The following is a 71683-nucleotide window of genomic DNA, read 5'->3' on the forward strand; positions in this document are numbered from 1 at the left end:
TACAGTTCATCAAAATGGGCCCTGCTCGCTCAGTAATACAAGGAAATGTCAAAGTAGATTTTACTAGAGAGCCAACTTCTACTAACATTAAATAGCAACTATTTGTGCAATAATCTAAGAGCAACATTCACACAAGTTTAACTTCACTTGTGATAATGGAAGAAATTGCTTTCAATTTTGTGGTAGTGTTAAATATGTTTGGTTGGGGGTTTTTTGTCACAGTAAGAGATGTATGGCAACAATAATAACACTTCGTTAATGCATCCTTCTCTTTAGCCATAATTTGGTATGACTTTCAGGGACACAGGACATAAATCTGTGTTTAGGATTCCTATAAACTCTATCTTTGGTCATTTGCTTTACTCTCGAAAAGCACATTTTCTGTATTCTCTTTGTTGAGAAGCCATTAGCTACCATCACTGTGAGCAGCTGAGAGACAGTGTGAAAAATGACATTCAGCAAATAAACTGAATGCTTTTTAATTAAATCTATTTAGTTTCTCTTGCACTAGAGCATCAAAAGCTTGAAAGCTCTTTGAGTCTCACTCCTAAGAGAATAGGGAAATAATTATTCTTCTGTAGATTGGTGGTAGTTTTCCCATTGCTGAGGTATGCAGAATAAACACATTTACAGATTTCAGAAACTATCCAAATAAGATGATAACAAATATTTCCATGAACAGGAGAGTTCTGACTCAACTTTCTCAGTAGGACAGTCTCCCAATGTGAACTGCACGCACACTGGAGTTTTGCTCCCACTCAAAATCCTGCACTGACTTCCTACCTGTTTTCATCTGATTTGCAGCAATGTAATAACCTGTAACCTTCTTTTAAATTTGGTTGATACTGATCATGAGTTCTAAAACTGCCTGGAGAAATTATGCCAGGCAGACAGAAACACAAAATTACATGTTTTCTCTTCTCAGAATAAAGGCTAAAAGGTGCACGTGGAAAGGTAATTACTTCTTAATTGTCTCTTCAAAATTGGTAATGTGCCTCTTTTAGGTGTCTTCCCTATCTTCTGTATCAGTTCTAGGTAGATACATATTTCTGTATGTTACATACTACATTTTCTACTTTCTAATGTTTTACTACAAAACTTCATAGATGTTAACATACCTGAACAAAAACTTGGCTTCATATCAGTAGGTGAGAATAAACTTAAAGCCAAACTTTCAAAGCTGGAAATCAGGCCCCACTCCTTTGATGACTTCCAGACTATCAGTGTCCATGACCACTATTTTGTTCTGAATCCTCTTCTCTCTGTACTTTCATACTTATCTGCTGTTGATGAATAGCATTTTATGGACTAACAATAAACTAAAGGTAGTAAACAAGGATTAAGAAATAGTTTTAGAGTTTTCTAAAGGATGAACTCATCAACATCTAAAAAAAGGCTGCAAATGGCAGCGACTGTAGAGTTGACAAAGTCTGCAGATGGTGCACAGGTATTCATGGCAATCAACTGGAAATCTGACTGGGAAAGGCTGCTGAAGTATTTAAAAAATAAATTATAAAATGACAAAAATATCAGCTCGGTAGATGTGAAGTAGTGTGTATAGGGAAGGTACTCCTATCGTCTACACACAGTAGTTACCTATTACCTTTTGCCAATCATAAATGGTCTCTTGACAGATACTGTAGCTCAGGAGAAGACAAAAGCCGAACAGAATGATCCGAAGGTATTGAAAAAGGAGCACAAAACAAGCCAGTTGTCATAATTCCATACAATCCCTAAACTCACTAGCTTAATCATGACATGAAATTCTGGTCATGCATTAGTATTAATGTAAGAATTAGAAAAACTAAAGAAATTCAACAAGGAGACTATTATGGAGTGGCTTTAGCATACAAAGAAAAAAGGCAAAATTTTCAGTCTAGGAAGGAGAATACTGAACTACATTAATAAGGTATAAAATTTTGCAGAAAAAGGGACTAGGGTGGTTATTTTTCCCCTCACAATGCAAGAATCAGGCATTGGCTAGAGGAAAAAAAAGGAAATACTGGTTCAGACAATACATAATTAAGAAGCAGAACATCCTGTCCCAGAAGGCACAAAGAAATAATTTTTCCAGTTCCTTTGTGGAGAGCAGGCTCATGGATGCTATCAGACATGATGGGTGACTCCCCGGTCAGGAGGCTGAGAGAGGCCCGACTGCAGCAGGTTATTTGTTCCCCGTGCCCTCCCTGACGCTGTTGAGACAGGCTACGAGGGTGCTCGGGCCTCCAGGCATACACTCACTAGTTCCCATCAGAAAGGCCGCCTGGCCTTTTACAGCATCATCTTTTACACAGCTGAGCATTCCAGTCTCCTGGAGACATCGCTTGGGAGTTCTGTCCCGGAGAACCTCATGAAGGATGAGGGTGGTGGGAAGGAAGGGCTGGCTCTGGAAGCTCCATCCCGCCTTTTCCCGCAGCAGTCCCCTCCGCCAGTCCCGCAGTGCGGTGGCGGAGGGCGCACGATACACGAGAACCCGCAGCGGCCAAAAGGCCAAGCTTTCCTGCCCTCAGCCGCCATCTTGGGTCCGGCCGGAAGAACTACCAGTCCCAGCGCGCTTGGCGCCGCGCCGCCATCTTGCCGCCGGGCAGATCGGGCGGGGGGCGGCGGTGGCCGCCGAGACATGGCGCTGTTCCCGGCCTTCGCCGGGGCCGCCCAGCCCGGGGAGCCCATCGCCGGCAGCTCCAAGGGCTCCACGAGAGGTAAAGTCCTGGGAGAACCGTCTTTCCCTTAACAGCTCTCCAGCGGCCCTCCCCACACACCGCTGGCCCCGCTCTGGCTGCCGTGCTTGTCCGTGCTTCCCCCGCCGTGGAGCGGCGGCGGCGGGGGCGGTGCTGCCGCTGGGCCCGGGCCCATCGGCCCGTAACCATCGCCCCCGGAGGCTGCGGAGCGCGGCACGGGGGCTTGTGGTTTGTTGTTGTTACTTTCTTTTTTTTTTTTTTTTCCCTTCCCCACTATCTTTGGATATCTTGAAAAATGTTTTTTAATTCCTTGCTTATTAAGCCAAATCACAGTTGTGAAGGACGTGTTTTGGATTATGATTCATTCTATCACATTTACCTGCAGTTGCGAGTAATACTTCTAATAAGTAAATAATAATATTAAAGGAAATAACACTTTCTGGTGTAGTGCCAAGCAGTGAAGTAGGTACTACGTTTATTAATTCTACTGGACAGGATTTGAACTAACCGTTCCTTTTGCTTGCCAGGTTCTACCACCCTTAAATCTTCCCATTCTCTAGACACCACAGCAAAGGGAAACAAGAGAAGCATTTACCTAGGCTGAATTTCTTGTGTATTTGGTCCGGTCGGTATGGTGCGTTAGCTTCTTGTTCTAACCAGTTCTGCCTTACCCCGATGGCATAACAGTGGTTGATACTTGCTTTGCCAGTACAGAAATGTTCTAGCTGCATTTAGGACCCTTTCTGGTAATGACTCTTGGTGTAGGGAGTAGTGGACATAATAAGATACCAAATTACAGCTTCTAGGAATAGAGGAGCTGTTCTGCCAGGGAGAGATACAGTAAAATTCTCTGGTAATAAGACCTTGGTTGTATTTTAAAACTTTGGGAATTTAGCCTTTAAGGTTGTTACGGTAGTCTGTGTCGCTTCAGGCCACCTGTCTGGAAGATCAGATTATACAGAAAAAGATGTGAGATTGACTTGTGGATCCAGATTTCAGTTGTTAGCACTGTTTATGACTTACATTTTGGTATACTGAAAGATTTTTGTGTGAGAATTATTGACAAAACTGGAACATAATTTGTTTGGTTTATGTTTTAGTAAATATTGTACTTTGGTTTTGACAGCAACGTTTTAATGTAAGTTGTAAAAATTAAATATTAACTCAGAACCACATTTATGGTGGTGTATATCAAATTTCACACATTCAGCTTGTGAGAACTTGAGAACTTGACAGGCAACTTTAGTATCTCTCTGATAGATGGTTCTCTGCTCAGAGCTGCTGTGAAGCCAAAGTGCATCGTAATACAGAGATCCCAGAGTATTTTGATTTTAGTGTTATGTAAAACTGAGGTGCTTTTTGCAGACATTTAGGACTGCTTCATGGCTTTATTGTAAAAGTTGAAGTAATAATGTATATATGTTGGTCATGTTTCATTCAGACAACCACTTTGCATCATACTTTTAAAAACCTTCCTACACCACTTTTAAAGCGAAAGTGCTGTCTGAAACAGAAACAGAAGTGGTGCTTATGCTTCCTGTGTTGCCCAGTTGCTGAGTTGCAGCAGCCTCTAGAGTGCTGCAATTTTGTATATGCTTTGTTACAATTATGTTGTCAAGCTTAATTAGTGTTTGGTGGAAGATAAATTGCAAATTTATCTGTAGCCATGAGGAGAGCAGTAGTAGTTAGTAACCCTGATGACATTAGTAAGCGCCACATGCAGCATTATTTGCAGTCTGAACTATGCTATAGGTCAGATGGTGCAGTAAATTTTGCTGAAAGCAGATTTTCAGGATCCTGAGAGGCAACAAAAGGCTTCGTTTAGCTCTTAAAAGTTGTTGGTGTAGACATGCACTGTAATTTTGTCATTTTTCTTTTTGCTTGAGAAGGTATAAAGAGAATGCCATTGGATTACTGCTGCGGTTGTGCTCATAAACATGTAACAAGTACATGCATATTATCGCAAAATAGGTCTTTTATATCTGGTCTGTGAAAATGATAAACTTCTTAGACATTCCGCAAGAAAAAAGCCTAACAACTGAAGAGATAGCTGGATACAAGCATTTCGAACATCACAATGCATTCCAAACTTTAAAACACTAACTGATTCACTTGAGATTATTTACAAGCAGTTTGAACTTGCATGTTGCAAAATGGCAAAAATGGCTCATTTTTTTCTGAGTATTAGGTCAGTTTGATTAAATTCTTCAGAAAATACTGTACTTGGAGAATTCTGAGCTTCCCTGCTGTAGCCACAGATGTATATTGACTGTGCTACAGGGCTTGGTTCTCACAAAGTGATTCTTCAATGCATTAAAGATGCAACTTGATCTTAGCTGCTCAGGTAGAACCAAGCTACAGAAACAGGCTGGGAAATGGTGCATGGTGCTGTTCTGCAGCATGTTGGTTAGGCTCGTCGTGGGGGAGTGTGATTTGGTCTTGACAGTGCCATGAATTGTGGATTCTCCCATGCACAGAGATGGAGGTTCAAGACGAGCCAGGGAGGTGATCCCTCCTTATGGGGCCTTTCATAATGGGAGTGGACTCTTGGGAAACACAAACTGGAGCTTTGCTTTATCGTATGTACTTCTTGATGTGTTTAGCTTAGGTTAACAAGCTGTTTTGCAGTCTGCTCTGCTTTAAATCCTTTTGTGGACAACAATTCAGGGACATGAGACAGAAGAAAGCTTTTCATACCAAAATTCTGTTTATGAAAAAAATACTTTAGAAGGAGGAGAGGTATCTGGCTTGACAGACAATAAGTTCATTCTGTTGAGGGGTAGAGGTCAGTGTAGTCAAGAACACAAAGACAGGAGTGTGACAGGAAGAGCACTGAGGCAGAAGTGATTGTAAAGAGCATGGAGGAGAGGCAGGGAGACCAAATTTGTTCCTTTTGTTATTATCTCTATCAGTGTGACACTGGAGGGGCTGCTGTTAAGTTCTGTATTTACACAAAATAACTTTTGTTGTTTAATAGCTAAGAAATTTCACATGCTTAAAGAATTCTAGAAATGAAATCTCTATGAAAATTGTTATAAAACTTTTAATATCAGTAAAATTGTGACAGAAAGTTTCCCTTCCACATCCTGTCAGTGTCTGATCTTATATGGTGACTGAAATGCAGAGGTCTAGGTGCAGGATGCTTAATGCTGACTAATATATACAAATTAGCATCCAGTGGCTTTCTTTCACACTATTGACAAGTCTAATGATATTTCAGTGACATGTTTTGGCCATGTATAAAACACTTGAGTGTTACTTATCAGTAATGGGTGTGCCTATCAATAAAATTGTGTGAAGAGTATTTTCCGCACAGCCAGTAATGTATACTTTTGTTAGTTTGTATAAATTGTATTGCATTCATTAACTACTCCTTTTGTTTAATTATGCCTTTCTGTAATTTTTTCAATTTCACTTTTTAAATATGTAAATATTTCTATTCTATATTGTATATAGACATTAATGTATAATTAATATATAGTGGTAAATATATTATGATACAGTAGATCTTATATATATGTAACAAATTTATACATATATAAATATATAAAGTTAGAATTTTAAATGATAAAAATGAATGTTGGATAGATTCTTTTTTTGTGTGTAGAGCTGTGTATTTTTGTGTATAGAGCTATGTATTAAACATAGCTTTCAGTATGAGCTAAATGGAAATTTCATGGACTGCTTTCGAATATGCTCAGTTATTGCACATGACTTAGTGACATTTACTGTGAATTTAGCTGTCTGCTGACTAGATTAACCCCTAACTTAAAAAAGCACAGCAAGCTAATTTGTGTTGATCTCACACTTTTTTTGACCTGCAGATTTAGACTGGCTGAGTAACCCAAGCTTCTCTGCAGAAGATGCACTATTACTGCACCAACGAACTACAGAAGATGCTGATCTCATTCCTGAAAAGTCACCATTAGTAAGGTAGAGTGTACTCCAATGTCTTTTGAAATAGCCTCTTTCTTTTGTCTTGCGTATCTTTTGTTATGTGAGACCAAATTCAGAATCTAAAAGCTTTTCGTTCTACTGTTCAGTATTTTAAAATGCTTGAACTGAGTCATGTGTAAAAGTATGAATAATGCTTCCAATGTCTTTTAACTTAAAATAATGAGAAATTGTACGTATGCAATTACATTCCCATTTTCTTTTGGGATTTGTTATTTTGGAATGGAGAGGGAACTGAGCAATCATGATTCTTCATTAGCTTTTGAATGTCTTAAGTGACCCTTGAAATAATCTAAAGGTTAAGCATTAGCTTTGTGATTTCTCTGTGGAAACGAGAGAAATCACCCATTTCACAGTTGAGTTTTTTATTTTTTAAAAAGCAGTTGACAATGTGAAATAATGAAATATTACATGTATCAGGTTGTGTCTGGCTGTAGAATATGCTGGTCAACTGAAGTGGGTGATGATATCCTTTTACAGAAATGAGCTTTAAGCAGCCGTGTTTGCTGAAAAACTGTTTTTAATATGTTCACTAGACTCATTGCTATACTTGGCCTATCTACACTGTAACTAGCACTCAATAGTGAATGCAGTCAAGTTGTAGTTGTCGAGTTCAAAACTTCAGTCACTTTTAATTTGATGCAAGCTTCCATTTTTATGATGATTGGTGGTGGTCATGATATGGAAAATCTTTATAATACCAAGCACACCTGAATACATCTTTTTCTGTACTTATTCTTGCATTTACATGCATTGTGTGTTTGAAATGCAATCAGTGTTTTGTTTATCAGTCATGTATTCTAATTCTGTTTCTTCAAATCTTTGTAGGACTTTAATGTCATAAAACTAAGGATTTTGCAAGTTGCCATCAGACAAAATCACATAACAAACCCACCATAATAATTTTATCTTTGAAAAAGACTGTGTCAAAAATTAGTGTGCAGAAAAATGTTTGGGTGTTTGTTGTTTGGGGGTTTTTTTTGCCTATTACTCAGGTACTTGGTTTAATAAAAACTAATTTGTTTTATCTCAGTTCAATAGAAACTAATTGCTCCAATGTAGTTGGTGGTTTTGAGAGGGTTTGCTTTGTTTGTTTGGTTTGCAGAAGTGTGTGTGTTTGTTTTAAAGGTCTGCTTATGGTTCGTCCTTCGTTTCTTTTTTCTTTCTGTGTCAGGGCTGTTACTTGAGATACCTTGTTTCTGAAATACAGTATTTTCTTTTATTGAAATATTCAGAATACTGAGAGTTGTAAGAATTGAAATTAAATCATTGAAATCTTTCATTGAAAGATTGCAGAAAAAAAAAAGTTTAAAAAGAAGTTGTGCTTTAATTAAGGGTTAGAGAAGACCTCCCTTATTCATTTGATTATTAAGTGTGGGAGTTTATGTGGTATGTACAGTAATATACATGTGTTTCGCCAAAACTATGTGTCCTTTGTGTGATCTCTCAATAACTCAGTTGTCTGTTGTACGTAGTGTTATTGTATTACATTATACTGTATTATATGATAACAGTTCCGTAGTCATAAAAAATTGTTTCTTGATTGGTGAGATTTGATTTTCTAATCTGGAAGTGATTTTAAAAGCGTGGTTTTGATACTTCCTGTGTAAGTCATAAAAAATCCCAGGGAAAACAAATCAGACTTTTTTTCTTTTGCAGGTCACAGTGGAAGATTTCTCAGTCGTTTAGCTTGAGCTAAGTTGTTTAGAAAAGTTAGGAAATTTTATCATCTTGGTCATCTTCTTTAGTTTGGCAATGTTAACAGATGGATATTTGTGCAGATCACACATCAAAATGCCTTGACAATTAAAACATTAAGGCTGGTTGTCAGTAATTCCAGCAGCTGAAAAATATAGTTGTTATTTAATGCAGATTTATATCACTTTTGCTGTATGTGTTACTGCTACCTTCTCAAATAAAATACAGGGAGAAAAAATGTAAAGAGTAAAATGTTCTGAACTTTCTTTTTGTGGTATTCCTTAACAGTTTTACTGCTTAGCTGTATAGGTGTATATATAGATGTATGTATTTTTTTCCGAGCAGGATTACTTCAAGATCTGAGTTGTCCGAGGAGAGTGATACAGATGAGAGTCTGAAACAGACAAGTAAGAAAAGGAAAAAGAAAAAGCATCACCACAGTAAGAAGACAAAAAAGAAAACCAAAGGAGATTCCAGTAGCAGTGAATCGGATGTGGACACTAAGCACATCAAGGACAAAGGAAGTGGCAAAAGGAGTGAAAGGGAAGCAGCAGCAAAGTATGTATATATTAATACCATGCAAGATGTAAACTCATTGTGTTCTTGTGCTTGTCTCTTCAACTGAAATTTTTACCACTGGTTGATGATCTTTTTCTAAGCTTTATATGACTAAACGTGCATTCAAAGCAAGGGAAACAGATTTAGAACCACTTGTTTAATCGTATAAAAAAACTGTGACTAAAATATTCAGTGAAGTACTGTTGTGCAGAGCAAAAGCATGGTATGGTGATTATGAAATAAATTTTTAAAGTCATGTAGAGGCTTATGTTCAGTTTTTGTAAGCATCTTGTTTCCTGTCACAGATCTCTTGTGAGGGTTTGGAGAGGGGTTGCATTAAACATTCTTAATTAGTGCAAGAATCTTAATATGTGGCTGGGTTTGCCTTGTAGTGTAACTTCCTCCTCACAGAGTTAACATTTCCTTGTTTTTCATTTTAAGAGAAAATTTGTTGTATGATTTAATGTTTCTTTTATTTCTGCAGTCTAGGTAAGAAAGCATCAAATGTTACGAGCAGTCGCTCTATTTGGCTTGATGATATCCAGGCTCCCACAGCAGACACCTTTCGGATAGACAAGAAACCAGACCCTGCAAACTGGGCCTACAAATCCTTGTATCGTGGGGACATAGCAAGGTATGGAACGTTGTTCTCTATTGGTATCCAAACTATCACAGAGTTGCTTGAGTCTGGCTGTGACGTTTTTATATAGAAGATGAGAAAAGATAACTGAGTAGCCTATTTCAAAATTTGACTTGGCTTTGGGCCAGTGTCAGTGGCAAGTGGTATCCCCTGGGGGTCTGTTCTGGGACCTGTGCTATCTCATGTGTTCTTCATCAGTGACAAAGACAGCAGGATCAAGTGTACACCCAGTAAGTTTGACAACGCCAAGCTGAGTAGTGCAGTTAACGCTTCTGAAGGATGGGATGCCATCCAGAGGGACCTGGGCAAGCTCAAGAAGAGGGCCCTCATGAGATTTAACAAGTGGAAGTGCTGCACCTGGATCAGGGCAACCCTCAGTGTCAGCACAGGCTGGGGGATGAACAGATCCAGAGGAAGGGCTCGGGGGTGCTGGTGGGTGAGAGCAATGATGAGAGCAAGTGGATGACGAGCTGGAAATACGCGCTGGCAGCCCAGAAAGCCAGTTGTATCCTGGGCTGCATCCCAAGCAATGTGGCAGTAGGGCAAGGGAGGGGATTCTGCCCCTCCACTCTGCTCTGGTGAGACCCCACCTGAAGTGCTGCATCCAGCTCCGGAGTCCCCAGCACAAGAAGGACATTGACCTTTTGGAGTGAGTCCAGAGAAGGGCCACCAGAGAGCTGGAGCACCTCTCCTATGAGTAAAGGCTGAGAGAATTGGAGTTGTTCAGCCTGAAAAAGAGAAGGCTCCATCCAGTACCTGAAGGGAGCCTACAAGAAAGATGGAGAGGGACTTTTTATGAGGGCATGTAGTGACAGGACACAGGGAAATGGTTTTAAACTGAAGAGTAGGTTTTGATTGAATATTAGGAAGAAATTCTTTACTGTAAGGGTGGTGAGACATTGGAATAGGCTGCCTAGAGGAGTTGAGGATGTCCCATCCCTGGAAGTGTTCGAGGCCAGATTGGATGGAGCTTTGAGCAGCCTGATCTAGTGTAAGTTGTCTCTGCCCGGGGGGTTGGAATGAGATGATCTGTAAGGCCCCTTCTAACCCGAACCATTCTATGATTCTTGGATAAATGTTTTAAAAGGCAAAAGATGGCATGAAATAATGGGCATAAAGTGCATGATTTTAGTTGTTTTTAAAAACATTCTGTGTAGCAAACTACAGGGCCATCTGGAGATGGCAGCATGGGACAGATTCAAAGGTAAGTTTTTGAGGTCAGAAATCCCAGGTTGCGTTATGAATCATCTTTGGGCAAGTGCTCTCTTTGGTCTCTGTTGTTCTGTTTCTATGTTTGAAAGGGAGGTGAAGGTATTGATTATTTTATACTAGATTTATCATGAGATTTATTTGAGTAGTTAGATACCCTTGTAAAAAAGCCCAAAAGCTACAGGTATATTCTTAGCAAACAGATTTCAGCCAGGCCTTGTACTAAAATGTGTCTGTCCTATGCAATGCTGCATTTCAAGTTAGTAGAGATGAAATTGCAAGTTCAACATCCGTAGTGGGTTACTGGTCCTATGATGACCCTTCAGAACATTTCCTTGCATTAATACAGAAGCCCATCCAAAGGAGCCTACACTTGGCTTGTGCATTATGTATGTACACTTACTTCTTTATTTTCTCAGGAAAATTGTTTACTGTATATACAATAATACTGTGTATAATTCTTTGTGGAGGAGGGAGGATTTATAGGTTATATTTTTGTAGCGTTATATACCTTTGCAATAAAATTGGCTGGTTACAATTCATTTCAATTTTCTATCACCTTTGGACTGTCAGCTATTTTCTGAGATGAAGAGTGTTATTTTAGCATTGCACACCACTATATCTGCCACTGAAATTACATTCTTGGTAATATTTGAAGATGGTATTTTCCTATCTTAATCCATAGGGTTATTGTGGCCTTTATAAACATGGCCTCTCTTTTTCTCTTCATGCTTCCCTCCACTTTTTGATGTATAAAATGGACAGAGGCTTAGGGATGCAGAAGAAAATTACTGGACTGAACAACTGGTATCTTATTTTCAGTTTAAAATAATCTAATCTAAGTAACCCTAAATAATGTCTGTTGTTCTTTCTCCAGGTTTGTCTACATGGCTTAAAATGATAGAAAGGAAAAAGGGTTTTCTTCTGCTTGAGTATGACATACATTGTTGAACTCAGAGGAAGCTTAGTATGATATTAAAAGTGTGATGACACTGAAAGAATTTATAAGTTGAAGTCTTAAATAAGGAGAAAGTTACCAGGTTCTTAAACTTTTGAAGCTCTACACATACATTATTTGGGTCAATTTGAATGAAAGTATTTCTTTCAAAAGGAGGTGTCTTGTCTAGTGTGTATTTTGGAAGATGTTTAATTCTGTTTTCTCTTTCAAGATATAAAAGGAAAGGAGAGTCCTGTCTTGGCATAGATGCAAAGAAACACTGTATAACTTGGGACAGTTCTGCATCAAAAAGGAAGCAAGTACAGAGTCGACCTGAGCGCTACTTCACAAAGAACAACGTGAAGATGCTGAACACAGATGGGATTCTTGTTTGTAATAAAAATTCTCCATCTGACTCACCTGCTTTTATACCAGTTTCCCAAGTGGAAACTGATGATTCTTCTGACACAACAGAAGTTAATCCTCTTGGGATTTACGATCAATCAACCACAGTGTGGCTACAAGGAAAAGGGTGCAAGAGTGCAGACAATGGGTCTGTAAATACACAGCAAACAACTCAAGAGCCTGGGATAAACATGAACTCCATTCTAATGACAAAAGTGGAGGAACATAACAAGAAAGTCAGAGAAAACCCAAGAGATATTAATGCTTGGATGGAATTTATTTCCTTTCAGGTATGTATTCTAATGGACCTTGTTGCTTATTATAAGTAATGAACATCATATTGTAGTTTCATTTGTTTAGAGCTGTATATCTTCTGTTGGTTAAGAATGAGCTGTTAACTCATCTTCACAAATGGCAGCATTCTTGTGATTCTAGTGATCGTTCTTCCTAAGGTTGTAGTGATGTTTCTTTTTGTTTTAAGGATGAATTAATGAGAGGACCTAGCCTGTATGCCAGTAGCGGAGAGCAGGAATTAAGAAGAAAATCACTCAAGTTAATCCTGGAAAAGAAACTGGCTATTTTGGAGAGGGCAATTGAAAGCAATCCAAGTAATATTGATCTAAAACTTGCCAGGCTGAAGCTTTGCACAGAATTCTGGGAACCACCAGCTTTGATCAAAGAATGGCAGAAGCTAATTTTTTTACATCCCAATAATCCAGAGATGTGGAAGAAATACCTTCTGTTCTGTCAAAGTCAGTTCACTACCTTTTCTGTTTCAAAGATCAGCAGTCTCTATGGAAAGTGTTTGACAACACTGGCAGCTGTACAGGATGGCAGCATGGTATCCCATCCTCTGCTGCCTGGCACAGAGGAAGCTATGCTGGGTAAGGTTCTTTCTGTTTCATATTATGGTCAGATTGGTCTTCACAGGAGCTAACTGCATTAAGAAAAGATTTTCCTATGTATTGCACGAAGCTTTTCTCCTCTTCAGAATGCCTGGCATCCTGATTTCTTAGCTGAGAATTAAAGCAGATACTCCAACCAAATATGGATGTAGCAGATCCTTCTCTTCCCCAGGAGAGCTTATGATACAACATCCAGTAAAGTCTAACGTGTTGAGTGGTTTATAGTACAATGTCAAGACTGGAGAATTGCAGCCAACAGCTGGAGATGTGCTTTTATAAAAAGGAGACTTGTGAAAAAAACCAATTATCTTTTGTTCAGAAGTTTTACAGCTGATTACTTTAATCCAGAAAAGAGAAGGAACATTACAAGTCTGATGTGAAATGTTCTTGAGAATCCCAGTTTGTAGATGGAGAATTCTAAGCTGTAATACCATGTGATCATGCCTTTTGTATTTATTCTATGCATACATCTACTACTTCATAATTTATTATATAATTTTCCCTGGAAGGAAAATAAGTCGGATAGTTAGGATGCTGGAGTGGATTCAGGGAAGAAATGAGTTCATGCTCAGTTCTGGCATGGTCTTTAAATTTATTTGGAGCTAAATGACTTAGCCTATCCATTTCAGTATTGCTTCTCTATCTTGGTGTGTCATTGTGATTATTAATCTGTGAATAGACTGAGGAGGGGAAAATATTAGTGTTACCATAAATATCACCATGTCTTGGTTTTTTTTCTTTTAAAATTAGTTTTCAATCTAAAAGAGACTATTATGGAGGAGTCCACTTTTTTCATGTACATCATAGTCCAAGAAACCTCTTGTTTTTATCCAGTCCTGTAATTCCTGTTGGAGCAACGATGTTATGCAATATCCAGTCTGGATTTACAGATTGAGATGCTGGGTTACCAGATTAGTTTTAGGTGTTCAGATCTCATACGATCTTTGGCTGATTGATCTTGGATCAAGCACTGGAAAAAGTGCTGCAAAGGGAAAATGCTCTACTGACCAGTGGATATTGTACAGCCTTGTAGCTTCTAATTACTTCTGCTATCTGATTTCCAATATTTCAGTCACTTTTGTACACTAACCACAATGAATGATTCTCAGGACAAGTGTTTTATTCAGAATCTATTTTTGGAAATGGGAAGCTTTTTTCTTTCGTTTTGTTTTCCTGTACATATTTGAACATGTGACTCATGAAATACAAACTCATGAAGCAGTTTGCCAACTGCTATGAGAATTTTTTTTTTTTTAATAGAGTTTCTTTAGCAAGTTAACTAATATTAGATTGAAGTTTTTCTAAGTACTTTTTTGCTGGCAATATCCACAGATAGGTTAAAATGAAAATGCACTCAACTTCATGAGTGGAACAGAAACACAAATAACTTCTTGTTGTTCTCTTTTAAGCCTATAGTGATTTGTTTATGAATGCTCTCAAGTATTCTATTTTTCCCCTTCAGAATTCAAATGATAGGATTAGAGAAATTTCCATTGGGAGACTTCTTGTTTTGAGATTTCTTTATTAGTGACTCAACTATGTAATTCTTGGGCTGAGTTTTAATTGACAGTGTACTTATGAGGAAGGTTACCAAGTTGTTTGTTAAGCTGAAATAGAATATTTCACAAATGAATTATGAGGTGAGTAGCAGTGTAGGTGTACATTAGGCTTGTATCTTCAACCTTTGACCTTTGCTAAGGACAAAGTGTTAAGAGCTCTCATTTTAAATAGTGCGGAAGTGTGCCATCTAGTGTTCAGTTCAGTATGCAGTATTATCTACTTGGAAATAGGTAGGTGCTTTTTTAAAGTATTTCTAAATCTAAAAAAGGTAAAACTGAATTTAATTAAAATGGTAGATCAGTCTTAATGTAAATTTTCAGATAAGAATTTATAATACTTTAAATTTACTAGGAACTGTTAATATAAAGCAGATGATAAAGTATTCTTAAATTTTGATGTGTAAAGGGAGTCCTGTTTTTCAAATTATACCTAGTGGTTGGGGAGAAACATCCTTATCTTTTAAGTCAGTTCAGCTGCAGAAGTGTCTTAGCATCATGGACTGAATTAAGTATGTATTCATGCTTTTTTCAGTTTTTGCCACAAAGAAAATGCTGATCTTTGCATTTCTTCAAATACCTTTTTGTTTTTTCTAATGCAGAAAATTTTACACTAATTTATTTTTGGCACCAGTCTGGCAGCAAATCCTGATGAGACATTCTCTACATTCAGAGTATTTTAATCAAAGTTCATCTCTGAAGCTGAGAGACTAGGAAAGGACAATTTTTTCAGTGTAGTTGGACACAGTGCCTAAATCGATTAAAATACTTGGGAAGATTGTATTATAAACTTAATCATTGTTTTTGTTGTTAAATACCTTCAGAAATCTCAAAGTTTTTGTTAACAGCAGTAATCATTGACTTTACAGAAAAAATTGGATTAAATGCCTACTTTATATCTTCTAGCTGAAGTCAGGTTTTTATGTGCATGCATCTTATATACGTCTAAATTCCGATAAAAGGAGTGAATAATTTCTCACATATTAAATATAAGATGATGATTAAGAGCAGTTGATGCTAACCTATGTTGTTACATGTGTATCTAGACACCTAAATATTTGGATTGTTTAAAACCCTCCAAAGCTCATGTATTTAGTGAAGGAATAGTAGTATTTGAAGAACTGTTTTACTGTTTTCCAAGCTGTGGGTAATTTATTTAAGTCTTTATGGGCTTGGGGTTTTTTGCAAGTTGATTATGATTTAAAGCAATTTGAACAGCTTCTGTTTTGTTAGGACTGGAATGTAATTTGGAGTGACTGAGTGTCACTGAAATGTCCTTGAGCTGCCTCATAATCGAGGTGTTTGGAACACCTGTTATTTCTCCAACTCTTCCGTTTAAGACTCTTGTTGCAAAATACGAAGAGAAACACTGGGACTTTGCTTCCCTTTTTAAGCTGAGACTGAGGCTCAGTGTGTACTAGGGATATGGCAGTCTAGGGATATAGACAAATAATTTGTTGAAGAGCAAGGGATAGGGCTCTTCCCTAATTATAAGCAGTAATATTTTGACCAAAAGACTGGTCTTCTCTTAACTCAGGTCTTACATAAAGGAAAAGGGAATGACAATTGGAATGAAAATGATATATTGCAAACATATTATCAATGTAAATATGTCACGCAAAACTGAGACAAAAAGGATTTTTGTTGTTATCTCCTGCTGCGTGCATTGTGATAATGCCCAGCATCTTCAAAGAGGGCTATGACCCACAGGCAGACGTTGGATACAGTGACGTTCAGGCCATTGTATTTAACTTTCCATCAGTAAGGACAGTGCGGGTATGGCATGAATAAAAAGTTACCTCTTTGGCACATTTAAAGTGGGCAGTCCTAAAGTTAATTAAACAGTGACAATTTTGACATGCAGTTATGCTAGTTACTCCCTGTGTTTTGGATTTTGATACTGTTCCAAAACAATTATGTTCTACAGCATGCTGTGTATGTATTTTTATATTTGTGGGCTGTAATAAAATGCTTTGCAACAAAATTTGAAATACTAAAATTTTATCTTGTTTACCTTACAGCTATATTTATTCAGCAATGCCACTTTCTGAGACAGGCTGGCCATTCTGAGAAAGCAGTGTCTTTGTTTCAGGCTCTGATTGACTTCACCTTCTTTAAACCTGACAGTGTAAAAGATCTGCCAACAAGAGGACAGGTAGCAATTTCCATTTAAATGGGTGTGTGTCTTTATGTATTTCAGAGAATCCTGTACCAGAAAAATGTTGATGAATTTTTAAGGACATAGGGAAATATTTTGGATAACAGTTTACTTAGAGGTTCTTCAAGGTGATGCTTGCATTGAAAAAATGCTTGTGAGTCCTCTGGAACTACAGGCCAAATGGCTTCTTCTACTGTATATTATATAAGTGTGATAACCAGTCGTTTTCTATCTTTTTTAATAATTAAAGATGGAAAAAATTGAACTAGCTGACCAATGTCTGTGTCTAGTTAGCACTTGCCCTGCTTCTTTTCCCCCAAAATGCTGTTGTTCTGTTACTGTTGATGGAGAGAGCAGATAGGCCATAAAATCTTTCCGTTCCATACAGTTTTTGCAAAAGTCTCTTAGGTTCTCTATTACCTATTTCCATTAATTTGGTGGCTACATTAGGAAGACTTTCGTGCTTTCAAGTGCCTTTTATTCGACCCATGAGATACTGTTCAGTTTATAATGGTAAATGTTGAAGTACTAAATCACTTTTTCTCTTAATTTGTTCAGGAGAATATTGCACGTGCACCCCACTAATAGTAAGGAAATATTTGGATGATATTTGGATAGTATTTGGATGCCAGTAGCATCTTCCCACTGAACTGTTAGGAACTGTTTCCTTTTTAATGAGTGGTAGAGAGGCCACCATTTAGGCAGCTGGGCTACTGTAGAGGATAAAAATTGAATTTGCTTCTGTTACCTCACTGTCTTCCCCAGAAACCCAGACTCCAGTTCTTGCTCTCTCCATTAATACTGTTACCCACAAATGGAGCAATCTTACAGGTTAAAAAATAGTGGTGTCTCCTTAAAGAGCTAAAATTTAGAGTTCAGTCATAGCTGTCATGGAGGATTTGGTGTAATTGCACAGATACACATAGTTACAATTCCAATCATTTGAAAAACTGCATTATCTGTAGTATTTAAAAAATCTTAGAGCAGGATGAAAAGGAACCTCAATTCAAAAGGACCATGTTTAGGTTGGAAAGTGCAGTTCTTGAAAATAGGAAAATGCCGGATTTACAGCTGATCACACATTCTGCTGTCTTACAGAAGTGTTATGACTCAGTCTGGAATTACTTGTTTCTGTACTTTTTTCACAGTTCACTTTCTCACTTGCAGCAAAGAATAAATCCATGAGGAGCAGAATTATATTTTGCAGTTGCTGTAAGCCCTGAATTTTCTGATGTGTTGATGCTTGATTTTTCTTGGAGTAAATTTTATTGTTAATATTTGTACTAACAGTCACATCTCAATGTCCAAGCCAGGGGTTGGTACACAGCAGAAGCATGTAATAGGAGAGGGATGGTCATTAGAGCTACGGATACACAATGCAGAGGAGGGGTTGATGAACATAGAGATGACTGATTGCATACTGGCAGTGACAAATTCACTAGGACTAGAACCCTGGACTTCTGATTCCATGGAAAAGCACCCTGACCTTGTTGACCACCTTTAAACCTGAAAGATGAAAGTCCTTACTGATCTTTTGCTCTTGTCCTTAGTCCAGTCATATTTATGTGCAACTGTAACATTTTGATTTGACCATAGGTGTGTGACTGAGTTATCATTCCATTAGCCAAACTCTTCATGGTCCCATGGAAGTTAGGGAGGAGGGGAGTTTTGGGTTCTGAAAGCTGCATCCTGGGGACTTTGGATCTTTATCTTCGAAGGATCTATAAAGGACTGAGGCACAAAAGTATTTTGCTTTCTTTAAAGCCTGTTACCTTTTAGAACAATCTTTATTTTCACGAGAAGAGCTGATGACAGTCCTTATGTGCCACAGGCATAACTGAAGTACTCAGTTGTTCCTGATGAATCTTAAGTAGCATCTAACAAAGTCTTCAGATACAGAAATTATATCCAGATAGGTGTTTTTAGGGTCTGGAAAATTTAAGTTGACACAGCTGATGTCTGTACAACAGCAAAAATTATTTTTCAATATGTTTTGTTTCGGTCAATCCTGTCGAAAACAATAGGTGGAATTCTTTGAGCCCTTTTGGGATAGCGGAGAACCACGAATTGGAGAAAAAGGAGCAAGAGGCTGGAAAGCATGGATGCACCAACAAGAAAAGGGTGGCTGGGTTGTTCTTAAGCCTGGTATGTGTGTATCAGTATGTGTAGTTGTATGTCCATATGTTCTTCTAAACATTTTGATTAGAATTATATAATCTGATTTTTGTCATGTTTTTGCATACAAATTTAAAAAAATATTTACTGAGATCAGGATGATGTATATCACACTTCACAGGGAATAGCATGTTTTGAATGTTCCGTGCACGTTATTGTTTATGGAACATTTATGTCCTTTATACAGTGAGAATTAAGGAAGAGGGTGACATATCCTCCACTTTACGTTGAAAAACTCAAGCTAAAGGTGTGAGTACTTGGTGGAGATTCGTGACCATCAAAAGTGAAAGGAAGCTACTTCCCTTAAGACCCTTTCACCATATTAATAGATGAGGTGGTATTATATTATTAGATGACAGTTGCCTCAAGGATACCTAGATTTATGATTCCATTTCTAGAATCAGATTTCAGTTTCTTAAGCAAAGGTGTAGTTAAAATAGGAGGAAAACCTTTCCTTTCTCTTTGTGATGCAGAAAATGAAGGAATTGTGTCTTCACTTGGCTGGATTGCTTCTGGATGAGCAGGGACGCAGAAAACACTCCCCACTGCTTAGCCTCACTTTGTCATGTGGTCTACAGCACTTCCTTTCAAGTCAAGGACTGTTTCTCAAACAGCTAAAGCTTTCAGGGAAGCAGGAGGCTGGAATGTGTCTGACCAAAGATGAGCAGTCTTTGCTTTTACTAATCCTACTGCTGTAGCAACTCTGATGAAGCAAGTTTGGGTCTGCTTTCAGTAAAAAAGGAAGTGAAAGTGCTCCCCTGGTCCCTGGTTTAAGATGGAATTTCCTTGGCCTGTTACTGAGGTCAGCAGTTTTATTTTTGATGGTTCTAGACATTTTGTTCACAAATTGAGAAGACTCAGTACAGAGAAGAGGACCACTGTCAGTCTTGGGCAGATCCAATATGTACCAGTGCTTTCCCCATACGTGTCAACCCCTAAAGTTCAGGTGCAATCTACAATTGAGTGTTCATCAAAAACCATCAGGTTTCTTCAAACTTTGATTAGATTGTGGAAATGCTGTCTTCTTTCATAGAGTTGCTGACTAAAGGAGATACTGTTGATCACAAAAATACATAGAGAGTAAAAATCTTGCAACAACCTGGTTGTTTTACCTCAAATTTAAGAAGAGGTGGGATTGGGAGTGTTTCACCTAGTTAATGGCAAATGTCAGGATCAAGAATTTGGAGGTGGTGTAGAAATGGCTTCATTTTTGTAACCATTAAGTTTTGAGGGCTATTTCTTTTCCTCATCAATAAAAAACATCTCTACAAGCTTTCCCTTCGCCTATAGGTGCTCCTCAGTTTCTGCATGGAATTAATATATTGCTGTCAGAGGAAAAATATGGTAATTTTGTCCAATAGTCCAGAAAGATTATAATAGTGGCATGTGGTTAAGCATGTCCATTTTTGTGTATGTGTCAGTACATGGGTTGTTTCAACTGCACATTAATTAAAATGCTGAAAATACCACATACTATAAAGTAACATGGCCAAACTTGTTTTGCAATGTTTAATGTTAAAGTACCATTTTTAATACACAGTGGTTTTCTTAAAATGTTTTATGCACACTAGTATTCATAGAGCATACTTGAAATTTTATGCCCAGGTATGAAGAATCTAAATTGCACAAAAGGATGACTGACTCTTGGCTGTTGCTTGCAAATTGGTGTTGATAAAAGTGGTCCACAGCCTGTCAGTGTTTCCTTTTCTCCTCTGTGAAAAAGTTTGAGTGCTGACACTAATTCACAGCTTTTAAAAGTTTGGAAGCTTCCTACCTTCCTATTTTTACAGACTTGGTGTCAAAACCCAGAACCGTGATGTGGAAGTTCTCAGCTATGTCTTGTATGTTGTTTTCTTAACACTGTATTTACTTCCATTGTTAAAGTAGTTAAAGTGTATGTCATGTCTGGCCTTTGGACTTGGTGGATTAATTTTTCTTTAATAATTTTGTGTGTTTATATATTGATTTGATTTTAGATGATGAGGATGATGAAGAGATAGATGAGGATCAAGAAATAAAAGATAAAACTCTTCCCAAGTGGCATATTTGGTTGGATGTTGAATATTCCCGTGAAGCAAGGCACTGGTTACCTTGGAGGCCAGACAAAACCAAAAAGGAAACTGAAGAAGATTGTGAAGATCCAGAAAGACAGGTCACTGCGCTATAATAGAACAAGGGGAGATGATAAGACTAGTTATCCTTTATTTTGAATTCATTGCCATGTTTTTGGGTATTTTAGAACAGTAATACTTTCCTTTGTTTGGAAAAAAGATCTTTTCTTTGAAATTCAAAATTTGCCTGAGGTTTTGTGCTGAGACTTCTGAAAACCATGGGAAGCTCATGGTAAACTTTGGAAAGTCTGGAGGCAAATAGCCTGTCTTTGCTGTTCAGTGATTCCTGTCATCTGTGTGGAGAAATCTCACAGAAATATGTGCTTAAGAAGAGATGTGCATTAAATGAAGTTTTCATTGCCTTCAAGTCAGATAGTTGGATAATTTTTATTCCTTGGGAAATAGGTCAAGTCAGACACTGATTTTCAAATCGGAATGTGTTAAATGGCCTATGCATTAAAGTCTTCAGACCTTCATTTTCTAAGTTTTCTGTGGAGGTCTTTGTTGCTCACAGGCAAAGAAATCTCTTGACAGCAAATTTACAGTCTGACTGGAGAAACAGATTGCTTGTTTAACTTGTCCGTTTTTAATTTAAATGACATTCTGATACCATTTAATAGTAATTCTAAATCATATTGATTTGAAAAAGTTCTTTAATTATATAAATTATGGATTTGCTGCTTTTATTTGATTGCATAAATTAATGGAATTTGTTTTAATTTCGGTTTTTTTAGGTGTTATTTGATGATCTTGGACCATCTTTAATCCGTCTTTCTAATCCAAGGCTTCAGCATCAACTATTGTACTCTTTTTTGCAATTCCTGGGAGTTCCATGTACAAGTAAACCTTTTCCTTCCAGTCTCTATGTTGCCATGGATGAAAATAACATCTTTGACAGTGTGCTTTATGATGATAAACCACTGACTTCTGTTGATTTTCCACTTTCTGGATTCAACAGTATTGGTCATATGGATACTATGTTACGAGGCAGGCATCAGATAGGCCGCTGTAAAGAAGGAGAGGAGTTCATACAGAATGTCTTCCAAGTTCTGTCCCAGATATTTACAGGAAAGGAAAAATCTAACCTGGCCATTTGTTGGCTACAGTATGAAATATCTAAGGTAATGAAGAGTCTGCATATAATCAATTTTGTGATGTGTGGCTTTCTTCTGTTTTAATGTTTATATTGAATTTAAATAAATTTTCATGCAAGTTGTCTTACAGGACTAAGTATTCAAATCGGGAAATGCCAGTTAAGATTGCACAAGGGGAAAAAAAAGCAAAAACCCCTTTTCTTCAGTGCATGTTACAGGGTGGCATGCTTGTAGCAAACTATTTTGAAGTTTTGGATAAATGTTATTATATGATACATTGTATGCTGGGCAGGAATCGCTGCAAGGGGTTTTTTACAGTGCAAAATGAGTCAGCCAAGTACTGCTAAGTGAATAATCCCTGATACCATAACAAAAACACCTAATCAAGAAACTTTCTGCCTCCTATACAAGTTACTTTTGTAGTGTTCTTGAAGGATATAACACCGTATGACTTTCCCCAACTCTGGCAGTGTCCAAGGCCAGGTTAGATAAGGCCTTGAACAGTCTGGTGTAGTGTGAGGTGTCCCTGCCTGCAGCAGGAGGGGTTAGGACTAGATAATCTTCAAGGTCCCTTCCAACCCTCAAAATTCTGAGATTCTGTGCATATGGGTTTATTCAAGTAAAACTTCTCTAATAAATGCCCACAGAAGGGCAGAGGTTCCAGGTCGCCTTTCTAGTTCTTAAGAAAGTTTGATACTGTGTTTCCTTATGGGTAAGCTCACCCTCTCTTACCTCAACACTACCTGACAAGATCTCACGTCCTGTAGTCTTCCCATCCAATCTCCACATTTGTCTGTTAGCATGTTCCTGATGTGAAAAGCTACTTGGGTTTATTTGTGGTAGTCATAAGCTACATCATTTTTTTTCCTTTTCTCAACCATCACAAGTTAGCAGCTCTGTGTTTGAGCAGCTGACCTTTTAAAAGAGTAAAGTTTGATATTATTACTTAATGTCAGCAGCAGGAGTAAGAATGATAAACCTTTGTAATTTACTGTGTTGGAGGGAGCCGACAACAGGCAGTTGTGACAACAGTATTCAGTAGCAACAGATCTGGCTGGTGGTAAAATATGAAACAATATGAAAACAAAACACAGTAATGAAATAAAAAAATTGCTGTGAAGGTTTTTTTTCCTTTCTTCTTCCATCCCTCTCAAAATATGCTCTGTTTATTTTCTCCTGCAGGTAATTCAGTGTCTCCAAGCAAAAAAGAAAAAGAAGCTAAAAGCACAAGGGAGGAAGAGTAAAAAGTTGGCCAAGAATTTCCTTAAAGCACCTGACAACCGAAACAACCTTTGTCTCTGGAAACTTTATGCATACCTAGAGTGGCTGCTTGGTAACACAGATGATGCCAGGAAGGTGTTTGACACAGCTCTTTGCACAGCAGGCACAGGAGGATTGAAGAGTGCCCAGCTCTGCAGCCTCAGCCTGCTTTATGCTCAGCTGGAAGTGGAACTGCTAGAAAGTATAGAAGGAGCTGTTATGTCACGTGCTGTTCACATATTGACCAAATTGACTGAAAACGGACCATATGTGCCCTATAGTGGACAAGTGTTATCTGTGAATGTCTTGAAAGCTCGTAAAACATATGAGCATGCACTGCAAGATTATTTAAGTAAAACACCAGTTTCTGATCAGGATCAGGTCAATGATACTGATCAGCTGGTTAACCTGGTTGGTTGTTATGCACTGTTCCAGTATTTGACTGTTGGGATTGATGCTGCAGTATTAATTTATACCCAGGCTTCAGAAAAACTTGAAGCTTTTGGTTCACAGAAATGTGAAAATACTGGAGAGAATTTTGGCATTCTAAATTTTCCCACTGCTCTTGAAGCTGTCACACTGCTGCATACAAATTTACTGAGATTCCACATGAAAATTAGTGTTTATCCTTTGAATCCCCTTCGAGAGGCACTAATGGAGGCTCTGAAACGGTATCCTAGCAACCAATCTCTTTGGAGGTCATACATCCACATCCAGAGGAAGTCTCACAGTGCGAGCAAAGCACGAAGATTTTTTGATAATGTCACAAGGTCTTCTAACTCTTTAGAGCCATGGCTGTTCGCAATCCAAGCAGAGCAGATGAGAAAAAAACTCACAGAGAAGGTCCAGAGGTAATACCTTGCAGCTCCTTACAATTACGCTTTTTTGAATCTGTCTAATCACCTAACAGAGGAGAGAAAATGCTATCACAGTTCTCATTTTTCAGATGAAGAAGCTGTAGCCTAGAGGTTTTTTGTTCAAGGCCGAACAGGGAGTCAGTGGCAGAATCTTGAACAGAATTGGAGCCCTGGGTGATAGCCTTACGTCCTTTCTACTGAGCCAGATTGTATTTGAATTTGTTTGATTACTTGCTACTGGCATCAGGATGATACACTTTTCTTTAAGGAATTATTAAATAACTAAGCCTGCTTAGATGGTCAAGATAGACACTGTGAGCTTAGAAACTGCTGTATTTTAGTACTACAGCAATAAAGAGCATAATACAGAGAGCTACGCTGCAGTTTCTGTCTGAGCTGGCTGCCCTACTTAACTCCTGAATCACAGAATACAGTTGTGCCAGATCTGTTTCCATAGTGAGTCCTTGAGAGTTCAGTTTTCATATGGGGCTGTTACTAGGTAGAAGAGGCTGAAAATTCTATGAATTCACAGTGGTCTTGGCTCAAATTTTTTGCTCCTGAGAAAGGTGAAGAGGGTAGGAGATATGGGGAACAAGGTACATGTTCATTCCTAGAGCTCAGTCTCTTAACTGTTGTCTTCTCATTGTTTGGAGCTATGTATCCACTGCTACCTACATATCTCCAGTGACATCAACAGCTTGGTTGGTTGTGTCTGCACATAGCAACAGATTTCTAGGGAAGAGTTACCTGGAAGTTTTACATAGCTGTAAGCTCACAATATTCACACTTGGTGAAATGACGTAATTATCAGTATATTTGCAATTATGGGGCATCCACTTCTTTGACTGCTGCAGACTGGCAGCAGGCATTCAGACATGCTAGTGACATTCCTGAGCTGTTACTACAATTTAGGATGACACAGACTAAGGGTTCTACAGCCACCAAATGTAAATGAAGATTGTACTTCGATTTTCTGTTAATTACAGATTAACGCTATGATAGGTTTTCATTATTGTTACTTGGAACTGAAAATTTCAGAATTATTTTCTCAGTGACGTTGAGTTCCTTTCCAGATTGTTCACTGCTAGTAAAGCCTTTCCTATACATTATATTTATAAGGAATAAGTTGGGTGTTGCAAGAGCAGAGCTGAACTACTGCAGCAGGGAGACAAGTGGCCTGTCAGTCATGCATAAAACTAATGTTTTGTGATGTTGTGACAAAATAAGAAAATGTCTGTGCTATGTCTGACTATTTCATATTCTGGTTTGTATTTCTGCTTAAGTGCATGGAATTCAGATGAAAAAATGAACATGAAGGGTAAAACAGGAACGTTCGTAAGTCAATGTTAGGTACAAGGCTTCAAATGTTTGACTACATGCAGAGTAGGTTACATAATATTCCCTTATGGCAAAGGTTAAGATGAGAGGGAAAATTACTTGAAAGGCACATGAGAAAAAGAGACAGCTTAGGAGCCAAATGTTAATGGGGAGTGGAACAAGCTGACAGGCTAAGAGAACATACACAGGCAAGTGATGTTGCCATCAGTGCTCCAGTCTTTTTCTTCAAGCTCAAGCATCAAAAGTAAGCCAGTCCGTATCAACTGTAGAAGGAAATCAGTGCTTTGGTGAAAACTACATACCTTCTTTTGTGTTCTGCCTGGAACTTAGGGGATTTGAATCTCTGGGTGAAAATTACTGTTGTAATTGTGGTTGAAATCCAGAGTTGTAATTTTGACCTTGATCGAAGACCAATGTATGGCCTTATAAAAGTGAGGGGTAAATTTGAACAAACTTGCCTGGGCACCAGAAGCAGATGTGCTGATCCAGACTTGAATTTCTTTTGAGCTGCTGTGCCAAGCTTAGAATGATCTTGGAGGTAGACTAAGACGTTTTAAGATCATATGATAGTGGATTATCATGTTCAAAGATAAATGATTTTTGAACATGCTACATGAATTTTCAAAAAATATTAATTTATATTTTTTCCCTAATTTTCCTATTTAGAAATGTGTTGATTTCATTAGCAAGTTCTAAAAATCTGGTTTATAACATTGAGTTCATAGCATGAATTACCAAAGCCTGGCTATATACGGTGCTGTGAACAGACAGTACATTGTTCTTTACCCCTTCTTACCTGGATGTGGTCCCTTGGCTTAGGTTTAAAGGACTGTTGTTTCTTCTCTCCTCTGTGTTTCAGGGCAGATGTTGGTGAAATACACTGTACTATTCCTGAAACTGGATTAACAAATCGGATTGTAGCTCTATTTGAACATGCAGTTCAGAGTGAAAATGGTACCCATTGTCCACTGCTGTGGAGAATGTATTTGAACTTTATGGTAAGAAGAGTATCAGTTTTGTTTTGTTTTGGAATTCTCACAAGCACGGCTGGAATACTGCTTAGGAAAATGAATACTAAATGCTGCCATGCTTCTGTGATTTGCAAGGTGATATATTTGAATTGTACTGCTCCTAATTGTTGGGAACATTAAGGAAAAGGTAATTCACGTGGATTAGGAGTAATAGCTTCTGACAGTGTAGTCTTAATACAGATGCAGACATTGTGTCTGTCATCTTACACAGATAAAAAGTATGTCATATCAATAGATGTCAAGCTGCTTGCCAGTGGAGTAGACCCTAGCATATATTGGTGAAGGAATTTGCACTTCCTGTTGAACTTCGAAGTTCCTGTCAGCTGATTTCTTCATTCCATTGTGATCCCTTCTGGATGGCAACGTGACCCTTGGGTGTATCAGCCACTCCTCTCAGTTTTGTGTCATCTGCAGGATTGCTGAGAGTGTACTCTGCACCATTAGCCAGATCATTAATGAAGCTGTTAAATGAGATTGGTCCCAATTAGTGTCCCCCAGGGTACTGCTAGTCACTGACCTGCAACTAGACTTGATCCATGGATCACCACCCTCTGGGCCCAGACTTTGTGACAGTTTTCTCACTGTCTGTGCATCCAGTTCTTTTGTCAACTGCTTATTTAGGAGGCTCTTACAGGAGACAGTATCAAAGGCCTTACTGAAGTCCAGACAGACAATGTCCACTGCTCTCCCCTTATCCACCAGGCCAGTCATTTAATCATGGCAGTTTATTGAGTTGGTCTGTCATGAGCTTGAGTGAATTCACAGTCTGCTGCTGAGTTTCTTTTCACTCACGTGCCTGGAAATAGTTTCCAGGGTTAGCTGCTCTGCTACCTTCCCAGGGCACAAGGTGAGGCTGACCAGCCTGTAGTTCACTGCATACTCCTTTTTCCTCTTCTTGAAAGCAGGAGTGATGTTTTACTTTCTTCAGTCTTTGGGTGCTTCTCCCAGTTGCTGTGATCAGTCAAAGATTGTCAAGAGTGACCTCTCAGTGACATCTGCCAGCTCCCTCAACACTTGAGGTTCAGTCCACATGCAAAATAAATGCATGGTAGGCAGAACATAGCTATAGCTTCTATAACTTGCCTTCAATTTTGACAGTCTTTTGAAACTTAAAAGCTGCATGTAAAAGTTCTGTTAACTGGTGTTGCAGTTCAATGCTAAAAAGCAATAATATTTGTTTCTTCCATAATTCCCCATGGAAGTACATAAATAAAATCATATAGTCGGCTTTGCTATCTTGGTTTTCTGGCTTCTCCAAAGTACAATATGGAAGATGAAAACACTACGGTAATGACTTTCATTTCCCAGTGTTACTCCTCTGTTCACATCCCCTGGTGTAATGAGTTGTCAGAGGGGGATCCAGAAGGCTGTGAAATACAGAGGAGGCAGGGGAAGGAGAGATCTTGTTTTGTGTTTGAGAAGACCTCTTGCATGAGACTGTTAATTGTAACCATTTCTACACAAATACTTGCTTGTAAATATTTTATACAACTTTCTTTGTAGGAATGTACAACTGAATTACTGCTATTCTTTACAAACTAATAATGACACCCCAGTATGCATAAATGCTAAAGATCGCCCATTATGTATTTTATCACTAGTGCTTCATTTGTGGAAGATACCTTTTCACAAGAACAACAAGGAGTATTTACTAGATGCTAATAAGATGGAGGAAAATACTGTTACAGTAATAGCTTGGAATAACATTGTTTAGAGAAGCAAAATCAATTAGAAATATTAAAATTTTCAGATATAGTCATAGAAGAACTTGTGATTGTTCAGTATTACACTAAGTTCTGTAGATCTCTCTGTTTTCTCTTTGCTGATGAAACATAGGTTGTGGACAGTGATATGGGCTGGACTCTGGCTGAACTGCCAGGCTCAAAGGCTTGTAGTCAGCAGTATGAACTCTGCTGCAGGCCAGCCACTGGTGCTGTACCCCAGGGATTGATACTGGGACCAGTGCCCTTTAACATCGTCAGTAATGATCTGGATGATGAGAGTCTGTACCATCAGCAAGTTTGCAGCTGATAAAAATCAAGAGGAGTGGCCAAAGCACCATGTTCTGCTCTTGGTCTGTCCAGGCTCCTTTTGAATAGCCGAGAACCATTAAAATGAATGAGGGGTTGGAGCATGTGTCATACAGGGAGAGGCTGGGGATTTGCAGTCATTCATCTTGGAGAAATGAAGGCTCCTGGAAGATACTGTCAAAGTATGGAAATACCTCATAAGAGGGTGTGAAGACAGCCAGAATCTTCTCAGTGCTGCCTCGTGACAAGACAAGAGGCAATAGCCACAAGATTAAATATGTAAAATTCCATTCAGACATGAGAAAAAGCTTTTTACTGGGAGGGTGATGAAACACTGGAATAGATTGTCCCAGAGGTTATGTAGTCTCCAACCATGAAGATACTCAAAACCCAACGGGATGTGGTTCTGAGCAGCCTGCTTTTGCTGATCCTGCTTTGAGCAGAGGGCTTGGAGCAGATGGTCTCCAGAGCTTCCTTCCAACCGCTGCAATTCTGTGAAAAAGGCAGAGGCAGGACACTACTGAAAGCTCTTTGCAGAGCTGCAAAAGAGTTCCTAAATTTCAAGAACTGACAAGGGAACCTTTTGATTTTTAGCAGCAGTACTGATGTAGTCAGAATAGAAGAAAACATAAACTCATTATGAAAGACTTCTCCAAATATCACAAAATATTTAGTGTATTTTCAGTATTCTGAAATTAGTGGGGTTTTTTTGTTTTGCTGTAAAAACCCATTTGTTAAGTGTTCTTTAAAGTATCTCAATTCAAAATATTTCTTCACAGGAGATTGTAATTATTTCTACCTGTAACTGGGATGACTGAAGCTAAGGGACTGTTCAGTACTCTGACCTCTGCTGCCTTTCTCTTTCTAAACTTCATGATAGCTGTGTGCTCTGTACTTGTATCACATAGTTAAATGGGTGCTTTGAGGAACAAGTTTTAACTCCTTCCAGACAGTTGCTAATTTTTCATATCCATTTTTGTATGGAAGGAAGTTCAGCTGTACCAAACTGCTGCTGAGTAAGAACACGTATGTACACGATTTGCACTGCTGAGTATTACTGTCAAATCTAGGCAAAGGCACTGACTTGAACTGAAATACTCAGCAGAGGCTCTTTCTGTGAGTCCTTGTTCTCCTACTTGTCTTTAAAGTAAAGCCCTGAAACTCCTTTAAGATGTCAGAGGAGTGTAACCTGACAAATTGCATAGCTACCACAGTGTATAGTAAAAAGGAGTTCACAACAGAAGAACACTGAGCTTTTCAGCAATCATTTCTTTCTCTCAAAAGTAATTGTTTCAATATTTCAGCTATTACTGCACTAAAGTATGAACATTTTTTTATCACACAGGCTTCACTAGGAAAAAAAGAAAAAAGTAAAGGGTTGTTTTATAAAGCCCTTCAAAACTGTCCTTGGGCAAAGGTAAGCACAGAAAACAGGTAAACTTGTCATCATACTTTAATTTTTGAAGTTCTGTATTTGAAAAAAAAGTTAATCTTTAGTAGTTGTTGTAAGGACTTAGATGCAAATGAAAGGAGAGGTTTCTGAGGAAGTAATATTAGGATTTTCTGCAAGTAAGAGATGCATCTTAAATGGAAACAGGGTCAGTAGTCAGTGCTGTTTGTGTTTCAGGACAGGCAGGTGTTGCATTGAGGCACAGCAGTAGTAAATCCTGTGTGATCTAGAAATGACTGAGCCTTTCAGACTTTTGTCATGAGCATGGTAGTATCAGAAATACACAGCCAAATAAAAAATTATTTATGTAATAATATATAAAATTATTTAGGAGAACCTGCAACTCCTCAGGTAATGTCTGTATGTGCTGCAAATGCTCCAGTGCCTCTTGACCTCCATTTTATCTTTTTGAATGAAGTTATTTAGTAAGAGTTGGAAAAGACTTGCTTAAACATCTACTTGGCTGTCACTTTAGAGTACTAATCCTGTTTGTATTACTTTAAAGAATACTTATATAAGAATATTTATGTTCTTGCTACAGAGTTGTTGCTGTTCACATATTTATACTGTGTTTCTTGCTGGAAAGGTTGCACAGAAAATGTTCTTGTTGTCTTTCCAGGTACTTTATATGGATGCTGTAGAGTATTTCCCTGATGATCTGCAAGAGACGCTCGATCTAATGACTGAAAAAGAATTGAGAGTGCGGGTACCTATGGAAGAGCTGGATCTGCTACTAGAGATTTAAAAGAAGATTGTAGCAGAGCAGAAAAAGTACAGAGGCTACTTCCAGAGCTAACAGTTAGATCCATCTTTTTTCATCCAGGAACTCTGTTGGGACTTGGGTACTATGTACTTGATATTTTTTTGTTGTTGTTAAATCTTTTATATAAATTCCTATCAAAATGGAGTTCTACCTGCAAGTATTCTGGAATCAAGAACTGCAATTTGCCTACAGTAATGGATCCATTTCTCTGAAGTATTGCTGACTCCCACAGAAGGATACCCTCTTTAAATAGCCTCCTGTTGAAAGTTGCCTGCATTTCTTATTCTGTTGTTTGAAATTACATTCCCTAGGGTTCAGAAGAGGTTCAGTACATGCCAGCTATGACTTGGTGAGCAGCACAGGAAATAAACATCTGCCAAATGGATGCTCCATTGTCCTCCAGTTGGCAGACTTCAGTAATTTCCTTCAGCTTGGTATGCCTGGTAACTACCCAGTCAAACAGCCATTACATCTGTACATTACAATCTGTATATACACTGTGAGTAAAAAGTAAATTTTTTGTTTGAGCAGGCACCTGTTTTGCTGTGCTTTGACAGATGACTATTTTAATATAAATATTTATGAAAAGTATACCTGAATATTTGAAAATTCAAAAGTAACTTGTTTTTCATTTTTTAATTTAATAGAACTCTGAGTGTATTAAAAATGAAAATGTGTCCGTAATGCATCTCTGAGCAGCTCACTTCTAAACAAATTTTTGTAATTGATTACTTGCCTTTGACCCAAATCCAGGCAATTGTCGTAAGAGAAGTGGAGGTTTGATCTGTACTTGATTCTCATCAAAGAAGGCCCAGTCTTCTATGATTGTTTAAAAAGCAGTTTATATTCCAGGAGACTTTAAGCAAGCTCCTAGAGAAGTAATACGAAATGTGGTAACAATTTAGATACAATTATGTTATACATTTATTTTGTAAAACAGAATATGCTGAAATATGGAAAGGACTGTTTAGCTAAGAAACTGGATTTTCATCTGAAACAAGCATACGTGCAGCCACTGAATACCCAAAACTGCTTCAGAGGCTTTTCATGAGAAAACTAATTGTCACTAGCAGCACTAAAGCAATTGGGATCATCCAGCAGGTGAGATCTGGTTACACATGAAACTATGTCTGGACAAAGACGTACAACTTCTGGCTTCGGTTTGCCACCATGATACAAGATACAATACGTTTTAGTTCAGGCTGCATTTCATTTATTCCTTTCTAAAATTTTTTTAAATATTGCAGGGAATGTATATAATTTTAAATGATATTACAGCACTTCTGAAGAGCCTTATAATATTGATGTAGTTACAAGTGATGCTGGTTTTGCTGTGAAAGTAATTGATTAGACTTTGTGAAAAATATATAGTTTATTTTTAAAATCTATACTTCCTACAAAAATGACAGAACTCCTGAATTGGAGGTAGAAGTTACTCTGTACCCTGAACAGTAACATGACAAATTATGCCTGTGTTTGTTTATGCTTTCCCATCACAGCAGAATGCCATTTCCTCTAAAGCCCTGAAAGGGCCATGGAGAAGGGAGAGGCTTGATTGTGCTGCTGCCCAGGTTGGGAGGGAAAGATCATCTGGTCCAACCTTTTGTGGGACAAGTAGCCTAGATGAGATTAACTAGCTCTCTTTCCAATCACATTGGAAAACTTCCAGTGATGACTTCTGTATCCATCACTTTTTTCTTCCATGCATCCTGTCCCAAGTCCTTTCCTTTGCACAGTTTCTCCCAAAGCAGCAGCTGGGCTGTTTCCTTCATTTGAATGGTCAGAGGCTTCCTGGAGCAAGTCCTGCTTTTTAATTCAGACTCCAGTAGCTTTCCTGTCCTTGTGGGGAATATACTTGCTGTTCACTTTCTCCTGATATTTATTACTTTTGTCTTGATGTTCAAGTTCAGAAACTTTGGTCCAAGTGGTAGAAGTAATTCTGCTGCAAAAGCTTAAGAACTGAATTTTCAAACGTGTATGTTTTTCAGTTCCCGTGGTGGCAGACAGGGTACTAGAACAGAGTCCTTGGGTTCATTTAATGCAGTGCAGCTGCTCTTCAGGGAGCTGAACCCACCTCTTTGTGGCTGTTGCTTTGAGCCAGCAGTAACAGCCCTGTCCCAAATAAGAAGTGCCTTGCTTGCCACACGTCATAAAGCTCTTCACCCTCGAGCAATGATGAGATCAACTGCCATGATTAGAAAGTGCAACAAAATCCCTAGCTTTTTGTGACCTTTCCAAGAACAGAGATCTCCTAAGGTTTGTAAGAATGGGTAATAAAACTTGTTTTTCTAGCTCCAGATGAAAAACAATTCTATTTCAGGGTTTCTGTCATCCAGATTAAATAAAGGGCTCCATTCATCTGTAGGGTTCATTTTTAACAATGGGCTACATAATTTTTACACAGAAAAACAGAATCCCTTGGCCCTGCTGCTACCACTGTTGTTGGAGCACTGGCAGTAAGCAAAGGCATTGCTCTGGGTATAACTCTCCACTGTCTGTTACTGGTCTGTGTTTGCTCCCACAGAAATTTCCCAGAACAAAGACTGCATGTTGCATAACTGGTTTGCATGTGGAACTTTTGTATAAACATTAAAGATCACACGTACAACATTTGGAAATTAATTAGAACCTGACAAACCCTTTACAGAAGTGTACTACCCAGGATACTTCATAAGGAGTGTATGCATGACTACAGCTGCTGAGCCAACACACATCCAGCCCCCATGGGAATGGAGCTGCACAGATTTGTGTAGAGGGGAAGAATTCAAGGTTATGCTGTAGAACACCAAGCATGGGATGTGTAGTTAAGAGTTTCTCTGTGCACATCTGCTGCATGACAGACCTGGCACCTCTAGCACTGGGGCTGGTGCCTTATGAGCACACATGTCCTGCCTTGGGCAGCATGGTGCTCCTATGTTGGTTCCTTTCAGAGACATTCTCTAGCTTGGATACTTACATAATGAACTGTAACCTTTTTGGGAAAAACAAATTTATAATCTTACAAGTACCCTATCCAAACATGTTTTGATGTTTAAGGTAAGATTACTAATGAGCATCCATCTTTCTCTCTTAAAAGCTGCAAGTGCTAGAGATGGGTACCTATATATATATATACCTATATATAACACTGAGGGGTACTCAGTGTTACTCAGGGTTGCACACTTGTTGATTTTTGTGTATAAATGACTGATGACAATGAGGTTACTTAAAAGTGACTTGTCCTAGTTAGCCCCTAAAAAAAGATAAAAGAAGGTAATCAAGAACAACAGCAATTCTAGAGTAGTTGTAACAGACTGCCATGCCTCAGGAGAGTTGGGGCACCTGCACTGCTCCCTGCCCCATGTGGTGTGGGTCGCTGAGACAAGCACTCTTGGGGCACCAGCATTTGTTCTTGAAAGTAAGTCAGAGAATACAACAGTTCCATGTAAACAGCAGGACTTTGCCACCAAAACGGTTCAATTCAAATAAATGTTTTATTGGGAGGTGAAGAGTTACACTGACTGAAAACTCACAGCCCACCAGCTTTCAACCTGTTCATGAATGCAAACTAGCTGTGTGGTTTTACAAGACTCTCATCAACACAGAGAGTTCTGTATAGTTCCCAAAGAGACAGATGACTTAAAGATACAGTCCCTCAGGGGTTCCCTCTTGCTTTTTATAGAGAACGTTCTCTTTAGACTTTTTGAAATCTTCATTTGTTACTTTCATTCTCCGTTCCCTCAAAGCCATCAATCCAGCTTCTGTACAAATTGCCTGCAACACAGAAAGCAAGAATAGTTACAGGTTCTTTGCACCCCCTTCAAGCTACACCCTCAAAGGCACCTGCATCTTCCTACTGCTCTGGTAACTGTAGAAGTGAGGAGTGTTAACAAGATCTACGTTCTTAAGTTTGATACTGTTCTGTAGAACTGAAGCAGGCTGGATAAAAGCAGATGAGTGTGTCCAAAAGGACAGAAGTAGTCAAGAGTTACACATCCCTGACAGAAAGGCAGCTTTGTAACAACAGTAATTTCCCCTGTGCAAGGAAAGACATGCCCAGCTGTGTGATCTTTCTACAGGGATGTGAGGGTTGTGTCATCTTGGTTTGAGCTCAAGAGTGTGGTAACTGTAGCAAGGCCTCTATCGGATTTAAAAAGAGCAGACTGGGTATGGCTGAAGCTTCCTAATAAACAGTTACATTTTTATCTGCTTGCAGCCTAGTCCCTAAAAATGCTACTTACCCTGCACTATCTTAAGTAACGTTTAAGATACCTCGCACAAGAGTCCATATTCTCCTTAGAGTTTCTACTTTGCTACTTTAAAATTTCATATTCAGATAACACAGGTACATACTCTTACCACCACAAGCTACCTCACAATTAGGATTTTGATGATTTCCCATTTGTAAAGCAGAGCAAATAAAAAGATGCAGCAAAAATGAGATTTGATTTTTGCATTGAAGTATAAACAATGGTGATGTGCACTGACCTTAATATCTGCACCACTGAGATCATCTTTTGCCATAATCAGCTCATCCAAAGTCACATCATCTGCCAACGTCATCCTACTTGTGTGAATCTGAAAGATTCGTTTCTTCGTCTTCTCATCAGGTAGAGGGAACTCTATTTTCCTATCAATACGTCCTGTGCAAAAGAAAAATTCAGTCTTGGATTTTTTGCATGCAGCCATTGGAAAGAGCAGGAAGAACACCTGACGGGTTTGACTGACAGTAACTGCTAAGCTGCAGCATGTCCAGAGAAGGGCAATGGAGCTGGTGGAGGGTCTGGAGCACAAGTCACATGAGGAACATCGGAAGGAATATCTGGGGATGTTTAGTCTGGAGAAAAGGGAGCTCAGGGATGACCTTATCACCCTCTACAACTACCTGGAAGGAGGTTGTAGCCAGGTGGGGGTTGGTCTTTTCACCGAGGAAACAGGTCAAGAGAAAATGGCCTTAAGTTCACATGGGGCGGTTTAGGTTGGATATTAGGAAAAATTTCTTCATGGAAAGGTTTGTCAAGTATTTGAACAGGCCACCCAGGGAAGTGGTGAAATCACCATCCCTGAAAGTGCTCAAAAGAGGTGTAGAAGTGGCACCTGGAGACATGGCTTAGTGGTGGACTTGGCCATGTTAGCTTAATGGGTGGACTCAATGATCTGAAAGGTTCTTTCCAACTTAAACAGTTCTATGATTCTTCCTGCCACAATGATCATGACTTGGAGTAGAAAGTGAGGTCAGACTATTTGCAATGAACAGGAAGTTACTGAAGCTGAAAGATACCATGCTGCTGAAACAGCCTGTCATTGCAGGGAAGAGACCCCTCACCTGGGAAACATGAGAAACCTTCCTTGAGTCGTATATAAATACAAAAAATTGCACTGTCTCAGTACAGGGAAGTGTTAAAGAAACACTTAGGTTCTTGTAATATATTTTATTCTACACTTAGCTTACATTTAGCTCTGAACTTTAATTTTCTGCTGCATACGCACACAGAGAAGATAAATCACTGTGCCAACTTCAATAACTCGCCCTATTAAAAAAAACCTAAAAAACAAACAAAACCAAAACCAAACTGAGGAAGAAAGGTTTTGCAAAAATAGTTGGAAGTTGCTACTTGCTGTTTCCTCTGTGTCAGTAGGGACTCTGCATGTTCTGGTACCTGTTGTTTCAACTGAACAATCTTTTAAAATGTGTTTTCCATCTTCAGATCCCTCCTTTTTTTCTTTACAATGCCTTTTCTGAAGAGGGTGATGGTACCTCATAACACAATCCAGATTATCATAAATCCAGACAATGGTAAATCAGTCCATCGAGCTGCTCTAAGTGCCCTGGTTGCTTCAGCAGTAGTTGTAATTTAAATACCTGATACACAGGTGTAGGAAGCTTCCTTCCAACAACTTCCAGATCATCTTAGCTCTCTTTCAATACTGGCATAGTATTATCTCCTCTGTATTCTAACAGCACTAGGTCTGACCTGAAGGGTCTAAAGCTAAATGATGACAAAACCAGACCAAACACACACCTCAGCAACTTCATACCATGGAAGTATTTCAGCTTATTCCATTGATCTCTGTGTTGTTTTCTACCTTCCAATTTAACAGACACCACAGACATACTGTGCCTTGGTACATTTTTAGTGGTCATTTGGAAATACTACCTGGGGGCTTGCTCAATATGTAACACACGCATCTCCCTCACTCATCCCCCAAATGGCAGGAGTGTGCCAGGTCAGTAAGGAGCAGCCTGCATTCCTTGCACCAGAATCCAGGCTGTCTCTGGTGAGGCTTAGGCTCTCACTCCCAAAACACAGGTGGTGCTGCCCTGCCTTCCCCAGCTGCTGCAGGTGTGCTGCTGCTGCACACAGCCTCCCTTAATAATTACTTAAAATGGCTGTGCCATCTTAATAGAAAAGAAGAATATTCAAATTGCTTATGTATATGTAAAGAAATTAACAAGTTTCTTCTCTCCCAAAGATTTTTTTCCTATTTAGAATCTTGTGAATGGGTTCTGATTTTAACAGATGCAGCAGCATACATGAGAAGGTGAATAAGGACAAACTTGCAGTCTTTTTACCAGCCTGTGTTTGTCAAGTTAAGACAAGTCCTTTCACACAAAAAGTGGCTTAAGCATACACAGCAGGGAAGTCCCTTACCTGGTCTAATTAAAGCTGGGTCCAGTGTTTCTATTCTGTTTGTAGCCATGATAACTTTAACATCCCCCCGAGAGTCAAACCCATCCAGCTGGTTCAGCAGCTCCAACATCGTGCGCTGGATCTCTCTCTCACCCCCTGAATTTGAGTCATACCTTGAAGAAAAAAAAGCATAGTCAGAAAAAGCACTATGTAACTGCCAAAAAGGTATAAACAAAAGGGGGAGAAAAGTATTTTGTCTGTAAACATCCGTAAGAGATTTAAAAAAAAATTAATGTTTATCCATATAAACAAAATGCAGGTTTTCAGAATCATGTGACACCTAGGGAAGTAAAGAGACACTGAACTATTTTTGTAGTTGGGGAATGTAACAGCCATCATGTGAAGGAAATCTGTTCTTTTTCTATGTTTGCTATTTATTTGGAAATATCTTTTCCCCACCTAATAAAGTTAACATAAAAAAGGGAAAAACTTAATTCTTAAAAGCACAGACATCCATACATAAGGCAGCAGCTGGTACTTTGGGCTAGTGGCACTTTGGGCTTATACTGGCACTTCGAGCTAGTTGCCATGTAGTAAACATGTATGAACACCTTTTTATTTATTTAAAGAACACTGACTACTTTAAAGACTATTTGCATTAGACAGTTCCAACAAGCCTAAAGAATTTTTGAAGTAATACAGTTTGGATATGGGCTGAACAAGAGTTTAGTGTGGCACAAGCAATGCTTCTCCATGACATACACTGTAACTTTCTGTAAAATCCTCTCAGAGCATAAGTATTTAGTCACCTACTCGAGAGGGAAACAACAAATGGATATATTCTATATTAAATATTCTGCTTTACTGTTGGATTACTAAAGCCAATTACTGTATATGGACTTGCAGCTAGAGGACCCCATATACACAGTGTCTCTGGTTTTGACACTCTCTCTTAGAGATTCTGCCATGTAGCAAGACAACAGAGGTTGTCTCTGGTCATGTCTATTTAGTATGAAAAGGCTGTGATATATTGTGTTTCCATGGAAATTATCTGAAGTGTTACTTGTTACAAATGCTTACATCAAAACAGTATATGCAAATGGCAGCAGAGCAAAGAAACTGTCTCAGTACAGTTGCAAAAGAAGTGTTTCTAGTAAAGCTTTGGTTGTGCTGGCAATCCCTATGTGTGAAGCGGAGCTCACAACTGCACCTCTTTGTACCGATGGCATCAATTTCATCAATGAAGACGATGGATGGGGCGTGCTCCTCAGCCACACGGAACAGCTCGCGCACGAGCTTGGGGCCGTCACCCAGGTACTTCTGGATGAGCTCCGAACCAACCACTCTCAGGAAGGTTGCTGAAGTTTGGTTTGCCACTGCTTTGGCGAGTAAAGTTTTGCCTGTTTTCAGTTGGAAAGAAACATTGTAATTAGTTTGCAGAGAAAGGAAAGAAAAAGAGAAGGAAAAAAGTGCCTTAACAAAACAGTTGTATGAAATTTGTGACAGACTTGGCAATGCTTTAAATACTAACAAAGTGTAAATTATTTTACTTGCGTTATCTCAGCACAAGTGTTAAATAACTGTAAAATACCTGTCCCAGGTGGGCCATACAGAATGACTCCTTTGGGTGGCTTTATACCCATCTCTTCATAATATTCAGGGTGGGTGAGAGGAAGCTCCACAGACTCCTGCAGCGTAAGAAACACAAACGTGTTTTTATAAGAGTGAGTGGTCTCCAACAAAGATCTACAGGGATCTTCAGAACAGCAATAATGAAAGCAGTAAAGGCAAAAAGAACCTAACTGATTTCAAGCCAGACCTTAAAAAGCACAGCTTTCTGGTGCATCCATTTCAAAGGCAGACAATTACTCTATCTGCACAGGTCTTCCTATTGTTTCCACTTGATGTGTGGTAGAGCGGCAGTGAATGTTCCCCCTCCTCCATCCTCAGTGCATCATCCCAAATTTAGAACCCTGAACCCCAAACACTCATGGATGACCTTGGGGCCAGGGAACCCTTTATGAAAAGATGCTTTCTATAAAGACTTACCAGATACTACAGATCAGTATTTTAAGAGCATTTGTGTTTTTAGACCCCTACTCAGAAAAATAGGGTCAAGTTTTAGCAAGGTTCCGATAGAGTTCTGCTGGTAGGGAAGAAACCAACCAACCCAACCCACCCCAACCAAACAACAAACAAATGCAAAAAAACCCCCATCAATCTCCATCAGAGACTAAATCTTTAGACTGCACAGCATCAGACACTCAAAATAACCTCTTCAGTTTTTACAATTTAACTTTCATCTTACAACAATTGAAACTCTACATGTTGCAAAGTAATAAGCTATTAGAGAGATTTTATGAGCGCTGGGCTCTATGGGTTCCTGAGCGACTGTGAAAGGTTCTTGTGCACACAGCCTCTGGTGACCCACTTAAAAGACTGAGGTCCACAGGTCTGCCAAGTGAACTCTAATGAAGAAATGCCCCACAGAAAGACAAAGGACACCACTACAGGAACAGCAGCCAGTCCTGCTGTTTCCCTTAGCTCCTAGCACAACAGCTACATTTGTAAATGAGTACAACTGAGTACCTTGATTTCTTGAATTTGGTTGTCAAGGCCACCAATGTCAGCATACGTTTCTTGAGGAGCTTTCTCTACTTTCATCACAGTCACTAAAGGGTCTGTGTCATCCATCAGAACTCCTATCACAGCATGAACCTAATTCAAGAATTAAGAGTTGTCAAAGAAGGCAAGCAGGATTATTAATACAAGCTGAAGTCTCATCCCTATGACCGCCTATTTAGGTGTGTGAAATAAACAGCATTCTCTCTCCTGTGGTCTTCAGAAAAAAAAAGACCAGTTAAAACAGTACAAGAACTTGCAAGAAACTTCATTTTATAAAAACAACTCACCTTATGATTTAGCAAAACAGAGCAGCCTGGCTCTAGCAGGTCCTTGTCCACAAAAGACAGAATACTGACATAGTGTTCTGATCCCACTGATGTGGACACAATTGCGTGGTTGTCATCAATGATCTCCTCCAAGGTACCCACCGACATCGGTGTTCCTCTCAGATCATCCACCTTGGATCGTTCTTCCTGTTGTCAAGAAGAATCCAAGAAACAACTGAACAACACAGCCAAAACATTCTTGTACAACACTGGCTCAACAACTCAGACACAACATAGCAGAACCAGTCTTTCTTATTGTTGTTTCACTGCCCCAAAAGGCGTAACAGCAGAGGTCAGTAACAAAATCCACTACTATTTTAGTCCTACCCTATAGACACTATTTATATGGATGTAAATAACTAGAATCTTCTTTCACTGTTGATGGGTATCTGGGAGCTGCACTTTGATAGAGCATTAAGAAAATGAAAACTCATGTGGCTTCATCTGTAGTGATCTGTGCTTGGTCTAAAACAATTTAGCCAAATAATGAGGAATTGCGATAAACCTGATATGTTTGCATCAACTTGCACACTGATGGCACTTTATTTCCACTGCTTTGGTATGAAGTAGTTCACATTAATTAAGAGCATTTCCTGTAACATTAGAAGTAACAGTTCATTCAAACCTCACCTCTTGTTTTTCTTCCAAAGGTTTCATCTGTTCTTGATTTCTGATAAATTCTTCCTCCATTAAGAGGTAATCTTTAATTCTCTCCAATTTCAACAACTTGAGTCTGCACTGTGTGTGAGGAGTCACTGTAACCAAAGCAGAATCACAGTATTTTAGAGCAAGTTTGACATGGTACCAACTAATCACTAATTCATTACTAGAAATCCTGCTTTATTTTCCTCACAGTAACTTCTACCTTACTTTTACCACTGTAATTCCAGGTGAAAAACAGATTTAATGTTTCCCTTGCATTCTTCCTCAGTTTAATTTCTCTCTCTCTCTTACCTGGGAATTCAGGGGCTACATCTTGCAAAACAATAATCTTCATTCTATGGAGGGCTTTTCTACGTTAATTAAAAATAAAACTATATTTGACTTTGTGTCAGTGACCTCCACAGAGCCAGATCTTGAGGAGAGAAGAGCTCTGCACTTCCCAAAAAACGGATAGTCCGCAGCTCTGCAGGGGAGGAAGAATGCTTACCCAGGGGGAGTTTGCTGGCAGCATCTGGTCCCTTAGTCTTCTTCTTCTTTTTCCCCACTCTGGTAGGAACTGGAGGTTCATATTTCTTCTTCTTATCCTTATTCATAAAAAGAATTCCATAAGAAGACAAAGAAATCAGGATAATAACAAAGAAACAACACACACAGGTGTTAAGTGCACAGACTAAAAGAGAGCTCAAGGTGAAAGACTTCATAACAAAACTTTCTCCTTATGATCTGTAGCGAGAAGCCCAAAAGAAATATGACTCTTGTTTCTCAGGAAAGTTGAAGAATTTCTTCTCCTGCTTATTTTACACCCCTCTTTCTAATTTAGACTTCTGCCAGTTTTCAGGGAGTATAGACCATGGAAGGCTCAAGACTGAAGTAAATCACAAACAAAACGAATAGATGAGACAATAAGGAAAATATTGAATCTCCACCCTTCTGCTGCACTCTAATCAGTAAGTAACACACATTCAGTTTCCCAGCCTAGACACTGCTTGCTGTGTACACTGTACTTCCAGCTCCAAATAAGACCAGAGAGGCCTCTGATGTCCCACAATGTGAAGTACAGACCTATTGCAGATCATTGTGTGGTATCACTTTCAAGCCAATAACAGTTCCTTTAGTGACAGCTTGAAGGCAACTAGTCTTTCCTAACCCTGACACATTTATACTTCTATTTTTTTAAAAAAACATGTCACCGTCAAAAAATTTCAGATTTTCTTAAGCTCCCTTTTCTATTTATGAACAACAACTGTTTTCCCCAATGTGCACCCAGTAAAGACATTCATCAGAACCAGCAAGAGTGTAATTTTATGCAGTTCCAAATACAAGAATAACCAAAAAAAGTAAATTAAAAAAGCTTATTGCAGCCAGGCTCCAAAGCAACACACTTGTAGTTCATTCTGTAAGTATTTATTTGGGTTTCAGTTACCTTGTCATCCTTCTTGCTACCACCAGGACCATGTCCACCACTCTGACTTTGACCCTAGACAAAAGGTAAAAAACAAACGAAAAACCCTAAATATGTGTACAGTTCTATAAATCGAGAAGCCTATGGGCAATTCCACGTACAGAAATCCCATAACTGGATTTCTCCTATCTAAACAAAGCGATAACATATTCCAACTTATTGTCCAAAAATAAAAAGAAGTGTCCCGCCCGGCCCGGCCCCACCGCCCGCGCTCCCCCCCTCGCCGGGCCGCGGCCTGGAGGCGCCGGCGGTGACTCCGCAAAACGCCGGGCGCTGGCGGCGGAGCCTGAAGGGGGTCCCGTTGGGCGCCGCAAGCAGAGCCGCGCTGTGCCCCCCCGAGGCCGCGCTCGGTGCCGTCCCGGGCCGGGGCTGCCGGGGCCGCTCTCACCATCGCCGCGACCGCCCGGAAGCGCCCCGCACCGCAACGCTACGGGCCACGGCGGCCGCGTCACTACGGGCAGCGGCGAGGGACAAGCGAGCGGGCGGGGCCGAGCGCGGGTCCCCGGCAGCCGCGCGCCTGTGGTGCCGGCAGCGGCCGACAGAGGGCGCCATGTGCCCGCGGTGTGTGTGTGAGGGGCGCCGTGACCCCGCGGTGTCGGTGAGAGGGTGTAAGGGTGTGGGTGTGTGTGTGAGGGTGTAAAGGGGGTGTGGGTGTGTGTGTGAGGGTGTAAGGGTGTGTGTGTGTGTGTGAGGGTGTAAGGGTGTGGGTGTGTGTGAGGGTGTAAAGGGGGTGTGGGTGTGTGTGTGAGGGTGTAAGGGTGGGGGGTGTGTGTGTGAGGGTGTAAGGGTGGGGGGGGTGTGTGTGAGGGTGTAAGGGTAGGGGTGTGTGTGTGAGGGTGTAAGGGTGGGGGTGTGTGTGTGAGGGTGTAAAGGGGGTGTGGGTGTGTGTGTGAGGGTGTAAAGGGGGTGTGGGTGTGTGTGTGAGGGTGTAAGGGTGTGGGTGTGTGTGTGAGGGTGTAAGGGTGGGGGGGGTGTGTGTGAGGGTGTAAGGGTGGGGGTGTGTGTGTGAGGGTGTAAGGGTGTGGGGGTGTGTGTGAGGGTGTAAGGGTGGGGGTGCGTGTGTGAGGGTGTAAAGGGGGTGTGGGTGTGTGTGTGAGGGTGTAAAGGGGGTGTGGGTGTGGGTGTGAGGGTGTAAGGGTGGGGGGGTGTGTGTGTGAGGGTGTAAAGGGGGTGTGGGTGTGGGTGTGAGGGTGTAAGGGTGTGGGTGTGTGTGTGAGGGTGTAAAGGGGGTGTGGGTGTGTGTGTGAGGGTGTAAGGGTGTGGGTGTGTGTGTGAGGGTGTAAAGGGGGTGTGGGTGTGTGTGTGTGGGTGTAAGGGTGTGGGGGTGTGTGTGTGAGGGTGTAAGGGTGTGGGTGTGTGTGTGAGGGTGTAAAGGGGGTGTGGGTGTGTGTGTGAGGGTGTAAAGGGGGTGTGGGTGTGTGTGTGAGGGTGTAAGGGTGGGGGGGGTGTGTGTGAGGGTGTAAGGGTGGGGGTGTGTGTGTGAGGGTGTAAGGGTGTGGGGGTGTGTGTGAGGGTGTAAGGGTGGGGGTGCGTGTGTGAGGGTGTAAAGGGGGTGTGGGTGTGTGTGTGAGGGTGTAAAGGGGGTGTGGGTGTGGGTGTGAGGGTGTAAGGGTGGGGGGGTGTGTGTGTGAGGGTGTAAAGGGGGTGTGGGTGTGGGTGTGAGGGTGTAAGGGTGTGGGTGTGTGTGTGAGGGTGTAAAGGGGGTGTGGGTGTGGGTGTGAGGGTGTAAGGGTGTGGGGGTGTGTGTGAGGGTGTAAGGGTGGGGGGAGTGTGTGTGAGGGTGTAAGGGTGTGGGTGTGTGTGTGAGGGTGTAAGGGTGTGGGGGTGTGTGTGAGGGTGTAAGGGTGGGGGGGGTGTGTGTGAGGGTGTAAAGGGGGTGTGGGTGTGTGTGTGAGGGTGTAAGGGTGTGGGTGTGTGTGTGAGGGTGTAAGGGTGGGGGGGTGTGTGTGTGAGGGTGTAAAGGGGGTGTGGGTGTGTGTGTGAGGGTGTAAGGGTGGGGGGTGTGTGTGTGAGGGTGTAAGGGTGTGGGTGTGTGAGGGTGTAAAGGGGGTGTGGGTGTGGGTGTGAGGGTGTAAGGGTGGGGGGTGTGTGTGTGAGGGTGTAAGGGTGTGGGTGTGTGTGTGAGGGTGTAAGGGTGGGGGGTGTGTGTGTGAGGGTGTAAGGGTGTGGGTGTGTGTGTGAGGGTGTAAGGGTGGGGGGTGTGTGTGTGAGGGTGTAAGGGTGTGGGTGTGTGTGTGAGGGTGTAAGGGTGGGGGGGGTGTGTGTGAGGGTGTAAAGGGGGTGTGGGTGTGTGTGTGAGGGTGTAAGGGTGTGGGTGTGTGTGTGAGGGTGTAAGGGTGGGGGGGTGTGTGTGTGAGGGTGTAAAGGGGGTGTGGGTGTGTGTGTGAGGGTGTAAGGGTGTGGGTGTGGGTGTGGGTGTGTGTGTGTGTGAGGGTGTAAAGGGGGTGTGGGTGTGTGTGTGAGGGGCGCCGTGACCCCGCGGTGTCGGTGAGAGGGCGTGGGTGTGTGGGGATGTCAGGGGCACAGAACTGAAGAAGAGTGGCAAATCTTCATGCCTTATATTTGAAGTTACAGGGGTTTTTTTCCTAGACCTGATCCTTCCTTCCACCTCTTGTATCAGCTAGTCAATATAAAAACATATTATTTTTGTGTGTGCTGTAAGAATTGTTTTTCTTGTGGGCAGCACTTTAAGAACACGGGTAAAATTTTCCGGAAATCCCTCCCTCCAGAAAAACATAACTTTCATACCTACAATGAGTTCTACTGGTCTGTGGTATTCCTGGGGAAATGCAGCAGAAACTTTCAGTGTCTGCTTTTGACATTTTCAAAAGTAAAGCTCAGACTGAACTCAAGCAACGTGCCCAATCCCGGATGAAAGCCACTTTTGGGCCAAGCCTGATTTACACCACTTCTTTGCACCAGAGGTCCCGTCCTTGTGCGGGGCCACAGCAGCTGCTCTGTGCCTGCCTGCCAGAACCAAAGCTCCTGCCTCCTCCTGGGGGATCTTCAGATACTTCGCTGCTTTGGGCTGAAAAGAGCATCACTATCAGCAGAAAGTTACAGTCAAGATGAGGGCATAGTCTAAAAATACTTACAGCCTGCTCTCACCCAGTTAACCAGCATATAGATTATATTTGCATCCATCACTGTTTTCAGTGTAAAGATCAGAGCATTTGTGAAAGGACGCTTCAGTTCACAGCAGTCAGTAGGATGTGGGATTGTTTTGCTTTGCTTTGATATTGTTTTTCTTTCACACTTTCTCTAGAATTCCTGTCTGAGTAGGGAACGTTATTAATTATTAATGTAACTGGCTGAGCTGTGTAGAAAGGTGTGAGGTTTTGATAATTTACTTTGGTTTGGTTCCATTTTTTCACAAGGGTTACTGTTGTGCACTGTGGATTTAATTTGAGTTTTCTATTGTTTTTATCATTTTATGAATTACCTGCCTTTTTGTTACAGTATCAGCTGTTCTGTAACTTTTAAGGACATTGAAATGAAATTAAATACAACAGGTGTTCTTTGCTTTAATAACATTCATTTTTTGGAGTTTACAGTCTTACAGAATTGCATCTGTATTTCTTTTAACCTTACAGTGTAAAGATGCTAGAACATTCTTTCCATCATGCAATTTTTCCTCACCTTAACTTCCCTTTAGACTCAGACATACCCATACTTATTTCAGATTATACCAGTAATTGGTAGTTCTAGTTATGAGAGAGAATTCTTGTCACTTTTTTCTTAGAAAAGCCTGATTTTAGTGCCGTGTAGCTTTGCAGCCATTTTAACTGAGAGGATTATGGCGTAAACTGACCTAAATGGTAAAGGTGTAGGATGAATGTAAAAGCTGAACTTTCCATTTATGAGCTGACAAGACAAATCTGTGACAGCCTATCTGGTTTTGTAGTTTTTATAAGTATTAGGAAATTATGAAATTATAAATATGGCAGCAATAGTAAAATGATGTTGTCAAGATTGTTTCCCAGCTCGTTCACTTAAAGGCATACTATGGAACAGCTGTGACAGAAAACATGAACCACAGCAGGGAAATACTGTGTTTGGGGTGATCTGGTTAATGGCTTTCAGTTCTTGGGGTGAATAGTGCTGGCAAACGGGAAATGAAATAGAAATGTGGTTCTCTCACCTGGCTGCTTGCCTTAACTTTGCACATCCAGAATTTTGGTTCGGTTTCAGAGTACAGATAATGTCAAATTAGGAACTTTAAACAATAAATATGTTTAATGATCCAACTGCCTCTGATTTCTAGGGTTATGCTTACTAGAAAAAAAAACCCAAAAGAGTGAGCAGGGGTAACAGGAAGGAACACACAGTCCTTGTTTGTTAAAGATGAACATAGCCTCAGGGGCATCTAAAAGCTCTTCGTATCAAAAAATACCAAGACTTGTTCAGAGAGGGTGGGGTTTTTTGCACTTTGTTTTTAGCTAGTGTTTTCTACCCGTCTTCTTTATTCTGCAGTAAGCTTACTGCTGATCTTTTAGGCATATTGTAAAGCCCCCAGCTCTGTTCCCAGGCCTCTGTGGAGGAAGAGGGCAGCTGAGGGCTGGGGGAATATTGGTCTTGGGATTAGGACATAAAGAGGTTTATTTTCCCTTTGCACATACAGGAAATTACTAGGATTGCTTATGTTGCTGATGTTGATTTGTCTTTCTTAGTATATGTCTAGCTGCCTAGAGCTTTTTATGTTTGCATAAAATGAAATAAACCTACAGATCAGAAAAATATTAATCTTGCTATTGCAGCTACATATAGTGGGTTGCATTTTCAAAAGCTGCAATTTGGACTCCCTCTTTTCATAAATGGGCTTTGAACTTACATCACCTTCAATAAATGAATAAAAATGCAGGGGTTTAAGGACCATTTGGATTTTTTTTTAAGTGTGAATGTGTCAAAGTACCAAATTAACTATTAAGCTTCTCTGCTGCTTACAAGTTATTCGAACAGTTTAGAAGTGGAAGGTATTCCTACCACTTACTAATTGGCAAGTAACAATGTGAAGGATAATTATTAGCAGAATACTAATTCTTGTAGGCTCCTCACAGAAACAACTCAGACTAAGGCTTCTCACCTTCTGGAAGGGTCTTTTACTTTACGTTGTCTGTCCATGGAACTAGGGACATGACTTTTTAAAATTAAGGTGCTCAAATAAATGCCTGATACCAGGCAACATGATTGCTTCCTCCTTCTCCCATCACCAAGATTCAAATATGATTTTAAAAATAGGAATGTCACTTTCACCTCCAGTGTTTTTCCTGAAATCTGTACTGTACATTTGAGCCAATTCATTTTCAAAAAGGAGTGGAAGCCAATAAGCTTCAGCCCTAACTACATCAATGTCTCTTAGCTAAAACCCCTTTGATGTGAATTATTGGGTATTCACAAAGATGGCATTCCCTTAGGAAAGATTCACCTGATGTTTCATGACTTGAATCATCAGTCATAAGTTCTCTGGTCTTCCTTGACATCGTGCTGTGTTTCTCAGCTGTGAAGGGCTGTGGTCCTTATGCCTTCCTGGTGTTCTGTGCCTTGCTCCCAGTGCGGATGTCAGCAGCTTCAGCCTCCTCTGGTATGCAGTGACTCTGCTGCATCCCCAGGCACCAAGAGCTCTCGCCCTGCCTTTGTTTCCTTGCATGTGCTGGCCAGGCTGCTGCCCAAGGGAAGAAATGAAACAGGAAATGAAGGCAGTTTGCTAATTCCTCGTTTCACTGGAGAGCCCAGAGGGATGCCCAGCTTTAGTGCAGCTTCATGGTTGTGAATTAGCACCAAGAGGCGGTAGCAGAGTAGAGGGTAAGGGCTGCAGCCACGAGCTTATCCCCCTAAAACAGCAATGCATGTTCTCACCAGTGAAACCAAAGACTCCAGTGAGATTCTTCTGCTACTCAAATTGAAGCAATTGCCAAGGTGGACAGATTCTACTGTGCATTGGAAAGGAGATGCTAAAATAGAGGAGGAGTCCTTACACTCTTACTCCCCAAACAATTTGAAAACTACATTTTCTGCATGGCTAGAAGTAATCTGGATGAACTTCATGTTCTTGGATATGCCATCCTCCATTTACACAATCTTAGTTGGCATTTATTATATTCCTAAACATATTTATGCATAGTTTACTGTTGTGAAATTTTATTTCTTGGCAGCAACCACATTAGAGCAATGTTTAGGTATACTAAAAATTAATTGTCTTGACAGCATTAGCTATGGACTTGCTTTGAAGCTTTGATTACTACAGTATTGTTTAGAACAAGGTCAGATATGAAAGGTTTCTGAGACCATTCTTTAAAAGTAGCTGATGCACTTAATTTTAACAATAACTTTAAGATTTTAAGAGGTTTATTATTTAAGCTCAGCGTATACTGTGGAATTTTCTTTGAAAACAGAATTAAGTTTTTTTTCATCCACATGGAAAGGCAGTATCTTACTGGACACATGAATCTTAACTCTCCACTGAGAGGGAGGGCTATGAAGGGTAACTTAGGAGACTGTTAAGTGTCACAAACCACCTAAAGAGATTGTATAAAAACAGTAGCTTTTATACGGGGGCTGCACATGTTTCTTTGGTTTTCTTGGCCATATACTTTGGAGCACGCTGTGCCATCAGGTCAGCATGCACTGGTCTCTGGAAGGCTGCAGGGCTGGGCAGATGGAAACAGGAAGGACTATTCCCTAAACATGGAGCTTCTGCACAGGGTGGACGAGGTTGGTGTTGTCAGCCAGAGTAACTTCCATGCTACAGTGTATAAACCTGTTCCTTGTTATCTGCTGGCTCTTCTCTAAGAGCTGCAAGTACAAGCATTTTTTGTCATTTTAACATATTTATTTTTCACTTTTAAAGTAAATAAGTTGGGGTCATGGTTTAGTGGTGAAGGTGACAGTGCTGGGTTATCAGTTGGACTCGATATCAAAGGCTTTTTCCAATCCTAATGATTCTATGATTCAAAATTAGCTAAAATTTCTAAACAGTATGGCATTAATGAAACTGGTTTTAGTTTAAAAAGCAAGTACAATGAGTTGACAATATTGAAGTTTTATCTCAGGCTTTCTTTGAGTAATTAATTGTAACCAGCCCTTGCCATAGTCTTACTTTTGGGGAAAAAAAAAACCACCCACAAACATTTTGCAAAGAAAAATGTCAAAATGTCCAACCAGATATCCCTAATTAGCTTTGGAAAGAAGTGACATTTTTGTCCACTTTCCAGATTAACAACTACTTTAAATAAAGTTGAGCAAGTCTGGTTTTGGTTCTGTAGCCAAAAGGACCAAATTTGATATATCAAAGATTTATCTGAAGGGCAAATGATTCCAAGTTGAATGGAATAGAAAAAACAATTTCAATCTGCAAAGGGCACAGTAATTCAGACATACTGTTACAGTTGAAGAAAGGTATTGCACTAAAAGGTATGTATTTGAGAGAGGGAAATCAGGAAATAAGGAAAAATTACCAACTGCTGAATAGCAAGAATCATAAGGAAATAGAAATATGTTTGTTTCTTAGCTTAATAATTATTAAGGAGACAGCTGAGCAGTACAGCAAATGATTACTCTCAGAGCTGTACTAATCACACTGTGCTTCAGTGTAAACAGGATGGCGTAACTTCACCTTTCTGCTCTAGGGGGTGAAGTGTGCTGGGCATGTTGTAAAGCATCTGTCCCATCCTGCTTACCTGCTGGCTGTGGCAGGTGTTGATTAGTGCCACAAGTGGTATGTTTAATTTCTCTGCAGTATCTATTCATTTGGATAGCTCACCTGAGTTTCTGGCTACTGACCCATCTGCACATCATATCCTGCACAAATATCCTGCTGATATTTGTTGGTGTCGTGGTCTGATTACCACTGAAAAGCAGACTTCTTGGAGTAGAAATTATTTGGAACTAGACAAGCAAAATTCAAAATATCTGAAGTGCACAGATGCTTTCAAAAAATTTTGGTAATAAAATCCTTGGGAGTCTTTCCATGCTGTAGCAAAGTCTGGCACCTTGAAGATTGTTTCATACATGTTTTCAGAATACTGCAGATCAAGTCATTTTATTAAAAATTATGTTTATAATATCCTATGCCTTTATGTTTATAATATCCTATGCTCTCATTTGGAAGTCTCAGAGCAACACACAATTCCCCTAAGTTAGGCCTCATAGTCTTGCAGGTAGCTGAAGGAGACTGTCTCAGTCTTACCATCCAAGAGCTGAAGTGAAACTACTTCTCCCTTAGTGTGAGAAGTATCAGAGACACTTCTTTCACCTGGTGGCAAATATATTCCCATAAGTGATGGGAAAGTTTGGCCCAAAGGATTCCAAGGGATGAGAGCAGAACAAGAGCAAAGTGGAATCGTAAACCCAGTGGAAAGTGAGTGTAAGAAGAAAATACCTTTCACCCTGTGCAGAGGTTAGCAAAAAACCAGGTAGTGTGGCTTATTAGTTCTCATATTTAGGTAAGAGAAGATCCTGTGGTACTTCAGCAGTGACCACAGAATGATGTTGCTATGGTGACTTCTTGTTGCTTGGCAGGAAAATGTAATAAGAAATTGATTTTTTTTTAAAACATATTAGCTGGTCTAAATTCTGTAGAGTTTTTGGTAGCTTTATGAAAGCTAGAACAAAAGACTGTGTGATAACAAACTTACTACACTTGGGGCAAAGAGAAAAAGATAAAGGATCAAATATGGAGTTATCATCTAAACGGAATACAGAGTTCTTCACCTGGCTAATTAATGGTTGCTGATGTTGAAAAGATGCCATCACCCAGTGCTCCTCAGAGTCAATCCACTGATATACTAACAGCTGAGGATGGTTTTAACAAACTGAATACTTCATCAGTAATTACATCAACATTCACATAAACTAATTGGATTCACTTTGCAGGACTCAGTCAAATGATGAAGAGATACTGAAATAACTTTTATGGAAAAAATGAAATAGGCTTTTCCTTTCATTTCAGAGAAAGTAGTACTTCTAAAGACACAAATGCTTTCTAAATATTATACTGACTACTACATAGGCTGTGAGTCTGAAATTCCTAGACAGTAATAAATCTTTGCCAAATCTGTGTGCTCCATTGTTTTGCTAACTGCTAATGATTTGTATGTTTTCCATCATGAAAGGGCAGAGTTGTTATAATTACTCATCTAATGCTGCAAGTGCTCCTGCTTTGCAAAACCCAGGAAAGTCATTATGCCTGCTCCAGGTCGTCTCCTCGCAATGCAGTGCAGAGGGAGGCCAGAGGGCAGAGCACATCAGCACAAATACACCAGCAAGCCCTCATTAAAGACAGGAGTTTGGAGGAGAGTCTTAAAGTCAGAAAGCTTTAGGAACGGTCCCACTGAAGCAGACGGAAAGAACGGCTGAATCTAACAGTGAAAAGCCTAAGTGGACTGAATGCACTGGAGTATTAAAGGGAGTAGAAATTGGAAAGAAGGGAGAGAGCCATCATCAGTGTAGGGGAATGGGAATTGTCTGAGACATCAGAAAAACAAGGTCTCTGGTAACCTAGGAGCCACTAGCTTCACCACCTTGCCACTGGAATTGAAGATAAGTTGGCTTTAATTTCTCCTCCCTGAAGTACTGGTTCTGCATTAATCTGTTGACTATAATGTAATGGCTCCTTTGTCATTTCCTGCAACACTGTAATCTAATACTGCACAAGTGTCTCACCATGTTCATTCTCTGTTGAGTAACTGTGGCTCTGGTTTCATGGTGCGTAGTCTGTTCAATCAGCCTGTAATTGCAGCACTATCTGGAGGTATGGTTGATATATCTATGTAATTATGTTTATTGTTAATAATGCAAATTGAATCTGTTGAGTTAGTCAAGTCAGTCATCCTCAAGAAGCAGTTCCTACAGATGATTTTTTTAGCTGCTGAGGACTGATTTTTTTAGTTCTCCTTTGCTCTTTCACAGAAAATATACTCTTATTGAAAGATAACTTTGAAAATAAGAACCACAGCCCCATCGTGGAAGTGTCAGCATGTACTGTAGAGCCTCTGCAGAAATCTTGTCTATCCAAAACATCTGGAGAAGGCCCTGAATTCAGTCCAATGAGTGTGGTACTAGCATGTGGAGTGAGAAATGAGAAATGCATGAATTCCTGTTTGCTTTGGGTATTGCTTCATATGGGCTTTTCTAATAATTGGCAGGGTGATGAATTCAGGAGTGTTTGGAGATGCCAGTCTTGTCTGGAAAAGCACAGAAGCTGTGCAGGTGCTGTGGCTCTGAAGCTGTATTTTATCTTCTACAAACATGTCTGTTAAAAAAAACTTTGTCGCTCCCTGATACAGATTTCTTTCCCTGCCAATCTTGCATCAAGTCAGCCTTGGCAAAGGTTTTCAGATACAGGTTTATAGTTGATGAAATTGTCTGTATTCCCTGCTGTAAATATAGCTCTCTGTATAATTTTCCTTCATATTACTCAAATGTTACATCTATCAGGATAATATACTTCATATTCTGTTCAAGGCCAGGTTGGATGAGCCCCTGAGCAACCTGATCTAGTGAATGGCATCCCTGCCCACAGCAGGGGGGTTGGAACTAGATGATCTTTAAGATCACTTCTAACCCAAAACATTCTATGATTCAATGGTTATAGTGTGAAGTGTTCAGACTGTCTGCTTCCTAGTCATATATGGCACATCATTTCCTTCTGCTGAAACCCGCTTTCATGGGAATTTTTTTGTTAAAAGGAATTGCTCATTTTGTGGTCTTTTTATCTCAGGATGCTCTTTTTGTAAATGAAGAATTGGTTATACAGTATGAATAACACTTGAAAATGGGTCTCTTGAGCGCATTTAATTGAGACTGAATATAGCACTGTTGCAATAAAATAACTTCAATTCTGCATCCAACAGCTGGGAGCACTGCATTTTACATTTTACAGCCACAGAGTTCTCCCCCCTTTTCTGCATTTAGGTGGCTGTTGGAAACCATTTGTTGGTTCTGCATTGTTATTCTGGCCAACTGTATTGCCTGTGGCTCTGTAAACTCCCTGAAAACAACTCTGAGTTCAGCTATTTACATAACGACTGTGGAGTTTTCTTAGGAAGTGCCCTCTGAACATGCAAATCTCTCCTCACCTTGCTGATTCGTATGGTCCCTGTGAAAAACGAGGTTCACTCTCCTGTTAGGATTTAAAGGTTTATTAAAAGACAATAAGGGACAAAGATAATAAAGCAAAATTCACAGCGCTGGGTGCTTTGGCACTCAGCCAAGAGCACACCTGTTATTTCAGAGACACCCTTTACATACCTGTCCTATGGCATCAGCCTAGTGCATATTCATAATCAATTATGCATATTCAAACTTTCCCCAAACTAGTTTACATGTCCCAGGAGCTGTTTAGCAGGGCTCTTCCTTGGATCCGCGTTTTTAGAGCATGCGCATTTCTTGGCTGTGGTTTTAGTCAGTTTTTATTATCACCTCCAGAGTGGGCTTTGGTCGATGGTTTCAGTTGCCGAGAGTTGGCATGTCAGTAGCAGGGGTCTTCAACACATGGTGGTTGGATGCTATCCAACCAAGCAGACAGTTCACAAGCATAACTATATTAGCTATTTCACTATTATGTCTAAGTTTTTAGTTAATGACAGAAATAAAGGCATTAGTTATTGCTACAAAACTGTATCTTTATAACAAAGCTACTTTTACATATAGCAGAAATAGTAGAAAGCCACTATTATAATATGTATCTATTACAATAACAAAGCTGCTTTAACATCACTCATTTTAACATTTGCAGAAAGCCAACATTGTAACATTTATCTATCACAGTCCCTCAGCTCTGACTGACTCCAAACATCACTTTAAGTTCTTACGTGATGGCAAAAGGGCACCAAGAAAGACTGTCAAAGACGGAGCATTCAAGGGGTAGTGTTATTTTGTTTACACAAAGCTCGTAAGCACCCTCAAGGCACTCTCCCTCCATCTTCCTGTCTCACCACTGGCCAGCTGGGTGGAGATGGCCCTGGCCATGCAGCAGCTCTTCAGAGTCTTGATGGCAGCTGTGGGGCGGGGTTACAGAAAAGGTTACAGAAAGCAATCAAGGGGAACCTACCAAATTTTCTATTGGTTCCTAGAAGCACTGTCAACCTTTTTATACTTCATTCTTCTGTCTTCTGCTTAACCGTTGAAGTTTCGGAGTATTCACAAGGACTTCAGGGTATTTTACCAATCAATCCAGGCTTTTGGCTATTCAGACTAGTGCACAGTTACTACTTGGTAAATTGGAAGCACTTCCAAAGTGGTGTTACTGCAATTCAATGGGAACACTCACTGTTTTCCCTGGCAGGTAGCCAAGAGCCCTCTCCATTATTGACGTCCACTGTTAGTCCACCTCCCCTCTGCTCTGAATGTGGGACTTTATAAGGTCATGAAATAGTTTCTTTCTCTACAATGTGAGTGACAAATAATATTTTTTTCTCTTTTTACATCTTCTTGATAAAGAGACACTATTTGCCTTTTTTGCTTAACATAAGCACTATTCCTCTGATGAAATAACAGAGGCAAGTGAGTATCCCAACAAAGGTGAAATCCCCGTCCCAGGGCTTGGGCAAATGCAAACCATATTATTGTATTGGTTTAGCACGGCCTGGTTTTGGGTTTCAGGGGGGCCACAAAGGTGGCTCCTGTGAGGAAGCTGCTGGAAGCTTCCCCTCATGTCCAGCAGAGCCAATCAATCACTGATGGCTCTGAAGATGGACATGCTGCTGGCCAAGGCTGGGCCAATGAGAGAGGCTGGTAACGCCTCTGTGATGACATATTTAAGAAGAAAAAGTCACAAGATTGTGGATTCTAGTCAGAGAACAGGAGGAGGTGAGAATGTGTGAGGGAAAATAACATAGTGACACCAAGGTCCGTGAAGAAGGAGGGGGAGCCGAGATGCCTCTGCAGGCCGTGGTGCAGACCATGGTGAAGCAGGTTGTCCCCCTGCAGCCCGTGGGGATCCACGGGGGATGCAGAGATCCACCCGCAGCCCGTGGGGATCCACGCGGGATGCAGAGATCCACCCACAGCCCGTGGGGATCCACGGGGGATGCAGAGATCCACCCGCAGCCCGTGGGGGAGGTGCCCGTGCCGGAGCGGGTGGATGCCTGGAGGAGGCTGTGATCCAGTGGGAGACCCGCTGGAGCGAGAGGGCCCTGCTGCCAGGCTGGAGCAGCCTGTCCTTGGGGGACTGCACCCCGAGGAGAGAGAGAGCCCCGGCGCAGCAGTTTGGGAGGGCTGTGTGCCCGTGGGAGGGGCTCACGCTGCAGCAGGGGCGGTGCGGCCGCTGCTCGTGAGAGCGGACCCACGCCAGGGAAGTTCAGGAGAACTGTCTCCCATGGGAGGGACCCCACGGCCTCACAGGGGAAGACTTCTCTCCTGGAGCAGCGGAAGGAAATCCCGGTGATGAACTGACCAAACCCCCAGGCCCTGTCTCCCTGCGCTGTCGGTGGGAAGGAGGAAGGGGCTGGGGGAAAAAGGTGTTCTAATGGCTTCTTTTACTTCTCATTATCCTCCTCTGGTTCTGTTAGTAATAAATTCACTTCAGCTTAAGTTGAGCCTGTTTTGCTCTTGAAGTGTTTCTCCCGGTCCTTATGTCACGAAGCGTTCGTTAACTTTTTTTCCCTTTTCCCTCCTCTGCCCGCCCAGCTGTGGCAGGGGAGGGCGAGCAAGCAGCTCTCGTGGGTGCCTGGCGTTGGGCCAGTGTCAAACCATGACAATTATCTGCAAAGTGATTTCACAAGAAAAGTAGGGCACTCTTCTGAAACATAGACAGCAATGGTGTGTTCCCAGAAAGCTGGTAAGTCTCAGGAATAAGCTGTGATCAGGGAAAGTGAAAACTCTTTTTTTTCTTTTTTTTTTTTTTTGGTCCTGGTCAATTCTTTAAAGATGCCACACTTCTTCTACAGCAGACAGTACATGGCGTATCTTAAACACAGCCCAACACTGTGACTCTTGTTTTGGAGGTTCTGACTTTTTCTAGGCATTTCTCCCAGCCAAGTCAAGGTCATCATTTCCCAGAGGTGACAAGAAGGAACTCAGAGTCATGTGATTCCAGAGGATTTTGGTGGATTTCTGATGGCCAATTTGACATTTAGCCATTTGAGAATTTAAATTTATGGCCTTTGTAGTAACTACAAACTCCCCTTTACTAGTATGAACCACACCCAGGCAGATGAGAAGCCGGCATGGTACTGTAAGTAATAATGATATTTAGATAAAAGTCTTAATATTAAATATCTGTTCTTGAGCCAGAAAGATCTGTAGCATGTATAGTCATGGTATTTTCCCTTACGCTAGATTCCAAGCTATGAATATGCTGTCTTTAAGATATATGGAAATTAAAATGCTGTCTATAAGATATAAGGAAATTAAAAAAGAATCTAACTCATTACCTTGTAAGAAGACTGTCTCTCTCTTATTGACTAACTTCAGTCTGTGTCTCCCCAGGATATTTGGAGCAGCTGATCTGTCTTTCACCTCATGACTGGGTTATTGGCTATATTTCAACAGGATAAATGGAATCAAAACAAATGGTACACAAACGATGCATTTGTACAGTGAAGGGGAACAGTGTCAATCATGGCTTGTGTGGACTTCAGTGAAAGTTTTCAAATTGTTTAATATCATAAGCAAGGCAAACTAGAAGATGGAATCTCTAGAGCGGGTGGATTTGCTAGCCCAACCAGATGCATTTTTCAGAGGTCCTACTGCCCATTAAAAAGTGATTGGCTTTGTAATTATGGATATGATTACAAATATTAGATCAACAGGCTGACAATGATCATGGCAGCCAAGTTTTAGTCTCTGGCAGAAATGAGATTAACAATTGAGAGGTTCTTTCATGGAGACTAACCAGATTTCCTGTGCAACATAAGCATTTTTTATTAAGGTTGTCCAATGAAAAGGCATCCTGGAATAGCAGTTTGTTTCACTGTCCTCCTCTGAATAGGTCAATGTCTGATGTTCCCATCAGTTTGTTCTATAGGCCACTGACTGTGTGTGGAATGGGTGCCTGGTTTGATGAGCAACCCAAACATGGCAGGGAAGGCAGCAGAGCTGGGTCACCGCTAGGTGAGGTGTCTCATCTGAATCTGAAGCAGTGCGGATTCTGGCCAAGCAGTGGGACACTGGTGCACAGACTGTCCACAGGCTGTTCAGGGCAGAAGCCAGGTTTGAATTGCAGTCAGAAGTCACCAATTTCCACACTAAGCAGGCAAAGGTTTTGTTTGAAGGCAATGCAACTCCAGGGAGGCAGCTGACACCATTCACTTGAGTCTGCATGTTCACAGCACTGGGTACCTCCTGTTCCTGCCAGTTTGCAGAGTCCACTTTACCCCTCAAGAAGGCTAAATCCATTGTTAGAAGCTTTTCTCAGACTTCTCTGCTGCCTCCTCCTGGGAGTTTTTCAGTGGGAGCTGCAGACAATCCACCCCCATGCTAACAACTGCTCTCTGCAGGGCTTTTGTATAGCATTCACAGCACTTCGAACTCCAAATCCCAAAGCCATACTGTAAACACTGAAATGAGAATTGCAATATTTCCCATGATTTTTAGAAACACATTTTAATGGTTCCTCTGCCCACAGCTTTATGACCTTACAGAGTGTAGCAGGATCTTGTGTTCCAGCTTTGTTTGTGACCATGACAGAGTACTTTTTTTTTATAAAAGAAAGCTGAGATTCTCCCAGATGACAGTGACACAGGGGCTGGAAGTTCGAAGGAAAGTGTTCAGGACCTGGGAGTTCCAAGGAAAGTGTTCAATATGCTCAATACACCAATAAAATCATGGTGTTGAGAAAGCCATGATTATGGATGATTGCACCAGGAGCACAGACCTTGCAAGGCAGTGATGGAACAGTAAGAACTTGTTGGTTAGACAAAGGGCAGCAACAAGTGAAGCAATGAAAAGAGAGGCAGGGGAGCAGAGTTTTATATGTCTGTGCTGCCTGGCTGCTGGCTGAAGTGCAAAGGGATTTCAGCTGATTGCTGTCACCTATAGCCAGAGAAGGTATTTCTGTAGGAGGAAAGTAAGAGTCTGGAGGAGATGTGTAACAGCGAACAGAAGAAAATGGGAACATCATTTAATTTTCATCACTAGCTTGTGGTAGGAGCACTGGAAAGTCGCTGTTTACATACACCCCAAATAAAAAGGAGCGCCGGGCAGGCAGAGATCTGACATGTATCGAATTATTACAAAACCAGCAGGGATGTGATGTCTCCATGCTCTCAAACTCCTTGGAGGAGGCAAAAATTGCTGTGGGAACCCTTAACCATGTACTTGCTTTAATGTCCTGAGTTTGTAAACAATTTGATTCCTTCTTTCCATGGTAAAAGAGATGCAGTTTTGGTTCTGGGCTGAGATATCCTTACACTGCTTCATGTCCTGTAGAGCGAGCTTAGCCAGGCTTCACAGTGACTTGGGGCTACTGGACAGCTCCTGTATTCACTGCTGGCAGCTGAAAGACAGCCTCACACAGAAAGGACCAGGAGGTCTTCTTTTTTCCTTCTTCTTTCCATTCTCCATGCATCATGGCTCAACATACTCACTGACAACCCTGTGACTGAAGATTTCTATACATGCAAAAGACAGCCTGGATTTCATCCCTACTTGTGTGACCTAAGGATATAATTCCAAACAGACAGAAGTTCAGTTTTCATGACCCTATCCCTCTTAATCCTTTCCCCTCAGCTCAGGTGGTGGCTAGGCATCCCAGCTGCAAAATATCATGAGGTAGGAGCATCAGTCCCAGATAAACTGGGAATAGACAACTCACTTCCCAAAACAACTGCAGAGGAACAACCAGGTGCTGAAAGCATCCGGACTCAGCAGCCACCTGGAAACTTGTAGTGACAAGCCCAGAGGGAAAATCATGGACTGTCACCGTGGTGCTATGAGCTCTCCAGAACAAACAAGTAATATGGAGGAATGGAAACATACACAGTAGCACCTACAGTGTGTCAGGAAGCTCCCTGCACATGCTATTCAATGGTAGACATATATACAGTTGGGCCACTTGACATATTGATTTAATTTCGAATGGATGCACTGTTGAGAAAAAGAAGAGATGAGAATTTCCTCTCATGTGGCTTGTAGCAACTGATTATTGTAGCAACTCACTGTGAGAATATGAAAAACACAATACCTCTTGAGAGCATGTGAGCTGTTTGGTGCCTTTTTGGCCAGCTCCATGTTATCTCTGGTGTAGCAGAGAAGTTCTCAAGTCCCTTGTATACGCAGATAATTGAAAATTAACCTCCACCTCTCCAAGCATGAATGCAACACTCAGGACCAGAACTGAGTTTGGTCATGAGGCTAATTCAACTCTGTGAAAGTAAGTTTGCATCAGGGCTGACTGTAAGAGTCTGCCTGCAGTATAGGCAGTGGCCAGAGCTAAGAGCTCTGATGGAGGTCCAGAAGCAGTAATAATACAAATACTGGAAGTTTTCTCACTAAAAATTTGATTTCTATTAGAGGCCTGTACATTATTTCAGTTAGGCTTAAGTGCGTGGGACCAGAAGCACATGCTGCTTGAGGATTATGTCATTGAGCAGCTATTGTTACAATTAGCCTTAATAGAAAAATCCTCCTGAAAGAACATTTCAGTTCATTGTCTGAACTCTGCCTTTAGCTCAGTTATTAATTTCCTATCTAATTACCAAGTCATATTTCCTCTTTGCTACAAATCCCTTGCTATTTTATGCCTTATAAAGAGCTAGTCTAAATTTTTACACATTTACTGCTATTTATCTAACAAGTAAATTGCTTCAGGAATTCCCTTGGGGCAGTTTGTTAAACAAAGCTCATTAATTTACTTGCCTGGATTGCCTACACACTTCTCTGCAGCTGGGAGTCCAGGTGCATGCCAACACTGGTGACCTCTTTTTACAATGTAATCCTTTCCCTTGCTGGCACTGGTGAGTGAAACGTGCTCCCTTAACTCACCTGAGTCTGCTCAGAGCAGGGCCATGCTCCTGTCTCCTGCCTTGGCAGCTCCAGCACTCATCTGTCCTGAGTCAGGCACTCAACTGCCTCTGTGCCCAAGAGTTTTAGTTCTAAAGTCAAGCAAAACTTTACCTTGTGCATCAGAATGAAAGAGCTAACAAGCACATAACGTATTTCAACAACTTCAAAAAGCTGGAGGGGGCTGTTTGGGTCATGAAACACAATCCCTATAACCCCAGACAGCCACACAATAGAATTCTCCAAAACATCCCCTCTGTGATATAGCTCTGGCCTGGAAATACTTCCCCATTTCCTGTAATAAATATAACCTCTTTTGTACTCACTACCAAAAGTCCACAAGACTGTAACATGCTACAGCAAAAAGGCACAGGAGATACGGAGAGAGTCACCACAGTCCCTGCAGCACTGGGTCTTTAATGGATGAACATGCCAACCTGATCTAGAAACTGATGGCAGCTCATCTCCACTTGGGTTTGAGTCTTCCTCTACAGATTCTTTCTTTTGTCACTTGGCAACAGGGAATTTCAATGAGTTTTCTCTGCCTGTAAATTGGATGGTTTTGTTACTGTGCTGCCATCTTTGTAGCTATGTTTCGAAGCTGTCAAACAGCTTTGTAACAAAGCACTTCTGATTGCAAATTCCAGATTGTTTACTTACACTTGATTTGGTTTCTCACACGAAGTCAGAAACCATACTGGCAAATGAGAGAACAGGGCTGTGTTGCTAATTAGTGTCCTGCCAATTTATAATATTTTACCAAGCCTAAGCTCCCAGCATGTGGTCACATGCTACACTCTGCTCTAAATTTGCTCAAAAGATCAAATGGAAACTACAGTGGTTCTTTTTCAAAAAAGGCAAATTAAAACTTAAAGTGAATGTCAAAGATGCTCTGAAACCCATTGTTCCACTTAACAATACAGAATTCCTATTGATTCATCTGGAGTTCATGAAGCATGTCTAGGTCCCAGCACAGAGAATCTGAAGTCTGTCATGAGGGAACTGGTCTGTAGAAGGACCAAATGATGTCCAGAAGAGTATCAGCCCCCATGTTCCCCAGCACTGCAAGCAAGCCTCTGGAGCACCTGTTGCCCAGGCAGTGGAGGCAGGTCTTTCAGCAGGGGTTATGCTAGAAGGATGTGCTCTGTGTGTGGAGTGCAGAGACAATGCCACAAACAGGAGTGTCTGTAGAAATACTCACCCAGAGGAAACTGGAAGACAATGATGAAGTACAAGGGCAGTGCCGACATTCCCAATCTTTCAGTTGTCTTCCTGCTTTATACATTAGTCCTGCAGAGATCAGCCTGAGCTTCCCAGGGAATACACTTTTTGCCACAGCTGGGGTCAGGGCAGTCACCAAGCTCCCCACAGCAGCTGGTTGTCTTCTTCTCATGATGGAAAGAACAACTGTAGTAATATAAGGGCTTTTATGTTTTGTTGACCCCTAAATTTGCAGCAGCTGCTGCTACTGTCCTGGAGGTACTTGGAGCTAGAGATGCAAGCAGAAGGAATAACTCATTGCCATAGCAATAACCTCCAAGCCTTCAGTGTGGAGTGAGGCATGAAGGAAGGAGCCCGCCACAGGAGAGCAGCTCCCAGGATTTTGAAGTACAAGATTTCAGTGAATCGGCCTGTCCATGGGAGGTGTGAGTGGTTTAGTGTTAAGTGCAGTGAATGACCTTGCATCTTTTTCATACTTCTAGAAATCACTCTGAGAAGTTAGCACAAGTAAATCCTCTCAGGAGTATGTGCCACCACTGCTCAGGATACCAGCTGGGGAAAGCACTTGGATTTTAAACATCTAGCAAGGACTGAACTGCCTCACAAAACTGTGACAGCCATGCTGTGAAACATCCTGCACTCCAGGTCCCCAGCTGCTCTGCAACATCTGTTAATTCTCACAACATGCCATGGTGTTGATTTTGATTGCTTTGTTTTTACAGGAAAAACCAACTTGAAGAATAGGTGACTGAGCCTAGAAAGACAGTTCTGATGTGTATAATTTTGCCAAGTTTATAGATATCCTTCTTAAATACTGAAGGAAATTTTACATACTGGTGCAGAGATGAGGAGGTGTGGACAACACCAAAACTGATATCAGCAGAACACAAACCACTTCCCCAGAGTGCAGCAACATTGCCATTGGTACCTGATGGTGCCATCCATTGTCACAGAGTGGAGAATGGAGGCTTTTAAAGAGAGTGTTTCCCTGCTCCAGGGCAAAAGCACCCACACAGATAACTAAAAAGAGCATTCATGTCAATCTGATGCCATTATGTTTAATGGAGCTAAATGTGTGACTTCTGCAAAAACAAAATACTCCTACAGCAGAACGAGGAGAGAGAGACGGACATTTTAGATTGTAGCAGCCCCATGGGAAAGAGAATAAAGGCTATTGATGCTGTGAGCCTAATCACACAGCTCTGGTTATTTTGCGCATTGCAAAACATGGGATTGATATTTATATAAATTCCCTGGGAGAGCGCTCATAAAAGTTACACAAAATTCTAGTGTTTATGGTGTGCAGATTATGGATATGCTGCTACCTCCTTTGATCAAGGTTCCATTAATACTCCAATTAACAATTGTGGCCTTGTTTTAGAACCATGTACCGGGGCAGATCAGTAGTGACGTTGGTACAGGGCAGGAAACATCCCAAACTAAATGCAAAATAGATATTAATTCCCAGTCATCCTCCAGAGTTGGATATCTGGAATCAAACCACATGATTGGACAATTTTTGGAGGAAATAATGTATGTGCCATTTGGCTTTGTAACATGGCCCCTGCAATCACTCTTTCCTCAGTGCATGTTTTCATTGTACCATTCATGCAGATTTTGGAACAATAGATGACAATGTAACTGCTAGTCAGTTTTTTACCCTCTCTTTTGCTATAATTATGGGTCTCTGTTCAGTTCCTTATTACTTAAGGAATCTTTGGTTTTACATGACTATTAAATTAATCCAATTAGTTTCTGAATTAAAAACCACATCTTCAATTTCTCAACTTCTCTCCAGGGTGGGAAACTGCTCAATTAGTTTTACAATACAGAATTCTCTGAAGGTCTGATTATAGATCAGGTTCTCATCACTGTGTTGCATCTATCACTTGAGGCTCAATCCCTTCAATAACTAACAGGAAAATGAAGAATTTTGAATTTAAATGTCATTTTGATCCCAGTTCAACAGAGCACTGGGGAGCTGGTTCCTCAACAGCAGGGTTTAAACAGCCTTGCAGACTGGGAAACTGGGGTGGAAATCTGAATGTTCATGCCCCAGCAAATTCCCTGGTAAGCTGCCTGCTCTGCACTGGATGAACTGTGAAGGACTACCTGTGATGTTCATGTCATGGGAGCAAACCTGGGAATGGACTACCAGATGTCCTACCCAACCCTGCAACACTTCCTTTTGGATCAAAGAGGGCAGACATGAAAGTGTTCTTCTGAGAGGATGAGAAAATGTTTTCTTTGGTGGGTTGTTTTTTTTTTTTGGTAGCCTTTTTTGGTGCTTTTTTTTTTTTTTTTTTTTAGTGGGTTTGGGGTTTTATCATTTGGACTCCACTGTGAGCCTTTTGCAGGTCTTGACTTCGCTGGTCTTACTTAATTTCCCTGGTTAGATGAATCAAAGCATCCACATCCTAAAGAGAGGAGCCCTGGCACAGTGCCACTGCCAATGCAGTCAGATGTATTTGAGATTAACTGGTTGGGAGCAAAGTGCTCTGACTTCTGTTTGGTTACAGTCAACAGGTCAGTGAGATGGAGGTCGTGCAGATCAAAACAGCCTCTTCTGGAGGGCTTTTGGTTTTTGGAGGGAAGTCCTGGGACTTCCCAAACTGACAACATTAATAAAGTAACAGCTGCTATGAGAAGAGTTTGTGCATCCCATGCTTCAAGAACTAAGCACATTGATGCCTGAGTGAAATGGACTCTGCTATTGAGTCATGCAGTCTTTATTAGAGAGTTTCTTCCAGAAGAAGCTGCATTTCCTACTCTCTTCAGGGCTTTATTTATTAGTCTTAAGAATCTCAAAGTCTTCAAATTGTCAGGCTAAAGCACAAGAACACACTGGAATGGGGTAGAAGTTAATATACTCTTTCAACAATTATACTGAATTGGGAAGACAATTTTTAATTGCTTTCAGGTCCATAAATATAGATTAAAAGCCCTTAATGCACAACTGCAGTGCATAAATGCTGCTTTACCACTGGTGCTTTCCTTTTGTACATTTCAATGCATCCTACAAAAGCGAGCTACTGCAAACTTTTATAGAGGTGGTGAAAGTGAATTACAGAGAACTTAAGTTACCTTTCCAAATCCCTGCTTGGAACCAGCATTATCCAAGCAAAGTCCAGGCTTCATAAATCCATATCCATAATGCATGAAGTACTAATCACACATAGAAAAGCAGTAGAGTTATGCTCCAAGCCACAGATTTCCCAGCTCATTTTGGAGCCCACTCTACCAATTTCCAAGCCTTAGGTGCATTGGTGTGTTTGTGTGGGCAGGTGTGCTGGAAGGTGGAAGTTTGCACCTTCCCACTGCTCCCTCCTTCACCATGGCTCTGGCTCCCACAGGGTCTTCTGGTGAGGTCCTGCTGAGATTCCTGCTTCTCTAAGTGAATAGATTCTTTTCCCCGGTGCTTGGAGTGTGGATAAGAGCCCTTCTTTCTTCTGGCAGCAAGCTGTTGTTGCAGTCTGAGTGATCTTGTCTCCTGAGACAGCTTGTGCTTCGACTGACCATGGCTTAAGGGCCTCTAGAGCTGGATCTCCTGTTTCATAATGCAGAATCGAGCATGAAGCAAATTACTAATCTGGTAACAATCCTCTCAAATAGCTGAAGTTCCTTCAAAATGTTTGCACTGACAGACTTACCAACCTTGTACTTCCACAAGGTCATGAAGCTGATGTAAACTCCTTATTCTGTACTCTGGCTAATTTAATAAAAATGCAATTGCGTGTATATGTAGGTCACTCCAGGGTTAAAGTTTTATTGTGTGGTCTATGGATCTGCTATTAACAATTACAGACCGACAGTGGGTCTGATCACAGGCATACTTCCTTCAGTCTCTCCCTGCTGCTCAGTAAAGAAGGATATTCATCAGCTAACCTGTTAAACTAGGGGAGTTTATCTTCTGTGGTTATCTGAACTCAGTCACTAAAAATGCAATATACTGTTGCACCCTGAGGACAGAACTCAAATAACTTCCAAAAGAGAAACATAAAAAGCCACATAGCCAAAACACATACACTGATTTGTTCACTGTACAGTGGTAAGATAAACATTCATCTGCATTTATACCTATAACATCACAAGCCTCACCGGAAGTCTATTCACACCTCATAGCAAGCTGTAGGTTCTTTAAAAACAGTCAGTGTACTTCTAGGGAGGTGTAAAGGCCATTGTCAGTCAACACAGATATGATTACATTGTCTGGTGATCCATTGGCAGTTGAATTATGATATTCTTGTTGTTTTTCAAACAAACCACGGCAGCTTTAAATTTCTGAAGGGAAATATTAGCTGTGATCTTAAGATATTGAAATGCTGTGATATATCCGGGTATTTAGTGTTACCATTTCTGTGTTTGTTTGAATTAGTTTACTGCACATGGCTCACTCTTGCAGAGATGGCTGGAATTTAACTTCTGAATGTTGCTCTGCTGCTGGCAGGTCAAGAGTCCCTCAGTTACAGGAAACCACCGCAAAAAGCAACAACAATTGGAAAGTGAGTACAGTTGTTTTCCTTTCCTGCACAGGTAACCAACCAACCCATCACTCTCTGCAGGAGCTGGAGTGTGTGCTTGGGGCCAGAGAGCCACTCACTGCTGCTGGCCATACCCCTCTCTGCTTCCCCCTTTGGAACATGGGGAATATGGAGGTACAGAGAGAATTAATGGGATAAAAATGTTTTGGCTACATGAGTAAGATGTCAATTCCAAGGATATTGGCTTGATTAGAGACATCCTGTTGGGCAACACTTATTTTTACAATAGAAGATTAACTGTCAGTCAATATGAAATCTGTACTCAGTCACAAATATGCCCATATAGAGACCCTAAGAAGAGGATTCTAAATATTATAAAATGAGACCTGGTGACTGATTGTGTATTCGTTAGAAAAAAAACCTGAACATTTCTGCTTAAGGAACATCCAGTATTACTGGTATTGCAGGAAACAATTGCCCAGACAGGCCCAGTGGTTTGGATCAATGCAACAGCCACTATATCCCTGGGGACGCTCTGTAATTATTCTATATTTAAACAGTGACTAGAGTCTCAACCCCCCATCTTCCTGATCAAAGCTACCTGCACATAATGAGGTCTCTCAAAGTCTTCCTTCCCCCACCATACATACTGCCAGCAAGCCTCATTGTCCCATTTCTCACAAGGAAGTACACTTGGCTCTCTTTGCATCAAGTAACAGGACACAGCTGCTGCACTGTGGCCTCTGGAGGGAACCCACATGAGGAGCTGGTGCTCTCACATCCTTCACCAGTGCTACACCATCCAACCTGTGCAACCAGCTCCTGCTGCCTCCCTCTCTGCACTTCACTCTACTAAACTGCCCCATGTTGCAGGCCAGCTCCATTCCTGTCTCACACAATACAGCAGTTCCTGTACTTTTTTGGACTATCAGACTAATTTTTGTTCTCATGATATGTTTTAGGAGAGGTCTTCCTCAGCTAAGAGCCAAAAGGGACTGTGGCACTCATTCATGATGCAGAGCCTTGGCTTCTCTGAGGCTTCTCTGAGGAATTGGCACTGCTGGTAAGAGTGATGGATTTTTCCCTCCCTGCACTGTGCCTTTTGGTGCAGATCACTCTGCTTGAGTCTCAACACAAAGAGCACAGCAGAAGAGGCCATCACCCTTTCACGTCTTGGGGCAGAAGGAAAGAGAGTAAAAGGCAAAGCAAATACAGCTTTTGCTGTGCCCCACTGAGGAAGCTGTCACCCCTGCAGGGCATTTTGGTGTATTTGTCTGAGGACAAGACTTCCCCTTTTTCAAATTGCCATAGAACAGATTGCCTGTTCTAAACAAGGGAACTTTTCAGGGAGGCTTTTCTCAGAAGAGAAGGACTTGCTTCTTGCCAAGCACACATAGCTTTTACCTGCATCACCTAATTAGCTTCCTGCAGTCCAGTCTGCATTGCTTCAGAACCTGATAGATCCCATATCCGACAAAGTCATTGCTGTTTCTATGTCATGCTTCAATTGCACCAGTTTGCAGGAAGTATTTGGATGTTAAATTTGATTTAAGCCATTATGTTTCATTTTTATTGAGACTCTTTGACTCACCATTTATTTAGCTGCTCTAGTTGCTTGTATGGCAGGTTGCCCATTGCCAAGGCATCTGAGAACCTCATCACCAGTTTAAAAATGAGCAGACTGACAAGCCCCAAATCCTGAGAGACTGGGACAGATTTTACAGGGGATGATTCATCTTTCAGTTGATAACTTCCAGCTGCTGATATTGGGAGGTTTAGTCCTCTGCACTGATAGCACAAGTGTCTCAGTCAGTCTCAGTCATTTGAGGTGATACAAAGAGATAATGTCTAAACTAGCTGATCCCTGATGTGAAGGGGCTTGCCCCTGTTTATCGGTGATGTCAGGAAGTCTGTGCACTCTCTCTAGTGCCACTGATAGCCCTTGACATCAGTGAGAACGGAGTAGAGGCTGTGTGCCATTTTCTTGATGGTATCAATATTAGGAATCAAGACCAAGTGTGAGGGTTCTTGTGATAAAGCATTACATCTGGAAGCTGCCCAGAGAAGCATGCATGGTGCATTTGTTAGAGCCTCAGAGGTCCTAAGTTAGCATGTAGGTTTTGGGAGATCCTGGGGTTGCTTTCTAATTATCCTGATGACAGTCTCACTAAACAGCCCTGTTGAGAGGCAGAATCATTTCACTAGGCTGTAAAATACATGAACAGCAGACAAGACTTATGACACACTATGTGTGAGCAATGAAGTTGTTTTAGTAGTAACAAACATTGTCAGATACAATGAATAACAGAGATTTTCCAAAATTAGAGTATTTTATAAAGTTGTTCTTAAAAAGTCTCAGAACCATTACAAAGAACTGCAAAGCCAAATTAGGGACTTTGGAGAAGCTTCACTAAGCTTTGATGTTAGCAATTAGCTATAATGTTAGTTTTAGACAACTATACATTCATTTTAGACAACTTTAGATTCTCAGAATGAATGTCCTGTTAGCACCCAGGGCTTGAGGACATATTAAACAGATGCAGTAAACACACAGCCTTTGGGCATGTGGACAACAACCAAGTGCTGCATGGCATGCAGTGTCTTCAGTACTGTCTGACCCACACTGCTTGCAGAACCTTCATCCAACAAGCTAAGAGCAGTTTCATTTCACCACAAGTCTGGGAAAAGGTAGTGCCATCCTTTTTGGGCAATGTTTATGGCAGTCTCCATGAAGTTTTTCTACATCCTATGGGACGGTACTTAACACAAGCTATAAAGCATGCAGGAACATCAACACCTAAACTGTCAGACACTCTTGAGGCATTGCCTGGTGTTTCTGGTGATTCCTGTTCTCTCACCAGCTGCTGTGATGGCTACAACAAAATCTCAGTCCTACACGGGGCCATGATGTCAACTTGAGGCTGCTCCTGCACTGCTTTCCTGACCCCACCAAATCACAGAATCAATTAGGTTGGAAAAGACCTGATATCGTCAAGTACAACCCCTGACTGAACACCACCATGGCAACTAGACCAGGGTACTGAGTGCCACGTCCAGTCTTTCCTTAAACACTTCCAGGGACAGTGACTTCACCACCTCCCTGGGCAGCCCATTCCAATATCTAATCACTGTTTCTGTGAAAAAATTCCTCCTAATGTGCAACCTAAACCTTCCTTAATAGCTTAGCTTAAGACTGTCCTCTTGCCCTGTCACTGGTTGCCTGGCAAAAGAGACTGACCCCCACCTGGCTACACCTTCCTTTCAGGGAGTTGTCATAGGACATGCACTCCAGAGCCTTCACCCGCTCTGTTGCCCTTCTCTGGACTCAATCCAGCACCTCAATTTCCTTCTTGAATTGAGGGGTCCAGAACTGGAAACACTACTTGACATCAGGGCTCACCAGTGCCAAGTACCAGGAAACAATCACTATCCTGGTCCTGGTGGTCACACTATTGCTAACCCAGGCCAGGATGCCATTGGCCTTCTTGGCCACCTGGGCACTGCTGGCTCATGTCCAGCTGTTGTCAACCAGCATCCCCAGGTCCTTTTCCATCAGGCAGCTTCCCAGCCACTCTGTCCCAGCCTGTGGTGCTGTGTGGGGTTGTTGTGACACAAGGGCAGAACCTGACACTTGGCCTCGTTGAACCTCATACATTTCTTTTTGGCCCATTGATCCAGCCAGTCCAGATCCCTTGGCAGACCCTTCCTACTCTCCAGCAGAACAACACTTCCACCCAAATCAAGCTTTTAAGACGAGGCTGACAAATGTGTTGGGGCTGTGTGAGGGAAATTTGCAAACTGGTATTTGCATCTGTGTCTCCCCAATTAGCTTTGAGCCCAGACAATAAGCTGTCCTCTCTTCACAGGGCAACACACACCATTTCATCCCTGAGTCAATGCCACAGAGGACAAAAAACAAATAGGGTGCCTGAATTGCAGGATATGGGTCTTCTGAGTCACATAAATTTCATAGCCCAAATGACTACTGATGAACAAATATGCTGAACTGTATAAACACCTGCATCGATGTTTTACATTATTTGGCCCTCAATTGCCTGCTTAGTGTCAAAACACTTGTTTGTCACAAACTCTGGCTTCTTTTTTGCACCTTTTTTTAATAATTGTATATAAAATACATAGGAAGAAGATGCTTTAAAACTGTTTACATTACTAATTGAAGCATCATTAATATTAAATTCGTGCAGAATAATGAAATAGAGCAGAAACTAATCCTGATTTTGAATAAACTAGTTTCTTAACACCTTCAGCTGTGGAGGGAAAAACCAATTCTTTCTCTACTACAACTTTTGATAGTGTTTTATTCAAAATCCAATTCAATCACAGTTACATCCAGGCATGCAGTTTCTGGCTCCCTCCCAGGAAGGACTGGTATAATTGGGCTGCAGGGGAAGGGCATGCTCTTTCTTACATTTGGTTCTTTCACCAGGTATCCCTAGGGTAGCAGTATAATTTTTTTTTCCTATGTCTTAGCTCAAAGATATTAGTTACCACAGGGAAAAATAATTTTATTGGATAAACAACAAACAACTAAAGTGATTTTCTGTGTCTGGACCTGCCTACTTGCCTTCCTTAAATTAACAGCTTCTCAACTGAAATCCCAATACTTCCTAGTGTAAAAACCATCTATCCTGTTTATTTACATCTAGCAGGGTGAATAGTTCACTTAGTAGGCTCAAAAGGAAACCACTGTAAGCATCATCCGCAGCTGGAGAAAGGTTGCCCCAGGGCTCTCTGAAAGTCTTTCCTGTCTCTGTCCTTCTGAGTCACACAACGTGCCCGAGGCAGCTGGAAGGTGTCTGGCAGTGGCAGAGCAGACAGGGCAGTGTTCCCTGAGCCAGGAGAGTCAGGCTGCAATTCACTTGTTGTGTGGCCCTGGTCAAAGCACCTCTCACCCTACCTTATCCGTGGGTTGTCTACTGGTGGGACACAATGTTTGTGGGTAGGGGCTGGATGCAGCAGAATGAGAAAGGATGCTTCCTGAAACCAGGCCTGCCTTACCTGTCAGAGCTGGAGGTGGCTTCTCCATATCTTGGAGGTGTTCACTAACCAAACACTGGTTCATGAAGTGAGACTGGGGAGAGCTTTCAGTGTGCTCTAGTCATTAAAGAGCACTGATCCCAAAACTGAGTAAAAAAATTAAAATAGTTTCTCAGAACTGCACAGAACACAGACAATTAACTAATTCTTTTCTGGCAATCTTGACACTACTCACTTTAAGGCAGTCTTTCTAAGCTCTGTACTAAGCTACCTTATGGTAAAGGTCTGGAAATGAATGCTAACAGAAGATTCAACTTTCATGTTCTTCACTGTAAGCTCAGTTGATAAAATAGACCTGCTCTGGTATGCACAAGTAGTCAGTTCCATTTTGGCTGGATTTGTTAATGTTTTTACTGCATCTCATCTAGGCTGTCCTGTTTACATGTAAGTAGGAAAGTCTGGGATAATACCCTGTAGAGAGAAAGTAACACTTATCCTTGGTGTAACCTGCAATTATTTCTATTAGGCAACCTGTGAGAAACTTGGACA

At 40.9% G+C, this 71683-nt stretch overlaps 2 protein-coding genes across 2 annotated transcripts; one reads left to right on the plus strand and one right to left on the minus strand.

Moving 5' to 3' along the window:
• The first annotated feature begins 2564 nt into the window (after positions 1-2564).
• NRDE2 (NRDE-2, necessary for RNA interference, domain containing) lies at positions 2565-31341 on the plus strand. The gene is made up of 14 exons (XM_048306474.1): positions 2565-2699; positions 6503-6611; positions 8676-8888; positions 9373-9522; positions 11907-12369; positions 12561-12963; positions 16562-16695; positions 18723-18843; positions 20850-21025; positions 21719-22105; positions 23261-24189; positions 26393-26531; positions 29940-30011; positions 30664-31341. Exons 1-14 carry the CDS (start codon positions 2621-2623, stop codon positions 30787-30789), a joined length of 3501 nt encoding a protein of 1166 aa, XP_048162431.1. The 5' UTR covers positions 2565-2620; the 3' UTR covers positions 30790-31341.
• Positions 31342-34261: 2920 nt separating this feature from the next.
• PSMC1 (proteasome 26S subunit, ATPase 1) lies at positions 34262-42952 on the minus strand. The gene is made up of 11 exons (XM_048306475.1): positions 42883-42952; positions 42456-42509; positions 41520-41616; positions 41000-41124; positions 40331-40516; positions 40008-40136; positions 39010-39106; positions 38629-38818; positions 37440-37591; positions 35275-35429; positions 34262-34560 (listed from the first exon to the last, which is right to left on the minus strand). Exons 1-11 carry the CDS (start codon positions 42883-42885, stop codon positions 34426-34428), a joined length of 1323 nt encoding a protein of 440 aa, XP_048162432.1. The 5' UTR covers positions 42886-42952; the 3' UTR covers positions 34262-34425.
• Positions 42953-71683: the final 28731 nt, after the last annotated feature.

Source organism: Corvus hawaiiensis, chromosome 6 (genome assembly GCF_020740725.1).
Source record: "Corvus hawaiiensis isolate bCorHaw1 chromosome 6, bCorHaw1.pri.cur, whole genome shotgun sequence".
Lineage (NCBI taxonomy): Eukaryota > Metazoa > Chordata > Aves > Passeriformes > Corvidae > Corvus > Corvus hawaiiensis.

What these genes read in the sequence shown, in the direction of transcription:
- NRDE2 (XM_048306474.1), top strand. Translation starts at nt 2,621, where the DNA reads ATGGCGCTGTTCCCGGCCTTCGCCGGGGCCGCCCAGCCCGGGGAGCCC. An exon ending in TATCGTGGGGACATAGCAAG is followed by an intron (nt 9,523 to 11,906) that starts GTATGGAACGTT and finishes TTCTCTTTCAAG; the next exon opens with ATATAAAAGGAAAGGAGAGT. An exon ending in ATCTGCCAACAAGAGGACAG is followed by an intron (nt 16,696 to 18,722) that starts GTAGCAATTTCC and finishes CGAAAACAATAG; the next exon opens with GTGGAATTCTTTGAGCCCTT.
- PSMC1 (XM_048306475.1), bottom strand. An exon ending in TGCCAGCAAACTCCCCCTGG is followed by an intron (nt 41,125 to 41,519) that starts GTAAGCATTCTT and finishes CTTTGGTTACAG; the next exon opens with TGACTCCTCACACACAGTGC. An exon ending in CCCAGCTTTAATTAGACCAG is followed by an intron (nt 35,430 to 37,439) that starts GTAAGGGACTTC and finishes TCTTTTGCACAG; the next exon opens with GACGTATTGATAGGAAAATA.